The sequence below is a fragment of the Benincasa hispida genome, chromosome 4 (assembly GCF_009727055.1).
Source record: "Benincasa hispida cultivar B227 chromosome 4, ASM972705v1, whole genome shotgun sequence".
NCBI classification, from domain to species: Eukaryota; Viridiplantae; Streptophyta; class Magnoliopsida; order Cucurbitales; family Cucurbitaceae; genus Benincasa; species Benincasa hispida.
In genome coordinates, this window is record NC_052352.1 from 41,792,295 (window position 1) to 41,864,383 (window position 72,089).

At 35.4% G+C, this 72,089-nt stretch overlaps 2 protein-coding genes across 8 annotated transcripts in view; both read right to left on the bottom strand.

The window, feature by feature from the left end:
* Window positions 1-2,352, bottom strand: part of LOC120076837 (uncharacterized protein YnbD-like) — a 2,975-nt gene extending 623 nt beyond the window's left edge. Inside the window, exon 1 of the mRNA XM_039030779.1 lies at window positions 1,646-2,352. Within this exon, the coding sequence (XP_038886707.1) occupies window positions 1,646-2,189 (544 nt within the window). The 5' untranslated portion in view covers window positions 2,190-2,352. The remainder of the gene's footprint in view (window positions 1-1,645) is intronic.
* Window positions 2,353-16,321: 13,969 nt separating this feature from the next.
* LOC120076808 lies at window positions 16,322-38,340 on the bottom strand. Of its 7 annotated transcripts, XR_005481652.1 has the most exons (18): window positions 37,825-38,080; window positions 36,729-37,245; window positions 36,253-36,496; window positions 32,113-32,387; window positions 30,198-30,371; window positions 25,770-26,552; window positions 25,592-25,686; window positions 24,666-24,728; window positions 24,466-24,554; window positions 24,231-24,293; window positions 22,935-23,582; window positions 22,772-22,846; window positions 22,571-22,641; window positions 22,410-22,467; window positions 19,983-20,175; window positions 17,132-19,683; window positions 16,762-16,852; window positions 16,322-16,616 (listed from the first exon to the last, which is right to left on the bottom strand). XR_005481652.1 is itself a non-coding variant. In XM_039030728.1 (16 exons), the coding sequence occupies exons 2-16, from the start codon at window positions 37,145-37,147 to the stop codon at window positions 18,983-18,985; spliced, it is 3,951 nt and encodes a 1,316-aa protein (XP_038886656.1). In that variant the 5' UTR covers window positions 37,148-37,245; window positions 38,191-38,340; the 3' UTR covers window positions 16,322-18,982. The 7 variants fall into 7 exon arrangements, 3 of the variants coding, with proteins under 3 accessions (XP_038886656.1, XP_038886655.1, XP_038886657.1); XR_005481650.1 differs by having other exon boundaries at window positions 16,322-17,255; window positions 17,555-19,683; XR_005481651.1 differs by having other exon boundaries at window positions 16,322-16,852.
* Window positions 38,341-72,089: the final 33,749 nt, after the last annotated feature.

A 72,089-nucleotide genomic window follows, 5' to 3' on the forward strand; every position in this document is an offset into this window, starting at 1 on the left:
TAGTTTGAGTTCAATGGCTTTGGCTAAGACATCTCTACTGAGTTTGAATCCTCATCCTCGTATTTATACTGTAATATTCTTTTAAGGAAAAAGAAAAGAAGAAGAAAGAAAACCATTGGACAGTACTATTCTAAATTTGAAGTTAGCTCAGCATAAATATTACTATTTATTTGTGCAACCAATGCTTAAATTTTGTAAAGTTATAGTCGAAAATTGGGTATACTTAAATATGTTTGGTTTAGGGCGGTTATCAAATATAGTAAATGAACAAAAATATGTATAAATATAGTAAAATTTCACTGTTTATTGCGATAGATTGCGATAAACTACTATTTGTATCATGATAGACACAGATAGTAGTTTATCGCGGTCTATTGCGGATACTCTGATATTTTACTATTATTTATAAATATTTTCAGCAGTTTTGTCATTTAAAATAATTTTTCTTTCGTTAATGGATTTGTAATTCGCAATAATGAATATGCAGCTTGAGAGGATGTTCCCAAAGGTTTGGCTTATGTAATCCATAGGTTAGCGTACTAAGGGCCTGAGATAAATCAATATACCAAACCTAAAGTCAGTTTCACAACTTCAAATTATACCAACCTAACCCATGAACCAAGGACATAGTAATGTGCAAGAATAGAGCCTACTATGCCTAGCATGGTAAAAATTTCAACTTGTCAAAGAATTTCCACCAATACAATAGCAAAATGTCAGAACAGGTACAAACATTGGAAGAACAAGAAATTCCAGATAAAGAAACAGTGCAACCAACTCTAGTAAAAGAACAGCTGGAGGAAAAGAAAAAAAAACAATCAAGACGCAAAGCAGCATGGAGGGCACTATAAACAATTAGCAGTGCGGCGGGATAGGAGGTCGAAATCCAAGATTCTAGGAGGACATCAAATGGTCAGCCTAATGTATTATCATTATTTCAGCACGCTCTCTAAAAAAAAACCCATGAAATAGAATGCAAACTAAGAATCAAGTAAGAAGTGGTCCAAGCGATGAGTTCAGGTTGAACAAAAAATGAAAGTTCCTTCCATCCATCAAAGCACAGAAGTCCTAATCTTTCAGAAAATAGATTCCTATAATGAAAAGCGCATAACTACATGGATATGCTCACGTTAAAATTCTCCTTAAGAGGTATCGACAAGAAATTGGAATGCAGTAATATTGATTCATAAAAATACAAAAGAAAAGATTCTCTCTTGATTCAAACACTAAACTGGCAGGATAGGGATAGAGAAAGAGGAAAAAAGCGAAGTGAAAACATAAGCATCATAGTATCATCAATTAACAAACAATCATCACCGAAGCATAGTCATTCACTCAAATCCAGTTAACCAACCAGGGACAGAACCACCAAGAGCAAGCTAGATGGAAAACTTCAAACTCCTACACTTATCTATACAACCTTTTACCTCTACTAAACAAACTAAGTAGATGTTCGGGAGTGGTTTTGAAATTGTAAGAATCAAAAATTTTTTCATATTTAAAAAAGGTATCGGAGTGATTTTAACAATTTCAAAATCACTCCCAAAATGACCGGTAAACGCCCTTCTCCTTCTTTACTCCATCCCTATAAAATGCACAGGAAAATTAAAGCATTTCAACAAATCAGTACCGCAAGAGAGATTACCATAAGCACAATGGATGAACACTGGCTTCTTCTGCTCTCTTTTTCTACAAATCCACCGAACAGCTGATTCGATTTCTTGAGGCTGAGGAGAGCGTGTATCCCAAGTTGGAACACACAAATAACCTGAACCAGAAACGTCCAAACACCTTGGCAATTCACAAGTACAATCAACAATGGCAGGATTGCAAGGAGGCAATCTATCAGGTGAACTAGGCCACCCTCCAACAAATAAACCTTCACAAATTTCACTGTAAGGATCATCTCTACGGTACAATCCACGCAATGAAGGAAGATACCGAACGAAATACAAAAATGGACCAAAAATAATTATGGACCAAATTGGGAAAGTCCCATCTGATTTCTTCCCCAAAAGCAGGGGAAGATTGATAGATGGAAGAGAAGCAACTGAAACCAAGAGAGAAACTAAAGAAGCATATAAGAATTGAAACGATAACAATCTGAAACCATAGAATCTAAGAAATAGAAATAGAGAGAATAAGGTTGCTGCCTTCAACCCTATCAAAGATGAAAGTCCTGGTTTCATCGTTTTGAAACCTCAAAAATTTAGATTAATCGAAACCCAGAAAGAATTTTTCAGATTAGAAGATGAAATGGGATCTTACAGTTTGGAAATGTATTACGATCTTATGAAAACATAGAAGCCAAGGAGGACTGTGACCCACCAATCCTCGTTGAAATGAACCCCAAAGGAGAAATTATATTAATATTTTTCTTTATGATTCCGAAATTGATAGTATATGGTATGAATACTATCTCATTGTTTATTTTAGCTTTATACGCTCAAATTCGTAATAATTTAATATTTGAACTTAAAAAATAATAATTTAATTTTTATATTTTAAAATTTATAACGATACAATTCCTATCACGAAAAATATTAATGTTTCATTAAAATTTTTCTTATACGTTTTTAGATTGATAAAGATCAAGAATTGAATTTATTTATATACTATAAATACTAAGTTGTTATATAATCAAAAAATTGCACTTAATCTTGATGAAAATTTGCATAATAATGACTAAATAGTTACTTATTAAAATTCAATGATTAAATTGTTACAAATTTAAAAGCATGAGAATTAAATCATTGTCTACTAAAGTTATAGAATAAATTGTTACTCTCATGAAAGTTCAAGGACCAAAAGTGTTTTTAAACCTAATATTAATGATATAAGTTTTAATTAAAATTAATTATCCATCTATTAAAATTAATTTAATCACTTCTCGTTACATAGTAAGCTAGACATTTGGTCCACTGAGTGGAGCTAATATGTTAAAGTTAGTAAGTTTGTGTTTGGAATGTAGAGTTGTAAGATGAAATTCCTTGATAATTGTAAAAAAATAGATTAAGAGGAGAAATTGAATTTACTCGATAAATGTGAAAAGTAGAGATAAATGAAAAAAAAATAGAATTTCTTGATAAATGTAAAAAATAGAAAAATATTGAAATATGAAGTTATTCGATAAATGTGAAAACTTCAACTATTGAACATGAAGTTGTTTACACTAACTTAAAAAGTTGATGGGCCAAACGGCCCCTAGTTTTTATTTTATTTTATTTTTTATTTTTTACAAAGGTGTTAGGATTACTAAAAAGAGAGAGGGGTCTTAAGGTCCGAGGTCAAGGTACACATAAAGCACTATAACTGTTTGGGTTGATGCCCTAAATCTCGTGGTTTCGTAGATCATAAGTTATTTATACAATGAATTATTTATTTAATAAAATAAAGTGTTATTTTATTTGACATTTAGTATACATTAACCCAAAAACCAATAAACAAAGACCTTAGGTTATTTAGTGTAGCTTAAATATGTATGTGGTAGCATACAAGTGGAGCATGTTTAAGTAATAATCTGAATGGTCTGTAATAGATTGATCAGGCTGGGTACTTTATCTTGATGACACTATAGATACAGTCCACTTTGTAATTGTTACGATTGTTGTAAAGTGTTACAAATGATCTGATCCTGATCATTTCTGTGGAGACATGTGAGTGAGGGTATAAGACCAAACCACAAAATGATTAGTCTCTCTTTTCAACACCGTTACTTGAAAAGACTTACATATCACTAGAATGACCATATGTGACTTGACCTTAATCTTGTGAGTGAACTCCTGCCTATAAGGATGGTTCTTTGATTTGTATGGGTGAGAGTTGTCAGATTCTCCAACTCAATATGCCTACCATTTTGGGGATTCGTCCAAATGGGAAGCTGGGAACACAATTACACAAGATAGAATTCACTCATTGTTAGGGTAAGTAGATAAATTGCTCCTTTAAGAACTGATTTCGAGTCTTGAATAATGAGGCATCTCACCCTCTCACTGGTCAGAGAGGGGTCTATTTTATAGTTGACTATAACTAATTGTTCATTAGAGGGATCAGTGGTCTTAAAGAGTTAGATGTAATTATAGGGGTAAAATGGTAATTTTAACGTAGTTGTAGTTACGAGCAATTTATGAATGGTAAACTTATTGTTGATTGGTTATATCCAATTGATACAAAAATATATCTAAAGTACGAAGAGTGCGATTGTCGGTCTTTAGTGAAATGACCGGCATATAAATATTGATTAATTTAATTAAAGAGTTTAATTAATTAATTTCGTATCATTGAAATTTCTAATCTATAGGTTCATAAGGTCTCATAGTAATTTAGGCACAGGAAGAGCCAAAACTTTGAATATTAGATGAGCTAATTTACAAATAATCTCTCATGGATTTATTGGCGTTTGTCTGCTTTATTCTTTCCACTCAACGCCATTGATAGATGGAACTTCAACAGCAGCTAGGTTTGGAGTTGTGAGCATTATGTGGACTAAAGTTGTGAGCATTATGTGGAATAAAATTGCTTAAAGAACTCCATTGTAGGACAGGATCATAGAGAGTAAGAGGCCTCGTCCATCCAATCAATCTGGTGTAATTTCACTGCAACTATTTATTAGGCAAAAGGCGGTGTGTACAAGACCTGGGAACAAATTCTCCACTGAGATTCTTATTAGTGAAAAATAGCCCTAGCTAGATTCACTCCCTATTGGTCGATTTCAATTACATCTCGCTCGGTCGAGCTGTCCATCCAACCCGGAATCCAATGAAGCGATGGTTAACCCCTTTTTTTTAGTGATTGTCATACAAAGGTCGGGAGACCGTGCAAATGGTTAACTTGATGACTTCGCTTCGATCTCTTCACATACCAGAAAGAAAAAGATGAAGGACAGACCAAAAAACAGGGACCGATACCAACTTGCCCAAAATGGAAACGCCATGGATCTTTTAAGCCACCATGGAATGCATCACAACAACGGGGAAGGAGTCCATCTATCTGCCTAGCTTTGGTAGATTTCCTCCAATGCAATCCTTTGCTAGCTCAATAAGGGTTAAATGAGAATAAATTAATTTTGGATTAATTTGAATTATTCAAATTAATTAAAGGAAGTTAATTGTATGCGATGCAATTAATATAAAAAAAATATTTCAAATGACAAAACTGCTGAAAATATTTACAAAATATAGCAAAATTGCAAAATCTATCAATGATAGTCACTGATTGACACTAATAGACTAAATTTTGTTATATTCATATTAAAACTATAGGTTATATGAGAGAAAATAAAGTTAGTTTATACTATATATGATATAATATAAACTATAGGTTATATTATATGCGATATAATATAAGTTTGTTTTAATTATATTATTTTAATATAATTAAAATTTAAAATAACTCCTTCATGTAACTCCCCACATCTCTCATATACAGGTACACAGAGTTTAAAGAATACGTGTGAAAACATTTGGGTGAAAACTATTTGCATCCTCTTCCTCCTTGAGAAAAGTTCTCTAAAAAAGTTACTCTTTTCTCCCTCACAAAAATTATTAAGAACAACCCACAATAAAAGGATACGTCAGTACTCATTGCTGAAAAGATCACATCCTAATTTTAACTTTACATAACGCGTAAAGAATATATGTGATGGAAACAGAATACACATGAACAATTAAGCATGGTATATATATATATATATATATAATCTAAGAAGAAGAAAATATTCGGAAAACATATCCTTGAAGTCTACTCTCTTCATGATTGCCTCTCCAAAAACTTCGAACATGAATAACAAAAAACACGACAACAAGTGTTCACCACCAGGTAGAGACCTCAGTATTCTCGGGGTAGAGAACCGTAGAGAGTTTGTGGGCTTCTTTAAATAATTTGGAGAGGAAATGATTTTTTCTTTTTTAAAGAAAAACATTTTTTTTCAAAACTTTCAACTACTTCAATATTTTCAACACCTTACAACTCCAACACATTTTGAAGTATTTATAATAGTGCAAGTGGAAGATGAAAGAACCTTTCTTTTCATCTTCAAATAATAATGAGAGAATTTATTAAAGAAAATGAAAGGTTTATAAGTTATTTGAAGAAAATGAAAGGTTTATGTAATTAAAAATACATATAATTAAATAAAACTAATTTTTATTTAATTTATGTATACTTTAATTTAGTATTATATATATATATATATAAACAAATCCTCTCAAATATCTAATATGAATCAAATTCATATTAAGATTATTTTTTTTTCTTTTTCTCTTTCTCTTAAATTATATCTCATACAATTTTATATAAATAATTCTCTTTATTAATTTAAACAATTCAAATTAATCTCAATTAATTCAATGTTCATTTTATTCCAATTAAGCTGAGGAGGACCTTATGAGCAAGCTCCATGGTACTTGATTAATTAATCAAACTCTTGATTAAATTAATCAACTTCTATTAACTGTCAGTCACTCCACTAAAGACTGACAGCTACACTCTCCGCACTACAAATATATTTTTAGGTCCATTGGATATAATTAATCAACGATACATTGATCCTTCACAAATTGCTCGTAAGTACAACTGGGCCAAAATTAATGTTTTGCTCCTGTAATTACATCTAACTTCTTAAGTACCACTGATCATAGAATAATAAGTCATAGTCCAACTATGACCAAGCCCCTCTCGAGCCAGAAGAGGGTGTGGCGCCATATTGTTTAAGTCTTGTTATCAGCTCTAAAGGAAGAAATTTGTCTACATTCTCTAACTATAGAAAATGAGTGAATTTCTTCTCATGTAGCTGTGTTCTCAGCTCCCTAATTAGACGAATGACATATTAAGTCAACAAAACTGGCCATTCTCACGTATACAAATCAAAGGACCACCTTCATAGACAGGAGTTCACAACTCACTCAAGATTCAAATCAAGTCACCTATGGTCATCTTGATGAATTCCAAGTCTCATCTATCAACAGTGTTATATGGAGAGACTTTATATTTCATGGTCCAGTCTTAAACAAATTATTTGCATAGAACACCCCTACTCACATGTCTATACATGAATAATCAAGATCAAATCATTTGTAGCACTTTACAATAATTAAAACTATAAAGTAGCTCGTATTCTTAGTGTCGCTATGATTAAGTACCCAGCCTTATCCATCTACTACAGACCGTTTAGGTTATCACTTAAACATGATCTGTCTATATGTCTCTATATACATGTTTAAGTTTCAGAAAATAACCCTGGATCTTAGTTTATTGATTTTTGTGGATAAATGCAACTAAATGATAAATAAAATACCTCTTTACTTTATCAGATAAATAAATTATTTGTACAATACAGTTACAACTACAAGACCCACGAGATTTAGGGCATCATCCTCAACACACAACTCCTTCTTGATTCTCACCTTGAGAATAGCGAGGAAGTTACTTATGGTGGTGTCCAAGAGATATGTCTTTTGCTGTGTTCATAAAGAAGTGTTCGTGATACAGAGGAGTTCATGATTCCGTGAGAGGAAACGTAAAGAGTATTTTTCTTCAAGGGTAAGTTTTTTGTGTCCCTTTCCTCTCAGTGATTTAATTAGAAAGCATGCTTAGACTTTTTGTTCCTGTTTATCCTGTCTCTTCTCTATTTTCTCTGATTTAAGATATGTTCCAAAAACAAGTTTACCGCTACAAAGGCGATCAATCGCTTCCGCATCAAGAATACAATTTCTTCAATAATGAAAAAGAAACAAACAAAGACTAAAACCAACCAAATACATAAATAAAGCACAAACAAATCAAGGGAAAAAGTCCCAAAGAGAAGAGGTCATTTTAATCCCTGCAAGAGAAGTCTCAAGCCACTTAAAACCACAAATCAAAATCTCAGATTGAACAACCTCACTAATCACTTGGGGATGGCACAATGTAACACCATGGACAAACAAATTATACTCATGTCAAACATGATAAATAACTAACATCAAACAATTCATTACATAGCATGTTTATTAAATTAAAAATATTAATATAAAAAACACACATTCTTCAAAACTTAATGATTAAATAGGTAGTGTTAAAAGATTAAATTCTTAATTTAAGATGACATGATATAGTTGTTAGGTAACTTAGGTTACGTGTGAAAGAATTTTAAAACTCCATTAAGTGGGAAAGATAATTGGAAGTTTTTATACACACGACAGTTTTTTTTTTTTTTTTCGCTAAATTATTAAAAACGCCTAAAAATTGTGTTCTTTATGTCAAAAATATCTCTAAACTTTCAAAAGTTTCAAAAATACCTTTAGACTTTCAAAAAGAGTTAAAAAATATATACTTTTACGGTTTGTTTTAGATGAAAACTCTTAATGGTTTTTTTCCAAAAATAACCTTGAAAAATATCCTTAAACTTAGAGAAAAGTTTTAAAAATATCCCACCATTATTACATGAACAAAAATCGTTAATATATCATTGCAAAAATATGTCTAAATTTTCAAAGTTAATTCTTAACTTAAAAAAATTTAAAATAAAATTAAAACAAAAAAGTCTTGCCATTTATCTACACCTCATCATTTCCCTCTTCCACTTCCTTTCTCTCTTCTACTTCCATATATGACCTAACATTTCTGAAAGATTATAACGAAAGCATCAAGGGGATTAACTACCTTAGGATTTAAATGTTTTAACAAAGTTGTACATTAGTAGTTGAGTGTGTGTTAATAGTCAAATACGTCCTTTTTGCATTTGGTTAATTATCATTTTGATAAGTTTTAATGGAAGATTTTGATTTTGAAAATTTGTGAAATTTTATTATTTAACTTGAAGTTTTGATTTATATTTTGCTGTGAGAAAATAAGAGGATACATGTATATACATACATACATGTATATATATAAAAAGAGATCTATATGAAAAATAAGAGGATATGTATATAACTTATTTTAAATTTGATTTTTTTTCATATTAAAAAAACTTCAAAAAAATTGTTCACTATACTATATATATATATATGGTTTAAAATATTGATGCAACTTTTGAAAATTTGAGGATATTTTTTAAATGACTATTAACAGTTTTGGTTCATATATTAAAAGTAAGGATATTTTTTTAAGTTCTTTTTTTAAAAAAAAGTTTAAGGACGTTTTTGAAATTTCTCAAAGTTCAAGGGTATATTTAAAATAAAATACTAATAGTTTTTATCCAAAACTAACGGTAAGCTTTTTTTTTTTCTTTCTTAATTTCAGGATTTTTTTAAAAACTTTTAAAAGTTCAAGAGCATTTTTGACATAAAATATAAAGTTTTAAGAATATTTTGTATAATTTAGTTTTTTTATAAATATTTAATATATTAATTAAGATTACATCAGAGTTTCAAAAGTCTTTAGAAGAATTAATATTTCATTATTAACTATAATTAATGATAAATACATATTTCAAAACTAATATATAGAGATACATGGATTTTATATTGAGGCTATTTATGTCATTACTCTACCTATGATCATAACTCAAGTTGATGGATACATTTAAGGGTGTGTTTGGTATGTGATAAAAGTAGAGAGTTGAGTTGAGTTGAGTTGATAATTATTATCTGGAGAGTTAAATTATCTGGGGAGTTAAATTGTCTATGTTTGTTGTGCAGAGTTGAGTTGAGTTGGTAATTATTGTCTGTGTTTATTGTGCAGAGTTGAGTTGAGTTGGTAATTATTGTATGTATTTGTTGTGCAGAGTTGAGTTAAGTTGAGTTGGAGGATCTGATGCAGTTTTTTTGTGAATGAGATTAGTTCTATTTTTTTCTGTTTGTTTTTTATTTCATTCTTTTATTTTTTTAGTTTTATGCTTTGCTATTGTTGATTAATTTTCAAATATACACGTATTTTCTCAAATCATTTATGACATAAACTGGACAATCTCAATTTTTTTCTCAATTTAGGTTTAGACATAATAGATTTTTCTTATATATTCTTTTCAAAAACTGTAATAATTCTAATTCTGTTCAATCGGTAAAACATACCAACAAAATATATTTCATATTGCTGCTCAATTAATTGGTATATTGTATATTGTATGTATATATATTGAAGGTATATATATTTCATATTGAATGTTTGTATGTATATATATCCAAAAAAAAGTTCACAAAATATATGTTCTTTTCGATCCTTATAATATTAGTTATATTTACAAACACAAAAATTACATATTTTCAAGTATGTAAAAGTTATCATTCTTTTCGACATTACAGTCCATTGTCCATTTGTTGTTATCCAAAAGAACTATAAACAAAATATAGGGGTATGGTCAGTCTACATGTTTTTTCCTAGTAGACGGAGGCAGTACCTCTTCCGTGCGTGTTCTGGTACTGCAAGGAAGCAATCTATCTTCTGAATGTCTGTGACAACAAGGTCAATAAGGGTGACGTGATCATCCTCATCCAGGCCATCAATGCTGTATATGGCATTTACTACTTCCTTCCTACGCTTGAACTCCAGCTCATACTTCTCCTTTTGCCACGATGCAAGTCTACCCATGTGTGTACTCTGCATTTCAACAGTCGATCTCATGATGTTGACCATTTCAGTTTTGAATGATGTCCTCTCCCTCTTACTGTCTCGAGATGACTCGGTAGGTACATTCGCTCTACCTGTAGATTGCTCTACTGGCTCTTCATCTATTTCATCTTGATTTAATGGTGATTATGTCTAGCGAACCTCAGAGGTGTGACAGTCCTATGATCCAAGTTGAATCTCATCTTCAAACTCTCTGAATGCATTTGTCGCCATCACGTATGGGTCCTCACTTGATTGCCCTACTGCTCTGTCTTTCCCAAATACGGTGGAGAGGTCATCGTAATGTGGGAATGGCTTGTTCCACATCCCCTTCGCATTGGGATGACTCTGCATTGATACGTATACACATTATTAATATTTATATTATAACACGTATCCGTACATTTTTTTTTCTAGAATCTTACCCGAACCCAAAGATCGAAAATCTCTCTCTCGACTTGGACACATTTGAACTCCTCGTTTCAGCCGAACCCCGACTGACTTAACATCTCTGATACTGCGTTGTATTGTTTCTTCAGACTCCTCACCTTGCACTCAATGGTATTCTGATTCAGTACGCACCCGGACACTTTCTCATGCAAAATTCGCTCTAAGTGTTGTAGGTATCCTGGTCGAAACGTCCCATTATCGAACTTCCAACCAGTCTCCACCAAATACAATAGAGCTTCCACCAACTTAGTGTCCTCCACCTTCGACCATACGTGTTTAGACTTCTTACCATTGCCTGCCATTATGCTGCATGCATATGTTTGTTGAATGAAAAGATGCTATAAATTAAACACATGCACAAACAAAGGATAAACTGCTGAAATTATATGTTCCAATTTAACTTGTTCACACAGAGTCTTGGTATAAAACATTTTCACAACATACTTGGAATGTTCCATAATTAAATTTCATTCAGTAATAAAAGAAAAGTAAGCAATGAACATTGAATAATCAGGCTCTTTGCCATTGAGTAAACATTTTGACTACTAAGTCATCCCTAAACTTGGTCCATTCCTATGATGATTCAAAAAATTCAATATGATCCACATCAAGACCAACTGATGCAAAATTTTCCTCATCGGGCACATCAAGCATTGCACCGATTCCCGATCTCCCTTGTGATCAAGTTGTGATAAGGCAACATGCAGTTATTGTTCGACATTGGACTTGTATTGGGTAGAATGATTTTTCCCTAAGAATAGCCCACCGCCCCTTTAGCAACCCAATCGTTCACTCGATAACGTTCCTTGCTAAAGAATGTTTCATGTTGAAAAATTCTCTTGCAGTTTTTGGTGCGTTTCCTACTCCACGCCAATCGGAGATATGGTATCGTTCCCCTCTGTACGGCACCAAGAATCCTTCAGCGTTGGGGAATCCAGCATCACATAGGTAATAGTATCCTATACACGTTTCGAAATGTCATGCATTGTGGCAGGTACGAATGTTTAAATAACGTATACGGTATTATAATACCCTTTGGAACCCTCAATCCGTACAGTCACGAAACTGCATCCCTAAGAACCCTTGAATCGGCTGCAGACCCTTCCCACCTTGGCAAAACGAAGACGAACTCCCCATTTTGATCACACACCGTAAGAACGTTTGTGGCAATCTCTCCCTTTCTCATCCTATATCGAGGTCAATCGATGACACTAACATTCACTTTAATGTATGTGTCATCTAATGCACCTAGACAATTCTGTTTCTCTCAAGTGATCAGAATGAATTAAAAAAAATCTATTGTTGCATGCATATTTATGACGTATTCATGTAAAAAACTGAGTACTTTTTGTACCTGAAACCACTTCCATCTTCCATCGGTGCATGTATTTGTGATCGGTTCTGGTTTTCTTAACAAAACAGTGTGAAGTTGTAAGACTGCCCTAAGAACTGCATTGAAATATCTCGAAACTGTCTCACCAGACCTCGAAAAGTTTTTGCGTACCACTCGATTCTGTGTGCAAGAATGTGTAAGAATATCACAACCATCTCTTCGACGTCCATACATCTTGTTGGTTCCAAACAACCAGTCGACCGTAGCAGTTACATAGAATCGTAAAGGTACGTCTATCCATTCAGGTGCTTTCACGACATGCCAAGTCACTCTCGTAAATTAGGCGAAAGAAGGTCAACTGCTTAATGTAGTGCCTAGCATATGTCGGTTGTCTCTCTATCCTTCGTTAATTGTTCAATAACGTGGTTAGTGTTATGAACAACTATATTTGAGAATGTGAAATAATTCTCATGATCGAAAAGAGGTCTTCAACAGTATCCATCTTTATAGGGAAAGGGATACACAAGTTGTTCCTGAAAGGGTAAGGTATTTGGCGGATTATGTTTCATGATTAAGAAAGAATAGAAAACGATGTCAAGCGTCGGTATTGGGCATATTGGGTTATAGTTTAGATTTATGATGTTATTTCCCAATGAGGATCTCGCTCATGAGAAGGATCTTGCTCGTGAGGAGGATCTCGCTTCATTGTTTTTCACCCATTGAAATGAACTTATTATTAGATAAAAAAAAATTACATAATAGTACTATTTCACCCATAATTCATAAAAAAAAAATTGAGAAATATCAGATAAAAAATATAATGTCGCCAACCATTAATAAAAAACAAATTGTGAACTAGTATTTCAAAAAAAATGTAACCAACAGTTAACAAATAACATATTTCCATAAAAAAAAATAAAAAAATAAGTCCTAAAAAAAAGGGAGATACTCTGAACCTCAAAATAACAAACCTCCTCAAACTAATTAGGAATGATTTGTGCAATTAGTTTGGACCCCACAAAAAACACAAAATAATGATAGTCAGATTAGAAATAAAATAAAATAAATTAAACTAAGAAGTAACCAACAAAAAAAATAAATTTAACTAAAGAGTAACCAACAAAAGCATACCTTTTTTAGTGGAGAAAGATAGTAGAAATATGAAACGTGGAAAAAGACAGTGAAAATATAGTGGAGAAAGACAGTGGAAATATAAAACGTATGGGTGGGAAGTCATCTATAAATAGAAGAGGGAGAAAGAAATGGTTGTTGGAGAGAGTTTGGTGCATTTATTAAAGAGTGAAATTAATTTGAGTGTTAGTTGAAAGTAAGCAGCAGCCACGTTGGTAGTAAAGTCAAGTAAATACAAATAGTAAAGTCAAGTAAATAGAAATAACATATTTCCATTAAAAAAAAATTAGGATCTCGCTCATGAGGATCTTCATGAGCGAGATCCTCATTTTTAGCGAGAATTCCTTCTAGAGCGAGATCCTCATCACAAAATTTGCGAGATTCGCTCATGAGGAGGATCTCGCTCATGAGGCTGCTCTCGCTCTCTCCCACTTTCTCGCTGGTCTTGCTCTCTCCACTATCGCTCTTTTCAACTTTCTCGTTGGTCTTGCTCTCTCCCACTTTCTCACTCAAAATCTTGCTCTCAATGATCTCGCTGGTCTCGATCTCAATGATCTCGCCAATCTCACTCTCAATGATCTCGCTCTTAGCTCATATTTCTCCTTTTGCCACGATGCAAGTCTACCGATGTGTGTGCTCTGCATTTCAACAGTCAACATTTCTAGCGAGATTTCCTTCTAGAGCGAGATCCTCATCACAAAATTAGCGAGATTCAGCCTACATTTCTAGCGAGATTTTTCAAAGCGAGATTCAGCCCACATTTCTAGCGAGATTTCCTTCTAGAGCGAGATTCTCATCACAAAATTAGCGAGATTTCACTTGTACAGGGTTGAAGTTTCGACTTATGTACAACCCTTTATACATATTGTTTCCAAGTTTTTTTTGTTTGTCGATTTATGTATGTCGAAACTTCAACCTACAACAACCCTAATATACATTGTTTCCAAGTTTTTCTTTGTTTATCGAGTTCTCAACGTTCGACCTCTACATCAATCCAATCCTCAACCCTCGACTTCTAGCAAAACAACAATATTTCTCTAATATAAAAGGCCTAATATTTCTCTAATATAAAAGATCTAATATTTCTCTAATATAATAAGTTTTGAAAACAATCATATTAATATAAAAGGTCCTAGTTTTGAGTGGATAAAAAATGAGAGTTTTGAGTGGGTAAAAAAGGGTTTTAATAACCCATAGATTTTCTTTATGGGCTTAACAAACATGGGTAATAAATACTCATACAACTCAACTCAACTCATACCCATTTATCAAACACCCCCTAATTAAGTAGAGATTTTAGGAATTGAGAGAGACTAACCTAGGGATGAGTGGGGGAGTGAATGTGGAATTAAGAGAGGTGGCTAGGAGAGAGGAAAATGTATAATTAAGAGAGATGAGTGATTGAATGTTGGAAAATTTTGGTATTTAAAAAAATCAAGGTTAATATCGTCTAAAAAAAATTATCCTATTCGTGTTAGTTTTCTAAATCACGCCTAGTGTTATAATCATACTTGTTCAAGATGTGTTGCTCATGAAGGCATGTTCAAACCAACTCATCTTGATTACACTTTTATATTACCTATTTCATTAGGTAAGTTAACTTACTTTTCTTGTACTTTTTGTTGTGGCTCCTCACTATTTTCACATGCAAAGGTAGCAGTGACAATTTTACTTACATTTATATTTAGAGTCATATACTATTAAGTCATTATTATCCTTTATTGTTTTCTAGCCTACATTTTTTAAAATCTTTTTCTCTAAAATGGGATGGAGGTTGCAAGGTACGTCCGTTGTACCACCTACTATCCAAATTAGAATTGAGTGACTTGTTCATAGGTGAGAACAAATATTGCACAATTGAATTTGCCTGATATGTGATTTTTCAATTTTTTATAATATTTAATTAGTTCTAGAAACTAATGTTTTACATGGTTCAAAACGGTTAACCATCCAATATTGAAGGGATTCATGGGGTTCCCTCCTTTGATTTCTGTTTTTAAGTTTTTTCTATTCTTTGTCAAACAAAATATAGATTCATACCGATGGAAAACATCGTGTTAAAAACCCTACTTAAATTTGATTTGGCATATATATTTTCAGATACCAAATCAAATTTAAACAGAAAACTCATGCTGAAGGGAAACATTGTGTTAAAAACCCTACTTAAATTTGATTTGGCATCTAAATTTTAGATTTTTCACCTATTCCATTTTGAAAATTTTTAATATCTATTTTAATTTTAAATTTTGATAGATAACTTGTACTAGCATGTTAATATGAATGTGGTTTTATACTATAGGTTAAAAGACAAGATCGAACAAATAAAAAAATAGATTATTTTGCAAGAACTACAATAGTTCTTAAAAAGCTCGCTGACTACAATAATATAATATTATGTAAGTTAAAAGATCACAATGAAACAAACATAAAAAAACTCAGACCAAAATATACCATTTAACAAAAATAACAGATGGGCCAACATGTGAATTGCCATTTATTTACTAAACTTTGCAAAATTTTAATTGAATTTATTTCATATATTTAACTAGAATTACTCAAGTAACTATTCATTGACCATACTTCAACATCTAGACATTATCATCCATTAAAACATAACTCAATAAATATGAGATCTATTTCATTTTGTAGTCGAGTTCAATTTAGCAACAACCATAACTTCGATATAGCTCCCTTTTCTTCTAAAAAAAATTGTAAGAAATGGTACAAAACTTAGTACAAGGTCTTTCTAATGGCCAAAACCAGACAGATAGAACACAAGTCAAAAAAAAAAAAAAAGAAGAAGAAGAAATCAACTGGCAAGATTGTAGGGAGCTTGAACATCTCCATAAGTTAATAACAAGATGAATCAGAACAGGATAAAACTAGAAACAGAAATTATAAGGTCTCATTTTCTGCTGCTTCCATTATCCTTCTCACCTATTACATATAACTGAAGCAATTGCTGCTGTTTTTTAATCTTTACAAATTTAGAAGACATTTTCAACTTATTGGTAGCACCAGAAAGCTTACTGTATTCTGGACCTTCATTTATGGCCTTTGGCTTCAGCAATTGTTTCTCCCACAAAAGCAGTTTCCGGGATCTGGATCCAACCGCACCTGTTCGTTTACGTATTCGTCAGGAGACTTGGTCCTTCAAAGATAGCAGCTTTCCTTTAACCTATGGTCGATTTGAAATGAGAATGTATTCAGAGTTTCGAGTAGCAGAGCATTTACATGTTAGAGATAACCAACATAAGGTAGAACAAAATACTCTTAAGAATATGAGATTGACACCTCAAATACTTCGTTAGAAAAAACATTACCTATAAATATAAGTTCATATTAAGCATACGCAAGCAAAAGTGATCGGGAAAGTGCATAAATCATCATCAGGGGAGTTCAAAAATCCTGAAACTGTAACAAGAATTTTAAGGCTAAATGATAATTGAAATAAGGTCGTCCTGTTCACCATTCAATTTACCAAATAGGAAAGGAAGCAGAAACCGAAATATAAACAAACTCACATGAACTCGGAAACTGATTACCTAAGTAAATAAATAAAGGAAAACAACAAAATAGGGTTCCCGTCCATATCTAACCCCATGTTGCCAATTGTTCAGGTGCAGTTATTAGAATGGATTAATAAAAGGAAAAACCCATCAACATGAACTTTACTCTCCACCAAAAATATACCTCAAGATGCAGCACCACAATTTTGAAGGCACATCATGAACTTGAAAAAGAGAGAGACAAAGATTCATGTAAAAGAATATTCTGTTTCGTTCTTGATAGAGAATGTAGTTATTGCAGGCCCATGCTGTAATGCACAAACAAAAAGGAAAACCCATACAAGTCAATCAAGGATGAAGAAAATCATAACATTGAGAAAATAATTACTAATCCAGATTTTTTTTTTTCTTTTTCTGAGTTCTACTTCTAACAACTTCAGAGGTGGAGAATCGAACCATCAATCTTTAAGATGGTCATTTATGTTTTATCCTTAAGCTTATAGTTAATAGTAGAAACCAAAATAAAGTACCGAAAAAGTGAAAAGCCCACAGGGATCATGCTCCTCAGGCCAATTACTCTACTCCACAAAATGATTAAAAACCGGACCTGTAAAAAAAAAGTCTTCCAAAAAGTCTCCTGTCCAACAGATGCAATCCACAGGCGCTTCTATCCACGACCTAAGCCTGAAGCCTGCTCCTTGAAGTACTTGTAAAACAGATAAAAGGCCAAAGAAAAGGAGGAAATGGACGCATATGAAACATAAAACTGGCAAGGCTAAGCAAAAAGAGTAAAATGTACAAGATCCACGGTGGAGCTACCAATCCAATGATCATTTTATTAAGAGAGGGAGAAAGCGAGAGAACAAAAAATGAAAGAGAAACAAATGAAGAAATGAAAAATAACTAATTAAGCCTTGTGAACAGCTGTTTAATCGGACAGAGAATCATTACAGTGAGTAGGGTCATATAATCGTGAACAGTGCATCCAACTATGACTGAGATGATATTTTAAGCTTTACCATCACTCCGTGCAAGAGATAATGCTTATCCCGGAAACAATAAAGAAATTAGCAGAAAAACAGGACAAAAGTAATAAATGATATCAATTATGAATTAAGTGTACAAAGAACCATACCATACATCAATTTTCTACATAAGACATTGCAATAACGAAACAATATACATCTTACCACTTGTATGAAGGGTGCACTATGACAGGCAGTGGCGGGTAGACAGCAAGAATCTTCTCCTACCAATTGCAACAGGCAACAAAAATGGAAATCCTGAAGTTCCCACAATTTAACTCAAATAACAGGAAGAAAATCAACTTTAGAACAGTGTTGCAATAAAAATTGTTCTCTGACTGCCAACAGCTCCCTGACTTCAGTGGCAACAAGAAGGGAGAGGAACCCACCCTGACTAAACCAAAAGAAATTAAAATTATGTTTTCATCCAGGGAATTTAGTTCTAGAATTGGTAATAGATAATCAAAATATAAGTGACCTCCAAGCTTCCATATTTTCAGAAAAAGTGTACTATTAATTGCATTGAACTCTGCAGAAGCCCTGTGACGTTGCTGAATTCCTAGAATGGAGGATATAAGAATCAAACGTGCTGCAGAGCTCACAATCCAACAAAGTAAGAGCAATAACTAGCAACTATATCATTAGTAACAGTGTAAGTATTGAAATACCATCACTGGCCACATTCTGCATTGGCATGCAGGAGGAACCAAAGATTAGGTTCCGAACAAATGTCCATGAGTTGTAAAAAAAAATGAACAGAAAAGAACATCATTGACAAGTCTTCCGAGAAAATTCTTTTGTTTGCATATGAAATAAGTTATCTGGTTACATGAACAATTATGAACTCATCCTCCCCCCACCCCCAACCCAAAGTGAAAGAATTGAATGACAGTGATAGCAAATGCCAATCTGTCAGAGGCTTAACTTATACATGAGAGCTCCCCACCCAACTAAAGTATAGAATTCTAAGACCCCAATGAATGGGGAAAAAAAGGTACACTGTACAATCACTATAAAAGCATATTCAACTCAGAGAGGTCGTCCATGGGTATGTCAAGGCCCACTGCATCATGATCTTGTAATCCATCCTCATCAATGTTCAACCAAGAATCGAGATCTTGAGGGCCACCAAGTTCATTACCCACACCTAACTCTATTGAATCTAAATCATGTAACTGAAGGTTTGTGAAATCTGTACATTCACTAATTTCCTTCGATGAGTCCTCAGTAGCATTATTAAGGGGCAATACCACGGAAAATTCCTTTTTTGTGCTGCCATTGGCAATTTCATTGGAAATCCTACTTGCAGGGTTATCAGAATAAGTTCCATCCGTTAACTTGCCTAGAGGTCTATTTCCTGCAGGAGATAGCTGAGCTGTCTTCTGCTTGGGCTTTGTTTTTGCTTTACGCTCAGCCCTAAAGTCCCCAGCAGATGAACGCCCAGCTTTGGTAACACATAATCTAGCTGACATATCTTTATCCCTTTCTCTCTCGCTTCTTTTCCCCTTAGCTCCACCTAATGAATTGTTACCCACGGTTGATACAACTCTCATGCAAGCACTTCCTACATCATCCAGTAACACCTCTTTCTTCTTCCCTCTATTCACTATAGGCCCAGTTCGGGTGAAATCCTGATCAGAAGAATGAAGCAATCCCCTTCCACTTTTATGATTCTGCACACCATTGTGATAAGCTTCACCAGAACAGGAACCTGCAGTGGTAGGCCATAGTTAAGAACCAAGCTTACGAGATGAAAACATTGATTAACTTCTTTGACGTTATAGCAGAGGTCTGCATGAAGCAAAGAAAAACCATTTGGACAAATTCATGGACCCTATTGTTGCTCAACCACCATATATAACCCATTTGGTTATTGTCTTTTCCGTTTCTTTTTTTGAGGAATAAATAAAATATTTAAGTTCCACAAGACACTAAAAAAAAAAAGGAAAACGTAAGGGATTAAAGCTTCTGTTTTATGAGTTAACTAATTGGAAACAATTGAACCATTACCATTCATAACATCTGTATCAATTCGGTTAGAAGGTCGTGTTAAAATGTCCCGAAGTGCAGGTTCACTGAAGCAACTTTTTTGTGTATCTTCAAATCTTCGACACCTAGCAAGAGTTCTTTTCATGAAAGCTGAAGCCACTTGTTTTGACACCTTGGGGATCCCCAATTTCGCAGCACTACTGCCTCGAGTGGCCTATCATATTGGTAAAATAGTGAGTTAATAAATGAATTTGAGCTATTTAAAATTTACAATAGACTGCAACACCAGTTTAATACTTCCAAGAGAGTACTCAATCAAATAAAAGGAAAAAAAAAATCTGTTCTGTTTCAAAACATCACATTCCATATTCATCTTCAAGGCAGACTAATTTGCAGAAATAAATCCATGCCAAGTATACACGATGATAAACTAACATCTCATGATTGGAAGTCTCATGAAAGGTGTATCCCATCCCATCCCATCCCAATCAGGAACATTGTTCCGTTACCCCACTATGAAAGTGGTGTTTCTAAATATGTATTGTTAATTTGTATATTATTGAATAAATCAGGATAATTCAAAGTATGTAATCAACCTTCTACTAGGTGAATAAATAGACATCAATAAACTAATAAAGGAAAATACATAAATGCAAAATACCAAAAAAGAAATAATAATGGAAAATAAAATAATTAGGAATAAACCCTAAAGGTGGTAGATTGGCGAACTTGAGTTTGCAAAGATAACTTCCGAATCAAATCAGCAGATTTGGGATAGAATTAGAAATCCACGAAGAACCAAAACACGTAGAACTTCTAGGCTAAAACAGAAACCCACGAAGAGTGAAACCAAGAACCTTCTGGGCTAGAAACATAAATCCTCATATAGAGATCTATCACAAAACCTACAAAGAACAAACAAGAACTTTTGGACTAGAAAAAAATCTCGTTGAGAGATCTAAAAAAAAACCCTCAAACAATTGATTTGAAAATGGAACATAAATCCACAAACGCAAAGTGAACTAAAGCAATCAAACAAACCAAATCAAATGAACCAAATGAGTCCAGGACTAAACTGAACCAGACCATAACGAACTGAACTGAATTAACTCAACCAAACTTGGCTGATTAAACCGAATTTAAATTGAAATTGGTTTGTCTAAACTTCACTGAACGGGTCCAACTAAACTGGAATGAAGACCGAACCAAATGACTTGAACTGAAACGGTCTGACTGAAGCTAAACCTTTAAATAATTAGAAGGCAGGGCTCAAAATATCGCCCTCTGCGAGTTTAAAGGTGGGTGCTATTCATTGCACCAAAGTTCAATTTTCCCTTGATAGGGAGGCCAAGGAATTAGCAATCTGAAGCAAAGAATCTCTCTTATCCAAATGCCTCTAAAAGCTTCATTTAGAAAAGGATGTGCTTTGAAGAATAATGTTGGACTAAATTTGTCTATACTCTCAATGACGTTGGGCTGGAAACTGTTCTCTACACTCATTTTTAAAGGGCCTTAGTCTACCATTTACAATCCAAAGTTTTTGCTAATTATTCCATTCAGGACATTTGTTTGAACTGGAATGCATATATTTCTTCCGTTTAACTTTTGTATCGTTCTTATTGTATTTTTCCTTTTGAGTTTGGTATCTAGTAAAGAGAACTACATTTTCTTGTTGGTTCCCCCTCATCCACAGTTTCTGGAAAGATCTTCTGTGAGGTGAGACTCAAGCTCTTACTCCCTTCCAGATGACTTGGGCCTTCCAGATTACTTTTTATTTCTCTATAACCTCTTGGCCTAAAAGACAAAAGTAGTCTTTCTCGATAAAGTCATCTTAGCTCTTTGCTGTCCTGGTTTCTTTCAACAGCTCTCTTGACAAATGGATTCGCAAATGTATACGGCAAGCATTACATCTAAATAATGAAATATAAAAATGGCCGAGACCAACAAAGATTACAGAAAGCTCTCCAATTGTTTGAAAAGAGAATATTGTTTGGGAGTGACACTTGGTCAACTGGAAGGGTGAACCTTGATGCCTATGCAGATGTGACATAGACTGTAATTCGAATTATAAGCATTCCCTGTACAAGTTGGTTGGTAATAGTAGTTGGATAACACTTCTTTGCTATCAGTTTAGCTAGAACTGTTAACAACTGTTATATTACAGTTAGCAATATAATCGGCTAATTGGAAGCATCGCAAAGAAAATAAAATTTTTTACTTCCCTACTCCAGGAACTCAGTTTTCCCCCAAAAGAAAATATGCCTTGAAAATTATAAAGGGCCTTATTTCCAAGAAGAAAAACATACAATACCAGGAGACCATTTTCTATCAACCTTGACTAAGAGGGAAAAACTGGAAAAGGACTGTGCGAAAACATTTGCATGAATATAAGCCAATGAAAGGGATAACAGAAATAACTAAGCATAAATATTCTATATCTTCACATACCAACTGCTTTAAACAAGCCAACTGAACAAGCCGGTCCATTGCAAACTGTTCACGGAACCTACAAGGTTATAATAAGAAAAAGAAAATTCTCACAATCAATAATCATGTTGCTATATGTGGGTTAAAGATAGAAGCAGAGATCCAAGTAACTGAAAACACACCGTTCTTCTGTTTTTCTGCCTTCCTCAATTGCTTTGATTATTTTGTTTCCATGAATTTTTGTTCTAACAACCTATGAAGCATAAGTTAATACATTAGCACCAAATATAAAGCTTAGAAATGCCAAAGAAGATTGCACAACAAGATCTTAAGGACACCTAAATTCAAAAACATAAAAGGCATTATGAAGAGAACATTGCAACCTGTTGGTTAAGTTTCTTCTCTAATTCAAGAATTTCTTGATTCATAGTTTCCTCTTCCCCGTCTGCTAGGTCAGGCTAAGAAAGATGCCATTGAAGAGTAGAAAGAATAAGGCAACTACCCAGACAAGTATACATGGCACAAACTAAATCCCGAAATACATACCACTGTCTCTGGACACAATCCAATACTCTGGAGCTCCAGCATGAGTCTATCCTCTACAGACATCTGTTCATACTGGCAATTAAAGACAGAGACATTAGACTCCTTCAAATGCATGCCTAGTGGTCCATCAAGACCATTTTCGTGAAGTTCGGGGAAGTATCCGTTGTTTAATGGTTGATATCCATGATCTTCTTGATGCACATCAGCATTAAACAACTGACTGTCACGCCTTGATCTCCCATTGCAAGAAAATCTACAACCAGCAATTTGCTGAGTTCTTAGATCCAACTCCGATTCTAAGGCCATTCCAACGGAATTTCCAGGCTCAACATCAACAGAGGGATGCAGAACACCAGAAAAGTCATCTCCCCCATATTGTGAGAACATATTTGTCCCTCTACTTTCTTGGAACTCCTCCATTTCATCTTCAACTATCAAAGCTGATAATACTCTTTGGTAAAGTGGAGTAATGACTTTCCTCTTTTCTGATTCTAATTTTCCACTTAAAGTAACAAAGTCTTCAGCTTCATCAACTTGATCAACATTTCTAGGCATACTTTGTGGTTCGCTTTGATTAATTGACAATTGGCTTTTTCTTCCCGAACCAAGTGCTTGAGGTGATAAATCTTCCTCTGCCCCAACAGCACCCTGAGAAAATACACGTGAGGAAAAGAAAATAATTATATAGACAGATTTTTTTCTTTTTTTCTTTTTTCTTTTTATGTGTGCTCCTTCATTTTAGAATATTTCCCCAAAACAAGTAAAGGAATACACACAATGACTGTAGGAAAGATGAAAAGAACTACTTCGACAGGCTATATTTAGTTAAACAAGCACCTCAGAGAGTTTGAAAAATGGAACACTGCATATTTAATGTCCATGATTTTTTCTAATTCAAAAACCAAGCTTCCATTAAAAAAATTGATGGAACAAATAATAGCTTTCCAAAGTTTAACGTTGAAACGGTAGGGTTCACACTATATGATGCATTTACTTCCCTAATTATCATCCCTACTATCTCAAGAAATTTACCAGCCCTAGCAGCTAGCACCTACAACATCATTAGGTAATCAATCAAGATTTGTGAATGCACCAAAGAAGTAAAGATATTTGCAACTCCCAGTACATTACCCAAAGTTCAAAATTATCTTAATGATTCTCTATTAACTTCTTTATTATCTTAATGATTCTCTATTAACTTCTTTATAAACCCAATATCTTCACCTAAATTTTCTGCCAACTAAAAACCTTCAATTCTGAATAATTTATATATGCTACGAAAATCCAGACACATACCGAAATTGTGTTCTCATGGTCCAATACTTCAGAGAAGCTTTCATCATTCTTGTCGAGGGATATCTGCAGATTTTGCAGATTAAGTTCAATAATAGTTTAAGAATGTCTTTTAGTGATATTGAGAACTACTGATGTTCACTAATAGAATATTATAGTTCTTATAATTTAAGAGTATCTTTTAGTGAAATTGCGATCTACTGATGTTAGCCGTAAAACAGAATATAATAGTTCTTACCTGCTGCTTCAAAAAGGATTCATCTTCTTGGCTGAGGGAAGCAAATAAAGATTCCATTTTCCACCAGAACGCACTAGAACAGCAAACATCTGCAATAGGAAAAATAAAAAAGAATAACACACTAGACATTGATACATACAATACACACACTAGACATTCTTTCCCATGAAGAGATTCAAAATTTGAAGAGGGACACATACAGCTCGGATTACAAGCATAATTTGCAGCTTCTAAGAGCTCTTCACGGTCATCATCTGATTCACCTATAAACCATGCATAAGAATAATAATGCACGTGTAACATTTAGGAAGTGAATCCAATTCAGATATACATCCATTCGCCATCTCAATGGACATGCAGAAACTGAACAATAAATAATAACCTTCTTACAATAATTTTCAATTCCCACTTCTAAAGCTCATTATCATGTTTCATGTCAGCATATCACACACAGGTTAAACTTTATCTTCCTCTTAAGAAAAGAAAGAAGAATGATAACATTATTGAAATTATTATTCCAACTAGATAAATTTTCTTCTCAGAGAAAACGAAAGTCTAGTCAATACTTATGGCATATATCTAAACTCTAAACAAAAACATATCGTAGCTTTCAACAAAATAAAGCACTGGAAGAATATTCATATAGCTTCACGCTCATGTTTCACATCATTACATTGCAAGTGTGGGTAAAACTAAAATCTTCCTTTCTAGGAGAAGTAGAACAATATCATTATAAGAACTATCATCTCAACTGAAGACATTTTTTTTTCATAGGAACCAAATGTCCGCTCAATACCTAAAGCCTACATATACCCAAACCTACTATTTTGTAGCATTTATAAAATTGCTGCACTGGAAGAATATTTTCATACAGCTATTAAGTAGAACTTCAAGTCCTACCCACCACAATTATGCTTTCTCCCCACTCATAAGTATACTCCTACATTTCTTGCAAAAAGAATGTTGTGTCATGTAAAAAGCTTCTAACTGAAAACAGGTAATTTGAAGTAGGACACTTCATGTTAGACACTAAAGAATTTTACCATTAAAACTACCATACAGAGTTAGTACCCTGTTTCTAGGAGAAACGCACTATTAAACACCATGTGAATCAAAGATAACATACCTGTACAATCAGGGGAACCACCAGCTGATGTTTGTGAAACTCGGGTGAAGGCCTTACGATCAGATAACTTTTTCAGTGGGGGACGACCTGACTTGCTGAATGGTATTATATATCAATAAGATAAAGATTATCGAAAAGAAATAATGAAAGAGAAAAGAAATATTGGCAAATCTATCACCTTCCATTTTTCTCGGAACCAAGCCTTGCACTTTTAAGTGGTCTAGTCAAAGTTGGAGTCTCCAGTTTCTCCCTCGCTTGTGAAACAGAAACCCTTGAAAATGATGAACCTCTACCGCTCCTTCCCTGTCTTCTAGCACAGTCCCCAATTTCTTCTTTGTCAAGTACTTTGTTCTTGACCGAATGAAATATGTTAGGAATATTGTTCTGAGCAGCAGAAACCAACATTCTTTCTTCTGGTTCCCCATTCACCGATCCCCTCTCTTTCAACTGACTGTCATGATTTTCACCAGCACCAGATTCTTCACTCTCAGATAACCTGGCAGGAGATGACACGACTTCCTGTTTCACCCTAGCTTGTTGACTACCAATAGACAAGTTCCTTGCAAGAAATGAACCACCTGTCACAGGTGAAGCCATTCTACCACCTAAATCTGAAGGAGAACCTTCAGACCCCTGCACATCATCATGATTTGAAACAGGTGATAATAGATTAGATCTTCTAGTACGGGACATTTTCTGTGGCCTCTGGCCAACCCATTGAGCCATGGGAGGAGAAGAAGATCCACTGGGCATGGGACGCTTGCGATTGTTAGCCCCATTTACTGATTGAAATTTATTAGAACTTGGAAGTTGTTCCCAGCCATCAAGAGCTCCAGACATACGTGAAAGATTAGGAGATGAACTTCCAGCATTACTAGAGCCAGACCTGGGTGCCCTTGAACCCTTTCCTTTTGCCAGTGAATAAGGACCAGCTCCATGATTATCTTCACGAACATTTAATCTGATGATAATTTAACATCAATCAGAAATAACATATGAAATCTTGCTAACTATAACATTAACTACTCAAAATATGCAAGTAAAAAATCAGAAGTCCAAACTTCAATTGCAGCAAAGCACAAATCACTTGTGAAGTTATTTTCAGAAACAGCACCTTTCTAATTTATCGTGGAAACTAAGGGGGCATTTGGGGCAAGAAGTAGAGTTGTGAAGTTCAGGAAGTTGTATATAGAGTTAATAAAACATAAAATTGATGTTTTTTAGTCGTAGGGCCCAGTAACTCCTTGGCCAAACAAGGAGTAGAATTACAACTCCACACTCCCCAACTCCTTGGACCAAGACCCTTAGGGAGAGAGCAACAAAAGGAAGTCCTACAATAAGCACCAAGCACGCACAGGAAAAAAATTGTATGAAATTTTAATCTTTATGTAATGCCCCTGGTATAGAAATAGTAGGACTATTAGGAGAATATTAGTATTGGTATTAGTAAGGGGTAAAGAGTAATTAGATAGGAAGTTAGATAGTGAATATTGCTATATATAGAAGGAGTGGGAGTGGTTGGAAGGTGTGAAGAATGTGGTGAGAATTTCCTTTGGGGAATTTGGGAGAGACTAGCCAGGCTAGGGTTTATCTTGTTATTTTGTTTGTGAGTTTATAGCATATTTCAATACATTTTCCTATATTTCTATAATTGAATTTCCCTTGAGTTTATTATATATTCTTGAATACTCTTCTTGTTAGGAGGGTTCCTAACAAATTGGTATCAAAGCCGTTCTTTCTTGGGTACTGTTTTTATTTTATTTGGCAAAGGGGGAAGAAGAATCATGGACATGGGAGTGGCTGAGTAAATGGACAAAAGATCGCAAACGGGAGGCAGCAGAAAGAGGAGAAACTCTATGGACATGGGAGCAAGCACAAAAATGGATGGCAAATAATGAGTGCAAAATGGCGGAAGAAGAAGAACCGAAGGAGATATTGCACGAAAATTCGAGAGAAAAGCAAAATCGAGATGAGATTTTCGAGTTGGTAGTGGCAAGCAAAACCAATAGTGGTCCGAAAATGGTTGATGGCCTAATTCCAAATAAGTTTGTGGTGCAAGGCAATGGAGTCAGTACGGGCTCGATAGGAAGGAGAGTTTGAACGAGGACGGTGAAGAAGAAATCAGAGAGTGAACGAAGACATAGAAGTATATTCATGAGAATGGATTGGAAAAAACAAAGAGAGAACTTATCGAAGGGCAACAAGTTAGAGAGGCGAAGGAATGAGAGTAAGAGAAAAATACCGACAGAAAAACCTGGAAACAAGCGCAAGGAGAAACGAGGGACAACAACGTGGTCGGAGATGAAGACTCAGGTGAAGAAACAGTTATGGTTCAGAGAAGCAGATGACGATTGGCTGCAGCGGAGGAAGAAGATGCCGGCGGTTGATTGGCTGAGATGGCAAAGTGGTCGACGAACGAAGCGGCGACAACAGAAGGACTCGTTAACGATTGTGCAAGTCGAAGACAGTGGGAGGACGATGAGATCAGAGGTACTGGACATGGAAGACGAGGTTGAGTTGTGGTGGTCAGAGAAGGAAATTAAAGGAAAATGGAGATCAATTGGAGGCTCTCGCTGGTGGCAAGTGAAGGCACAAACGAAGATGAAGCTACGAACGGAGTTGGAGCTTAGGCTAGGAAACACACGCCATTTTTATGAAAGATAAATTGGGGGAAGGAAATTTGCCTCATACGTGCGCAGTGAGAGGAAAGAAAATTCTGGAAGCAAGGTGGTTACATTTGGGTTGGGCCTTGTTAGGTTCTCTGGTAATGGGCCAATATTAAACAGCTTGGTGAGGCCCATTCTCCTACAAAAGAAGGAAATGTCAGAGATTTAAAAGATGGGTTTTCGGCCAGGTTGTTATTGGATCCAAGACCCGACCCGACATGGAATTACAACACCCATGGGATTAACTTAACCCTAGTGGCACTATGTAATGGGTGTTGCTCAATGCCAATCATCTTTCTTGGGATAAATACTAAGTTTTGTGTTAAAAAAGAAATGCAGAGGAAGATGGTGGGACAAGCATTAGCAAATAACTTCCGTCGAATTACAGAAGTGGGAGTCGAGTTTCCGTGCGGTGGAGAAGAATGGCCAAACAATTGGAGCATTGTCATCGGATGGTAGATTCCAGAAGAAGGAAGAACGGCGTTGAAGATGAAAAAAGTTGGGGGTGGTATTATACAGCAGCAAGGGTGGAGGTTGTCGAGGATGAAGAAAAAGAAGAGGGTGAAGTTGCTGAAATGTGCAGAGGAAGGTTGTTGGCGATGGAGGGAGATGAAGGCTTGGGACTGCTCCAGTTTTCTTGAGGTGGTGGGAAAATTAATCCCTGCCCACGTGAAGTGTCAGGTGGTGAGATCAGGTGTTAAAAGAAGTTGCAGCATTATCCATGAGTCTGGTTCATGGGCTGAAGTACAAGGAGAAGCCCATTATCCTTCCAAGGCTGAAGAAAAGGTGTGGGTTAATGTGCTGGTGGGAGAAGCCCAATATTTTCTGCAAGCCAGCAAGGGCTTTTGGGTCCATTTCGTTTTATGGAGCCTTTTTTTTTTTTTTTTTGGTCAGGCGATGGGCCAGCAGTTGGAGAAAAGGCAGCATTAATTTTGGTTGGGATTATGGGCTGGGAATTGGTAAAGAAGCCCAATTCTTGCTTTGCTCTAGAAGTAATCTAGGGCAGATTTTTTATGCTGCTGAAGTGGAACAATTTTCTTCTAAATGTGGGGCTCAGCACAAGTCAAAAGCTAAGGAAGAAGGGAGCTCCTTTTCTTGGGCTGCTCTATGGGCTAAAGAAGGATGATTCTGGGCTATGGGCTGAAGTTAAGGGAACTAATTGGATCCAATAGCTTTCCAAAGCTGAAGAGAAGAATTCCTCTTTCAAGATTGAAGAGCAGACTAATGGAGTTATGGGTTTTTTTTTTAATAAAAAAAAAAAAAAAAAAAAAAAGAAGAAAAGGTTGTCCAATTTTGTGATTGTGTTTTGTAAGCACACCTTGAGGACAAGGTGTCTTCGAAGGGCGGAGTATTTTAAGGCCCCTAGTATAGAAATAGTAGGACTATTAGGAGAATATTAGTATTGGTATTAATAAGGGGTATAAGAGTAATTAGATAGGAAGTTAATGAATATGGCTATAAATAGAAGGAGTGAGAGTGGTAAGAAGGTGTGAAGAATTTGGTGGGAATTTCCTTTGGGGAATTTGGGAGAGACTAGCCTCTCGAAAGGCTAGGGTTTATCTTGTTATTTTGTTTGTGAGTTTATAGCATATTTCAATACATTTTCCTATATTTCTATAATTGAGTTGCCCTTGAATTTATTCTATATTCTTGAGTACTGTTCTTGTTAGGAGGGTTCCTAACACTTTATTTCCAGTCCAACTTCCCCAAGAAAGCTTCCATATGTCCACAACGCCTTCCCTTTTTGTTTGAAATTGTCACCAAGCAACAATTGGAAGGTGCCTCTGAAATGAAGATGGGGAGCACATGACCAATGTTGCAGAAGATTGGCCCACAAGGTGTAAATGAAAGAACATGAAGACAGTATTTGTTTCTATATAATACCGTTCCTTATCATAGAAAATAGCACCAATCATAGTAGACTAAAATAAACGACATACTTGTTATTTCCTTTAACTAGTAGTCGGTCCTTTCCTTGTCCACCAGTAGAATCCCTATTAATTGTGGGCTTTTTTTCAGGCTCAGCCTTGGGAATAATACGCACGCTTGAACTGGTAGGCAAAGAACTTCCATCGCACTTGTTTATGCCACTAATACCGCTAGAAGAACCTGATCTGCAATAGTCATCATATTTCAACGTTTATCCATCTTATAGCATGAATATACAGATAATGATAATGAAATAACTCATGTCCAATAAGTATCCTGTCCAGTTTCCAATAAATTGAATATTTCAGGTAAAGAAAAGAAAAAGTAAAGATTGCAATACATAGAAGGAACTGTCCATGAAATAAGTAACATGTTCTTTCATAAAGATAGAATTGAAAATGCACATAATATGACTTAAATTAAAATTCTTCAAACCTACATCAACAAGTGCATAAGTGCATGCCACATAACTAACTACTCTACTTCAAAATGTTCCCTTTTGCTGGTGAGGGAAGAGGGGTCAGAAACAATTTAATTAATACCAACACCAGAAAAAGGGCTACTAACTCAAATCTGCTCAAGAGTTACAAAAGGATATTACGAAAATATTTACAAAAAAAAATCAGTTAAGACACTACAAGAGGAGGAAACAAACACGTGATGTCAGTTTCCAGGTACAATTTGGATGATTTTGCAGAGTTTTTGCTGGGTAAATCGCTTGTTGCAGGTCATATCAGTCTATAATCAAGAATGTGTGGCTAACTCTAATTCTAAAGACAGGAGGTCCTTGACAGGTTGATTACTTTTTGCAGTCTTAGGAAACCTTTCACTTAGAGAAATAGGAGAGTTTATAGAAGGATAGACAGTTCTTGAAGAAGGTTTGAACTGGCTAGGTTCGATGTTTCCCTTTAAATTTCTGTAACTAAAGATCTGAGTGCTACAACATTTTTCTTGGTACTTCCGATAAAAGAAATGGACTAGTCTCACACAAAGAATTGGGTCATCCAAGGTTAGGAAAAGAAGAGTAAAGGGAGATCCACTCCAAATCATCTCATTGTTTAGAAAGACGGGAACACAAGCCACATCAATACCATCTGCAGTAAACAATTGTTTTATAGAGATACTACGGAAAGGTTTTTAAAGTTTGAGACCATATGCAATTAAAGTCATGGTACACAGGCTCGTTATTTTCCAAAATAAAACAGCTTCAATTGTGCTCAAAAGTATAAATTAGTCACAAAAGCACGAGTTTCCCAAAATTGAAGTGGACAATATTTTTTAAATAAAGAGACGACTTAAATTGAGAACCAACTGAAAGATGACATGACAGCAGTCGATTGAACAAGATTCAGCAATATAACAAGTTAATATTTAGACACATGGCAACATTTTCTTAATGAAGTTGATATTGAGAGGTTCATAAAAGGCTGAGACTTACCTTCAAACAAAAATCAATTCTAAACTCATCTCCCAAACAATCTCAAAAGGTCAATTCCAATGATGACTTAGTTGTTGTTTGGAAAAAAATATATAAAAAATTCAAGATCAGCATACATCCTTGCTAGTTATAACTTATAGAACGTTACTGACAAGTGATAACATCATTCTACGTGGGAGATTCATAAAAGGTTGAGATTTATTTTTTTAAAAAAAATAAATTTTAGACTCATCTTCAAACAATCTCAAAAGGCCAATTTGAAGATAAATTGACTGTTATTGGGAAAAGGAGAGAGAGAGAGGAGAGATTTTTTTAAAAAAAAAAAAAACAGAACAAAGAAAAAACAAGGTTAGCATACATGATACAACCTTGCAAGTTATAGAACATTACTAACATTATCCTAGCTAGATTTCTCATCTTTGGATTGTACAAGATCCGTCCAATTAATAACAAGTAAAGAAATACATGGTAACAATGAAGTAAATCACCTGACACTTTGGGACTCAGATGATTGCAGTCCTGGCTCATTATTCAGCTTATGAAGCATGACACGTTTAAGCTCTCCTTCACCATCCAAGGGTCTGTTTAAAACTGTACCCACAGACCGTTTCCTTTTCATTCTTCTGTCCCACGATTCTCCAGTAGGAAGTTTGCGAATTTTTTCTTCAACTAGATCAGAAGCTTCACCTCCATCCCTCAGCAAATCTCTCTCTCTCCCCAAGGGAGGAGGCTGCCTTGTAACATTGTTAATCCGACCTTCGGCCTATTAAAAAGTTAAAACAATATAAAATAACACACGCAGTCTAAGTCTAAGAAATATCCAACTAAAATGAATTGAAAGAAAAATAGGTACATCTACATGACAGTAAACGTGTAGAAGCTGAAGAATGGGGCTCAAGAAAATTCTGAACAGCAATAAGAAATTTCAATTATAGGAAAGGAGTCCTCTGAAAACTTTGAGAATGCAGTTAACAAGGATTTACCATTAGATTTCGCATGAAGATCCATCGCTTGACACTCACTGAAAGGACACCTCTCAGAACTTTGCAGCATGAAAGTAATGTCTAATATTAATCATACTATTTTGTGACTTCTCAGAAGTTCTACTGATTCATGTTTCCCAACACCACATGTTTAACCTTTCAATTCTTTTTCCCTTTGATAAGAAACTTCATTTTCACTTATATAAAGTAATACCTAAATTGAATTAAAGCAGTACCTAAATTGAGGTGGTTATATTCAAACACTTCATTTCTATCAAAAAGTAATGACACATATCACGTCACTAGATGTCCAACCCCACTCAAAAACTGTAAAAGAATATCTGGTTAATCATTGGTTTTCAGAGACAAAGGAGAATGGGGATGTTATAGGAGTTCCTCTTCTTTTTTTTCCCCTTTACATTCACGAGGGACCAAGCCAGAATGTGCATGGGCTCAACTTTTTTCATGGAGCCACCATTCAACCCTACAACATATGGCTGCCAGGAAAACTTTAAGAATAGTAAATTTTAAGTCGGTGACAATCGTGGTTCGAATCCATTCCTTCTAAGCCCTCCAATTATCTACCTTGACCATTGGCCCTTAAAGAATTCTTCCTAATGGAAGGTCATAAAGAAGCCACGTAACATGTAATACTCCAAACACACTCCAAAGTTGCTCTACATGTCTTCAAGTGCTCCCATCTCCAAATTACAGAAATAACTAAATAACAATAACAAGATACCCCCCCCAAAAAAAAAAAAAAGGAAACGTTATGATAGAAGACCTCTAGGAAGTCCCAATTAATAGTTTGTTTCAAGGACTTAATTAGATAGCGTATTTTCTTAATACTATTCTTATCAAATTAAAATTGTCCTTTGTATCTAAAGACCATATAGGGCCACAAAGTGAACTGTACTCCAAAAACACCTGAAATTGCAACATCTCTCTAACAAGGCCATTGCTTCACTTTTCCCAAATTACCAAAAACCAGAAATCAGACCATTATTCAATTAGTCTTTGCTCTCCATTAAATCTCTGCTTTGGTCACTAACAGATTCATTCTTGATCCTTAACCACATGGTGGGGTTTTTTCAGGCAATGTCAGGGCCGAAAATTAATAGGAGCAAGTGCCAGATCTTGGGTATTGATTGCAATCAAGATAAGCTGAGGAGATGGATGGATGTGATTGGTTGCGAGGTTGGCTCCTTCCCTTCATCCTACTTCGGCCTCCTGCTGGGTGGTAGCCTGAGGGCTACGTCTTTTTGGGACCCTATTTCTAATAAGATTCATAAAAGGTTAGCTTCATCGAAGAGAGGTTTTTTTCTTCAAAGCTAAAAGACTAACTTTGATCAGATCAGTGCTTAGCAGCATTCCCATTTATTACTTATCCTTGTTTTGGGCTCCAAGTTCAGTCAGCAAGAACCTGGAGAAGTATATGAGAGATTTTCTTTGGAAAGGGGAGGATGAAGGAAAGGGTTCTCATTTGGTTAGCTAGGAGGTTGTTGGGCACCATGTTAACCAGGGAGGGTTGGAGATTGGTAATTTAAGAATTTGAAACAAAGCTTTGTCGGCTAAATGGCTTTGGTGTTTTGCCCTTGAGCCCGAATGCTAGTGGCATAGGATCATTGCAAGCAAACATGGAACCCATCCCTTTGATTAGGTGGCAAAAGGGGTTAAAGGCACACAAATTGAGCTTCCCTCTTTTTCTCACTCGATCCTTGTATTGTAGGGATGGTAAGGACACGTATTTTTGGGAATATCGATGGGTGGGGAATAGTCCCCTTTGTTCTGCATATCCTCATTTTTCCATTTGCCTTCTTTTAAAAATCGTTCGATCTCTGATTTCCTAGTTTGGTTGAAAAACTCCTTGTCCTTTTCTTTTGGATTCCGTCATCATGTAATGACGGAGGTTGTCTCCCTTCTTTCTTTGTTAGATGAGGGCAACTTTAGGGTTGGGAGAAGTGATATTCGTATTTGGAGCCCTAACACGAGTGAAGGCTTTTCTTGAAAGACTTTCTTCTTTGGGTTGTTTGTGGATCCCTCCCCCCATTAGTGAGTTTATCTTTGATGTGGTCTGGAAGAATAATTAAGTTCTTTACTTGGCAAGTTTTGCTTGATCGGGTGAATACTTTAGATAGGCTTGCTGAGAAGATGACCTCGTTAATGAGCCCTTTTCCGTTGTATCCTTTGTTGGAAAGTAGAGGAAGACCTGGATCATCTCTTTTAGGATTGTTAATATGCGAGATATGTGTGGAGTCATTTCCAGTAGGAGTTTGATGTATAGATTGTTGGCCAAAGGGATATTCGAGTGATGTTAAGGGAGTTCTTCCTCCATCCGCCTTTTAGAGAGAAAGATCGCTATTCGTGGTTTGTTGGGCGCTATGTTGTGGGATATTTGGGGGGAAAGGAACATTAGAGCATTTAGAATCCTAAATAGAGACCCTAGTGAAGTTTGGGCCTCATTGAGATTTCATGTTTCGCATTGGGCTTCGGTATTGAAGCATCTTTGCAATTGTTCTCTTGGTAACATCATACTTAGTTCTTAGTTGGAAACCTTTTATTTAGGAAGGGTGTTTTTGTGGGCTTGTTTTCTTGTATGCCCTTGTATTCTTTCAATTTGTTGTTGATTCTATTATTAAACAAAAAAACAAAAAAAAACAAAACATAGCTAACCTCTTCTCAAAAAGAAATAGCAAATGATTTTAAATAAGTGATGACTAACCAATAATCCAGTAATACTACTTTCTTCCTAACGATTTGTACCCAAAAAAAAGGACTACCAAAAAACTAATTATAAGTAAAATCGAGGGAAAATCCTAGATGTTGGTTTGATTTCGTTGGATTGGAGTTTTCTTCTACATTTAGTTCCCATTTCTTGTTTGGCTTGTTTGTATGCCCTTGTTGTTCTTTCGTATTTCTCAATGAAAGCTCGGTTTCTCGATAGATCGCTTGTGAGGAAGTTGCCCTCCTTAGTTGGGCCTTTATGTTGCCTTCTTTGTTGGAAGGCGGAGGAAACCATAGGCCATATTCTCTAGGGTTGCAAGTTCGCGAGATCCATTTGTGATTTTTTCTTTCAGTCATTTGATTTTTCACATGCTCGTCACAAGGATTTCAGTGATATGATCATGGAGTTCATCTTCCCTCCACCCTAGTGGGAGAATGGTTGTTTTTCATGGCCTGCTAGGGTATGTGCTTTATTATGGGTGATTTGGGAGGAGCAGAATAGTAGATTGGGTATTTAGAGAGGGGAAAAGTGATTCTAGTGATGTTTGTCTCTTTAGATTTCATATTTCTCTATAGGCTTTGATTTCAAAGACTTTTTATAATTATTCAATAGGCACTATTTCTACAGTTGGAGTCCATTTCTTTAGTGGGATTACCCTTTTCGTAGGTTTGGCTTTTTGTATGCTCTTGCATTCTTTCATTTTTTTTTTTTCTTCGATGAAAGTCATAATTTCTATCCCAAGAAAAAATGAAAGTTTGGTTTCTAACCAAAATAAATAAAGAAAATATTTCAAAATGAGAACAAAGCAAAGATATGCACACCACAATTTTCATTATATGAAAAGATAACATTTTAAACAAAGGCACATTAATATAGAAAACTAGAATAGAAGTAAAAGGATTGAGAAAATTTTCACAGACCCTTAATTCAGCAACTGAAGTCCGAACCCGCTTGTTAAGAACGTTGTTTTTTGCCCTGTCTTCAAGTCTCTGATTCACAACATCTGAAGAATTTCGATGAACCTGACTTCCCTTCTTCAACATGTTAGGCCCACCAGGCCTTTCATTCATTAAGCTCTCGTTCCGAATTTGCTTCTTTTGGACCTGGGAATCACAGTACTTGTTCAATTTGTGCAAGGATTCATCCATCCTTCTTGCTCTAACCCTGAAAAATATATGGTCATCAAAATCAGTATCCTCATCCCAGATTGTTTGGATGAAAACTTTTTTGGACGAAAAGGCTTTATGAAGGAGGAGATAATGGAGTTTGCAAATCAACTGGAGACAATCAATGGCCTCATGCCCGAGGATTGCAGCATCAAAACATCAAATAAAAAGAAGAGGGAAAATAAGTATGCTGTGTCTAGTGAATATGAAAATTCAAAACCGTAAAGTACCTAGCCTTATTAGATGATTCCAGGACATAAGCTCTGAACCGCTTTAGCTCCTCCACAGCCAGAGGATGCTTTAAACGAGCAGATCCAAATGAGTTGTCGTCTACATTCGTCCCAAATGACATCTCGAGAACCTTTTTTAACTCTTCTGAGCGAGGATACTTTTGCTCTCCTAACTTTATAGGATCCAACAATAAAAACTGAGATAGTGTGGGTGAATCCCCGGTGGATGAAACAATACCTCGGGATGAACTAGAACCCAAACCAAACATCCGGCTCTCTCCACCATCACGATAGTTTCCAGACCTGTCCAAACTGCTACTAGTCTGGCTCACCCTCTGTGCATTGCCATAGCTCCCCCCAAATGCTAACTCATCTTGAATAGCTGAGTTTGAGGACTCAAACCTCACATTTCCTGCCATCACTTTAAGCTAACTGAGCAAAAACCCAAAGAAAATGGCTTCCCTATTATTTGTAGACTCCAGAATCCAGCTCTGGAGCAGCAAACAGCTCGAACTATCTGCAGTAACCATGACATCAAATTATTTCCAACCCTGTTAATTAAGTAACATCTTTGAAGTGCTAACTACGTTTCCCTGAACATGGACAACTGTATACAGACAATGGAAAACTTGGGTAATGTACCTAAAGAAGAAGAAGAAGAAGAAGAAGAAGAAGAAAAGGGGAAAAGCGGGATGATGTTCCATTCACAATCAAAGCGGGCAGCAAGACGAAATTCAATTCTAAAAAACCATAATTTTCAGGTGGTTAAAGTATCAGAACAAAAAAAAAACCGACCCTGGCCAATTTTCAGTACCTTTGTACTACCCCCTCGACAACGATCGAAGTTTCCCAAACTAGATTCCAGTCTCAGGAGATTAACAAAAACAACAATTCGTCGCAAGAATTGAACCGATCAGATCAGAAACCCTCCCAAAAACAAAACTAACAAACCAAGCAAGCTCTAAACCCTAGTTCAAGCAAAACCTCTAGGGTTCATCACCGACTTCCCAGAAATCGAACTCGCAGTTCCCCCGAGAGAAAATCGAATTATTCAAAAGCATAGAACTCCAGATGACAACTGATGACAACCATTTACCTGCATTGACCGATCAAACCCACATCGAACAGTAACAAAGATAATTCGCGATGGCAAACAGCACCGTTCAAACACCTTGAAAAATAAAATAAAAGAGAACGATAGAGGGATACGATGAGGGGGAAAGCAGCCGCCGTAGAGATTCCGATAGAGAAGGGAGAAGAGAGAGAGAGAGAGAGGAGAGAGAGAAGATTAGGAAGGTCCCGCTGAAATTTACTCGGACAAGGCAGCAATCGGCATAGTACACCGCCGCTACAATCAGGGCCCTTAATCGGGCTTCGGTCTTCGTGGGTCCCTTCAATTTAGCGCCAGGCTTTTGATAGATATATACTTTTTGAAAAAAAAGATCAAAACAAACGCTCTCACCTTAAACCATAAACTCCATGAAACCTTCTCCTCAAATCTCCATCGTCGTCTCTTTCATCCAACTTCGTTGCCGCTCTTTCTCCTGCCACCGTCCCCGTCCGCCGCCCGCCGATTGATCGATAGACGGAATGCTAATTCGATTATCAGAACAAAACGCTCTGCCTTTCCTCGCGGAAAGCTACCGGCTGGAGGATTTTGAGAGTGAACTGATGTGGAAAATCTTCGTCGGACGAGACCGGAACGAGCAAGATGATCGGTGAGTGATCGATAGTGGGCGGCAGGAGGAGGATGGGATATATATATTCGCGTTGAAATTTTTTTCGTTTTTCTTCCAACTGACTCAGTCAAAACTCGTTTTGACTGTATGAAAATTTAGTCAACGCTCTTGTGACAATTTTGTCTATGAATAATTTTGTTTTTTAAAACAAAAAACAATTTATGCCCTAATGTGAATCAATGATTTAGTTTAAATTACTTTAAAATAACTAAAATAACTATCAACTCTAGACCCATGCCTCCCTCCTATCAATACAAAATACTATGATGTTGCTTCTCTTTTTGTAGGACTTATGAGATTTTAAACCCTTTTGACCTGTGTATTTTTATTTTTATTGCTTCTGCAATTTGGTAGTTTTTTAAAGTCACATCTTCTTCAATTTGACCTGATTCAATGAGTTGTTTCTTGGTTGAAGATTTTGATCGGTATATTGGTCTGGTACTACTTAGGTGGTTCAAGCTTCTTTGGTTAATGCGAACTCCCCCTGATTAGACCCTCCACCTGATTCTTTCAATATGAACTCTAATGCAACCTGGTTTGAAAGAGTTATGAGTATCAGTGCCATTATTCGTGATGAGAACGATGATGACGTGATTGCCATGGAGGACCATTTGTCCCTAACGGGGTCACATGGAGCTTATTGAAGTCATTGTTACATTTAATAGTGTTTCCATAACTCTTAAGGCTGACATCTTCCCTATTTGGGTTGAGGCTGATTCCAAAATCCTATGAAATCTCTTGGTTGGGAACGTTAAGTACACGAATGAGATTCAAACTTTTGTTGATACTATTCGGGATATCAAACTCGGTGGGTTTATCCTTCAGTTGGACGAACCGTCAGTGTAACTCTATTGCTCGTGAGTTAGCTTCCTATACTTACAGGTATAGACATTATGTCGTTTGGCTTGAAAACCACCTTCCATGGATAGGTTAGTTATTCATTTTTATTCTTTGTCTTTACATTTTTGTTTTTTTCCATTGTATTAAAAAAAAATATCAACTTTAGACCCATTTCAATTATGTTACTTCTTAAAAAGTTTAATTTTTACTTTCGACTTTGAAATTTGCCACGTAAAAATTATTTTGAACCTTGAAGTTTTCAGAATACATATATATGTTTTTTTGTTCGGATAAATTAGGGAAATTGAGAAGAAAGGTAACGTAAAACATGGAGGATATATTTAAAAAGAAGAAGAAATAAAATCTAAAAGACATATGTGATGTTATGCAATTTTGTGAAATATCAACATTGTTATTATTTATTTCATTTCAAAATATACCGTTAAAATTGTTTCTATAATCAATTTTTACACACTAGCAATATTAATTTACATGATTATTCGTGTAAAATATAACCTTATTTTATACATGATATTTACCCCTTTTTAAAACGACTTTTAAAGTTCAATGGCACAAACAAAATTTTCAATATGAGTTTAGCTCAACATTGATTGACATGCATTTTTCCCCAAGATTGATCATCTCTATATATATATGTATGAAGTTTATGAATATAATAGACACTCAATTTAAATTTCGTGGGTATTTTGCAAATAATTGAAACTTTACATGCTTGTTTTTCAAATATTTTTTATATTAAGCTTTTATATATCACTAAGTTGATTATGCTTATTCATTGTCAACATAGATAAGCCAGGAATTATATCAATTTGTGATAGTTATGTTGAGTGTTTTATTGGATGATTGCTATTGGAAAAGTGAAATAAATAACAATTTTCTTTTTAGATTTAAATTGAAAATAGATGGAGTTATATATTATCTGTCTATATACTATCTAAAATTGGTTATAGGTGAAAAACTTTTGATTTTTCCTTAGACTGTACATAAATTTATACCATATACTTTTATATTAAAATCATTAAATAAACATAAAACTCTTTTCCCCTATTTTTTAACATCACATTTAAAGAAAACAAAATATTTATTTTTCCCTATTTGTGTGCAACACACATGAAAATAAAAATTCCCTATTTTGGGCATTCACACTTTAAAATAATGTATTAAAAAAAAAGTCACATTTGATATTATTTATAATTCACGTTAAAATAAATAAATAAATAAAACATCATATTTTACCTCTAACACCCTCACAGCAAAATCTAAAAAAAATCTCATTTTATCTCTAATAACTTTTACTTCAAGTTAAGAAAATGATCTTTAAAAAATCACATTTATTGCTAATATCTACTTTGCTTTAAATAAAGGGAAAAAATTCTAAAACTATATATAATAACATTATAAAAAATGCTATCTTAATTAATTTCATATTAAATCGTTAAATAATCTCACTTGAATTTGGATTCACGTTTAATGATAATATTTAAAAAAAAAAAAAATCTCATATTATTATCACTCTAATATAATTTGATTGAAAAATAAAATTTTGACATCTAAGTTGTCTCTATAAATAGCTAATTTAAATATTCCATTTTCTATTAGGAATCTCCTCTCCGTTTTTCTTTCATTTTTTTTATTATTTATTGTCTTTCTTTTATGTATATAACTTTGTTGTAGTATTAAGGTATATTTTTAAATTTCGTTAACAACAATATCTTTTCCAATGTTTCTTTTCCTTTCTCTTCTAGGTCTAAAGGAAGATGTCGTCTCTTTCTTTTTTGTTTAATACATGTTTTCTTTTTCAAATTTTTTTCACTTTCTAATTTTGTAAAAATGTGATTTAGTGTATTTTTTTTATACCTTTGTAGGTTTTTTTTTCGTGTATACTAGATTCACCACACATATTGTATAGGGTGAAAAAGAAATGTTAAGAAAAGTTACTTTTGAAGTTCAAGTAATTTAGAGGTTGGCAAAGTAATGGAGAAGAGGCCGATTACTGTTTTTATGTTTTTGTAGTTTTTTCACTTTTAAATTTTGGTAAATGCACATTGGTTTATAATAAGTTATATTATTAATTTATTCATAAAACTTTGAAATAAAGTTTAAAATCAAGAAGAAGATCACTTCAAAACAAGAGAGTAAGTTTTTAGGGCTTCTGTATGCAATAAAAAAAAATATTTTTATTTAAACTAAAATTTGAGTTAGAAATTAAAAAGATAATCAAATTATATAAGAAAGAAAAAAAAATTAGTCCAAATTAAAATTTGAAACTAAAAGATAATGATATAATCCAAATCAATTAAAAATTTCCGTATAAATAAGATTATCAAGAAATTAAAAAAAATACTTTAGATTAAATTAAAGTTTAAAATTAAGAGAATAGTCGAATCATCAAATCCAAAAGAAATTTAAAAAATAGAAAAAATTTTGGTTTAGGTTTAAATTATAGAATTAAGAGGCTAATTAAATCATCAAATAAAAAAAAAAACTTTTTTTTTTTAACAGGAGAGAATTATCACGATTTATTTAAGAAAAATTTTCACAAATAGAAAAAATGTCTAACTATTTACATAAATAGAAAAAAAAAAAAAGACATTGATTGACATTGATAGATTAAAGTCTATCCCACAGTATCAATGATTGACGTCTATCAGTTTCTATCATTGACAGATACTGATGGACTTCTATCGGCCTCTAGCAGTATCTATCAAATAATATTAATATTTTGCTATTTTGTGTAAATAGTTTCCCTTATTTTTCTATTTTTGCAAAATTTTCTTCTTAAAAAATATAATTATCATGAAATTTTATAACTAAGATCTTTTTTAAAATTTACATAACATGTGCAACGCACGTGGTATCAAACTAGTAATATTTAAATAGAGTTTACTTTATATGTAAATGGAAAACATACATGTAGTTAGTTCACTAGGGTTGTTGACCACTAAATTAATAAATTTATTTGTTTTAATTACAAGGTCACAATATATGCACTATCTCCCTTGAGATCAAATTTATTGCAATTGTTGTACTTAAAAAAACAAAAAACAAACAAAACAAAACAAAACAAAACAAAACAACACAACACAACACGATTCCTTGAAAAATCATGTTTAAAAAAGGTGTTCAGAACTTTAGAGGATCATCCCGTAAGGGCATCTATGATGTTCATACGGAGTGATGTATATGTCTATCTATGATAACATTGGATTAACACGAAACAAACCCTTATTTCGTCTTTGAACTCTATACTTAATATACATTTCAATTTTTAGTAAACCTAAAGAATATCTCAGGACTTGTTGGGGACAAATTTTGAGCTTTTATGGGGTGTTTGGGATGAAGGTATTTGCCATGACCGGCTATAAGTTAGGTTAAAAACTCAACTAACTTAGTAACATTGTACTTGGCTCTCATCACCGCCTATACTCCTATTGTCTCTCCAACCATCAACTCCATCCACCACCTTCAGCAACTTCCACTACTTGCCAACTCCGGATACATCTAACCACCATCATTTGTGGTCAACTATGGCGACCTCCACCAACTTTGATGGCAATTATTTCAAATTATTAGCATAGTATTTTATAATCGTCATTTATAGTAATTTGACATTAATAAAAACATCTGTAGCATATAACAAACAAAACAAATTGGTATATAAAAACAGTATTGAGAAATAGTTGCCAAATACAATAGTACTTTTATTTTAATTGTTTTTTTTAATCAAATGTATTTAAATGAAAATGACTTTGTTAAAAAAATGTTATGTATTTTTTTTTTTTTTATCAAAAGTGTTTAAATGAACAAAAGTTTTGGAGGTTGGAAGGAAGTTATTGAACATATTTATCATATAAAAATTTTGGATGAACATTTATGTTTTTCTTAAGTGAACTTGATCACCTATATTTGTTGGCCCATGTATATATATCTATATCGTATAACATGTCGAATAATGTGGTAATTTATTATATGTTTTTTTTTTTTGTTGTTGCTTAAATTAATTTTTTTAAAAATGAAATGCATGATCCAAAAGTAATCTCTAAACCTCATTTCACAAACTTCCCAACTAGGAAGCACAAATACTTCTAATTGTGCAGAGAATCGGTATCAGATACAGATACGATACGGATATGTCTAGATACGTGTCTGATATCTGTGTCTGATACATGATTCGAAGTATCTAATTTTTTTTTTTTTTAATTTCCAGATACACGTATCTGTTTCCCAGATACGTGAAAGGGATACGTAGGTTATTGTTTTTTTTTTCTTTTCAAATTTAAGTCCAACTACTAAAAAGTTCAACTCACAACCCATTTTATTTTAGTACATGTTTAGAAGTGATTTTAAAATCATCAAAAATCACTTTTTTTTTTTTCATTTTTAAAATCACTCGCAAACACACTTTTAATTACTCAAAATTAATTTATTTTTCAATTTTAAACCTTTAAATGCAATTTTCATATCATCAAAATTAGTTTTGAAGGATTAAACATGTTTCACAGTGATTTTGAAAATAAAAAAATTGATTTCAACCATTTTAAAATCACTTCCAAACATAAAAAGTCCACTTAAATTAAGCAATCCAAAACAAAATAAAATAAAAATGATAAAAACATAAAAAATTGAAAAAATAAATCCTAAAACGTAATTAAATCTTCATTCTTCCCTTCTCTCTCACTATTTAAATCATGATTCACACTCCCTTCATCCTCAACTTCATTCTTCAATTTTCATCTTTTACTTATTTCCTACCATCTACTCTAGTCGCTCAACAATCACCTAATGTTACTGGATTTTTTTTCCAAGCTTTTACTCTCTTCTTGAATCTACTAAATAAGTATTATAACAATTAATTAGATATGTGTGTGTGTGTACAACGTATCCGTATCTTAGTTTTTTAGAAATCGTATCGTATATGTATCTGTGTTTGTGCTTCTTATTCCCAATAATACATGTGTATTTTAAAAAACAACAAAACAAAATGCAATTCATAATTTATTTTAAAATGTAGAATTATTGAATATAAACAAAATATAATCACCATAGAAACAGATTATTTATGTCATAAAAAATGGAACCACATACCCCTGACATATGAACTTAACTTGGTACCCTAAACACCAACTTTAGACAAAATTGTTACTAGAAGCACATTGTATGCCCTAGTTTACTGTCTTGTGTATTGTACTTTGTTTTTACTTTGTATTCGTTGTCACACCCCGCACCAGATTACCCTCCTAACCTGGACGGAATAGTGACTGCAGCAGTTACCAACCCTTTTGCTGGCACTTACTGCCTATTTTACTTATTAACTAATACTCAAACCCTGAATACATACATATTAACTCATAACTTAATACATTTACACTACAGGGTTCCGTAACATTGGTTATACATGGATATTACCACCTAGTGAGCCCCATCAAGAATACTAGTCACTAGACAGACACATGTGAACTACCTAATACATATCTTCAATTACGCTTCCCTCAACCTGTTTCTTTGAGTGGCAGAGCAGCAGCAGAAAAGTCTTATGGGAACTGACCGCTACCTGAAAAAGAAAATAATTGAAAACGTGAGCTAGAAGCCCAGTGAGTGACTTAATAAAATGTAAACCTCTTACTTAAACTAAAGGCTTGAAAACATAGTGTTGAAACTTAAAGTATACCAGGGGTACATTGAGTATAAAGGTAAGGAATAAAAGGGCCAACAAAAGGGTTGGTAACTGCTGCAGTCACTATTCCGTCCAGGTTAGGAGGGTAATCTGGTGCGGGGTGTGACAAGTTGGTATCAGAGCAAAAGACTTTGGGAAGAGAGGGGAAAAGTTTATATATACATGTTTGAGTCTTGAGTCCTTAGCATGTGTACTAACAAGTAAGAGGAAGATGTCAAGAAAAGTGGTAAGCAAAGCATACAGACAGACAACAGGAACCCCGACCCTGCCTTTAGAAGTTTCGAGATTCAAGGGAATCCAAATGTTAGTGAATGGAAAGGTAAAGACCAGGTAAATCAGGAAACGACTTCAGACGGGGAATCGAGGATTCCACAGACAGGAAAAGAAAATTTAACAAGATCGCCAAGGGATTGGCAGAAAGTGTTGAATCCGTTCTGGCGGATTCGGAAAGGAAGTATGGTGTTGAGAATGACCTAATAGGTATTGAAAAGGACAAGGAGTTATAAGTCAGCATAGGGTAGGAAGGAAGAAGCCAAGACTTATGATTAGTATGGATGATGGATCAAGGTTTTGGCATCCTACTGGGTTGGTAGCTGGTACGGGTAAAACTCTTATGTACGAATTGTGGTAAGCATCTTCGAGGGACATGTTGTAAAGGGAAAAATGTATGTTTCTGGTATGGATAGGCAGGACATTTCAAGGAGGAATGCCCAGCTAGGTCGAGGAGTTCAGATAAAACACAACATGACTAGGTACCTTATCTTGTTAAGACTATGGATACGACCTACTTTGTAATTGTTACAATTATTGTAAAATGTTGCAAATGATCTGATCCTAATCATTCACGTGGAGACATGCAAATGGGGGTATCTCATACAAAGAGTTTGTATAAGACCGGACCACGATATGATTAGTCTTTCTCTATAACACCGTTGCCTGAAGAGACTCACATTTCACTAGGATGACCATAGATAACTTGACCTTAATCTTGGGTGAGTTGTGAACTCCTGCCTATAGAGGTGGTCATTTGATATGTATGAGTGAGAGTGGCAGTTATCACCAACTCAATATGTCTACCATTTTGAGGATTCGTTCGAGTAGGGAGCTGGAAACATAACTACAAGAGATGGAATTCACTTATTCTTGTTGTTAGGGTAAGTAGATGGATTGTTCCCTTAAAGGCTAATTTCGGGCCTTAAACAATGAGACACCTCACCCTGTCACTAGTCAGAGAGGAGTCTAGTTTATAGTTGAAATGTAACTAATTGTTCATTAGAGGGATCAATGGTACTTAAGAAGTTAGATGTAACTGCATGAGTAAAACGATGATTTTGATCCAGCTATAGTTACGAGCAATTTGTGAAGGGTCAACTTATTGTTGAATGGGGTTTTCCAATGTGTTGGGACTGGTGTCCTAAATATCTATTGTATTCTCACAGTTTGTAAACATCATATAAACAAATTGTTATTAATAAAATAATTCTTATTTAACGAGCACTCAATCCAATAAACTATGATCCTAGATTATTTTATGTAATTTAAACAAGTATGTAGAGACATACAGGTGAATCTTATTTAAATAATAACTTAAACAGTCTGTAGTAGATGGATAAGACTGGGTACTTTATCTTAGTTTTATCCTAGTGATACTACGAATACGACTTGCTTTGTAGATGTTACAAGTGTTATAAAATGCTACAAATGATATAATATTGATCATTTACATGGAGACATGTGAGCGGAGGTATCCTATACAAAAGCTTGTATAAGATTGGACCACAAAATGACTAGTCTTGTTATATAACGTCGCTAATAGTTTAGAGACTTGCATTTCACCAGAGTGACCATAGGTGACATGACCTGAATCCTGAGTGAGTTGTAAACTCTTGCTCATGAAGGTATTCCTTAAATTTGTATGGGTGAAAATGGTCAGTTCGCCAACTCAATATGCCTACCATTTTGGGGATCATCTAATTGAGGAGCTGGGAACACAACTACACAAAACATAATTCACTATTTCTCTGATGTCAAGTGATAACTTGTAGAAATACAAGTTATTTTTGCTCTTAAGTTGGAACAACTAAGGTTTTAATGATAGATTCTCCTCGTTTTTAGAAGAAACACATGAATTTATTCAAACATTAGCAACCTCATGCAAAATAAATTTTATTATTAAATATCGCGACACTAACGCATTGTATTGCAGGATTTTGACGCAGGGATTAACGCTAACGCATTAGACAAGTGCCGCAGGAAAAGCTCTAACGCATAGGCCATGCGTCGGAGGGAGTTCAATGCAGAGAAGATTCATTGCTCTAGGCTGATTCTGTCACATAACGACTTACAAGTATAGGCACCTGCAGCATGCGGCGTCTGAAAAGCTTCCACGCAGCAGGCAGCGTTTGAAAAGCTTCCGAGAGTCAGGCGGCTAATCAGGGCATGGACTTTAATGCTGACCAGGACATGGATTTTAATGTTGCCCATTCACCAAGTGGACGTGACCAACGCCTATAAATAGATGAAGTTCCTCCAGAGTTAAGAAGTTCGAAAATTATAAAGATCCTTACTCTCTGTATATTGTAGTCATAATTTTAGTTCTGTAGAGGCTGTGCTGTGGTGCTAGACGATTAGAAGGGTTGAGAACCACCACTACTGCTGGTCAGGGAGCGGAGGAAGCTAATCTTGAGAAAGATACTTCATCCAATTCCTAAACAAGTGATTGTACACAACGAGATTGAGCCAAAGAAATACAAGAGATTGTATTCTTTGGCTTGACTCAGTTTCCTTCTCATTTATCACTTTCATTCCATTTGATTTTGCTTTTGTAAAGACTCTCTGTTTCTTTATAAAATTCATATGTTTGATCCATTATACTTACCATTATTTATTTCTTGTTTATGTTGAATGCATTAATACTTTATGCACAATTTCATCCTAAAGCTCAAGCCAACTTGAAAAATTGGTAAAAGCATCTTTAACTTAGATTGTTCGAAAGAATAACTAAGTTGCATCAAGTAGGACGTCTAGTACAACTAGAGATAGACTTACTGGTGTCTATTGCATTTTGTGTTAGACACATGCATCTTAGAGATAGGCTTTGTATGTTATTCGCATTGAGAAATGTTGAATGAAGTCTGACGCATAAACAAAAGATAAGCAAACCATCCCATCTCATTCACATCACATCCTAGTTGTGTAAACTCGTCTTAGATCGACGCGTCCACTTACATTAAACTCCATTCTCACATGATCCATCATTAACTACTCAACTCTTTTGCATCTCTTGCACAGGCACAATAATTTAGTGTAAATAACACATTTTTCACATTCATTTAGGAAAACCCCTACAGTAGATACAATGCAAGGTCTGCGTTTGGTTAACTGAATCCCTGAGTTCGACCCTGGACTTACCAGGAACCTAAATTAGATTTATACTTGGATCTGGTTTAGGAAAACTTGAACGTCATTTGAAGGAGTTGTGTGCGTTCTGTGCATATATCTAACGCCCAACGCGTTACAATTATTTAAATGTATCGAAGTATAAATGCATCACTTATACTTGGAACTTCTTTCTTCAATTTATTTTATACAATACATTCCTAGAGCAAATCATGATAGCAACGAACATCAGGGCATGTGTATAAATTGCTCTCTTAAGGGTTGACTCCAGGGCTTGAACAATGTGACTACACCCTCTCTTGGCCTGAGAGGGTATTGGTCATAGTTGGACTATGACTTATTATTCATTAGATGAATCAGTGGTACTTAAGGAGTTAGATGTAACTACATGGGCAAAACGATAATTTTGACTCAATTGTACTTATGAGCAATTTGTGAAGGGTTGTCGCATATTGACTAGTTATATCCAATGGACATAGAAATATATCCGTAATACGAAGAGTGCAGCTATTGGTTTTTAGTGGAATGATCGGCAGCTAATGGATGTTGGGTAATTTAATTAAAGAGTTTAATTAATTATCGAAGTACCATTGAAGCTTCAATCTACAGGTCCATAAGGTCCCCTCTGTAGCTCAACATGGATTAAATTGAAAATTAATTTTGGATTAATTTGAATTGTTCAAATTAATTGAGGACATTAATTATATGTGGTATAGTTAATATAATGTATTTGATACATCATAATATAAAATTTATTTCAAGATAAATCAAGTATTTGAGTATGATTCAAATACTAATTATATGGATGATATTCATATAATTGAATTTAGTATAAATGTGATTTATATTAAATATCATAAGTAATTGAGAGAAATAAAACTATAGAATATATTACTATAGGTTATGTGTTATATTTAATATAACATATAGTTATATATATATTATATATATATTATATATTATATATTATATTTATATTATATATATATTATATATATATATATATAAGGTAATTATTATTATTATTATTATATATTGAAGGATCTCTTTATACGAGAGTTACTATGAGCAGAAGAGGATCTTTCCAATTCATCGTGACAGAATTTTCACATATATATTCAAACATCAAATATACATTCATAACGCTATATTACTAGCATACTAAAAGATAAAAATAAGAGACCGAGAGAACATACCAGTTGAAGTATTTTCTTCACGTGAATGAACGCCTCTCGCTCCTCACTAGTCCAGCAAGTAATCACCCAACAACACATTGGTTGTCTACGCGAAACAATAGACAATAGGGACGACCCACCACTCAGAGCCCCCAGTATTCTCGGAGTGAGAATCCAAACGGTGGGCTTTGATGGAATTAGTAGGGGGCAGAGGAAAGGCAGTTGTGTATAGAGAATCAAGCAAGTGGGAGAAAAGGAAGACTATCGTATAGTCAGATGCTTGATCGTTTAGTGCAGGGTACACGATCGTGTAGTAAAAGCTAAGTGATCGTCTATACGATCATTTAGTTACGCTCAGGCGCTAAGGAATCGTCTATGAAACGATAAATGATCGTTTAGATAAAGGGCGCATAGGTGTACGATCGTTTAGTAAGCGGGTGCTATCGTATAGGCTCTCAAACACTAAGTGATAAAAGGCTTATCACACCGTGAGCAATTATGCGTCTATCTTGCAAAATGAAAACCATTTTCATTTTATTCTTCAGTTACTATAACTAAATTAAACTTTCCACTAACGCACGAATTCGGAGAAAACGTCGGCCAATTATCTTATAACCGTCTAGTTAATAAATTAAAAATATAATCATATTATATTCATAACCTATGGTTTGATATCATATATCAACTATAGTGTTTTCTCCTATACTTGATATAAATCATATTTATATCCATTTTACTCCAAAATAAGGCATCTCATACATTTAGTCAATTATATCATATATAATTAACCAGTTCAATTATATCATATATAATCAAACTTCTTCTTGTCAATTTGAACATTTCAAACTGACCCAAAAATTGAATCTCAACTTTTATCCAAGCTACCAATGGGACATTATGGACATGTGGCTTGAAGCTCCAACAGTACGTGAATAGCTGAGTAAACTCTTTAGCCACGAGATCTATCGTCCGTTAACTGCCAAGCATTCCATTAAAGATCGACAGTTGAACTATTCTTACCACGGATATATTTTTGTGCCCATCGGATATAACCAACATGAGTACGAAAATCCTTCACACATGCTCGTAAGTACAACTGGGCCAATTTATCATTTTGCCCCCGTAGTTACATCTCATTTCTTAAGTACCACTGATCCCTCTAATGAACAATACAAGGTAGTTAAATTATGTGTGAACACCTCTGACGCCATGAAAAGGTGTGTGGCACCACATCGTTCAAGCCTTGGAATCAACCCTTAAGGGAGCTATCTATCTAGTATCTACTTACCCCTACTTCAGGGAAAGAGTGAATTTTATCTTCTGTAGCTGAGTTCTCAGCTCCCAAATTAGATGAATCCCCAAAGTGGTAGGTTTGAGTCAGCGGCCTGGCCACTCCACCCATGCAAATCAAAGGATCATCCTCAATGGCAAGAGTTCCCAACTCACTCAGGATTGAGGTCATATTACATATGGTCATCCTAGTGAAGTGAAGTATTTGTCATGAACAGTGTTATATAATGAGACGTTAACGCTTCATGGTCAGGTCTTATACACACTTTTTGTATAGGACGCCCCCGCTCGCATGTCCCCTACACGAATGATCAGGATTAGACTATCTGTGACAAGTCACAACACTTCTAACCATTCCACAAAGCGGGCCACATCCGTAGCGTTATCAGGATAAGGTTCCCCTCCTATATCCGTATACTACAGACCATTTTGGTTATCATTTAAGACATGATCCACTTGTATGTCACCACATACATGCTTAAGTTACATAAAGATAACCAGGGATTTTAGTTTATTGGTTTGTGGTAAAGCAAATAAAACATTCAAATGAGCAAAAAAGTAAAGTAAATATCATATATTATACATCACAAGCGTTCGTACATACTGTTTACAAACTATAGGACACGAGATTTTAGGGCATCAACCCCAACATATATATATTAATCTAATTAAATTAATTTTAATTTTAATTTAATTAAAAGGAGGGAGTCAACTCCCTATTGAGGTTGACGCCCTAAACTCTCGTAAGGTCCTGTAGTTTGTAAACACTTGTATGAACAAACGCTTGTGATGTAATAATATGAGATATTTTCTTCACTGTTGTCTATGAAACATGAGATGTTTTGTCTACATTTACCACAAACCAATAAACTAAGATCCCTGGTTGTCGTTGTAACTTAAACATGTACGTGGAGACATACAAGTGGATCATGCCTTAAGTGATAACCAAAATGGTCAGTAGTATATGGATATAGGAGAGAAAACTTATCATGGTGACACTATAGATACGACCCACTTTGTAGATAGTTACAAGTGTCGTGATATGCTACAGATGGTATGATCTTGATCATTGATGTGGAGACATGCGACTGGGGGTGTCCTATACAAAAGAGTTTGTATAAAATCGGACCACGAAGTGTTAGACTCGTTATATAACGTTGTTCATGACAGAGACTTCATTTCACTAGGATGACCATAAGTAACATGACCTTAATCCTGAGTGAGTTGGGAACTTCTGCCTTTGAGGGTGGTCCTTTGATTTGCATGGGTGCGAGTGGCCAGATTGCCGACTCAAACCTACTACTTTAGGGATTTGTCTGATTGGGGAGTTGGGAACTCAACTACATAAGATGGAATTTACTCTTTCCCCGAAGCAGAGGTAAGTAGATAGATTGCTCCCTTAAGGGTTGATTCCAAGGCTTGAACGATGTGGCACCACACACCTTCTCATGGCCCGAGAGGTGTCCACTTATAGTATGACTATGATGTATTGTTCATTAGAGGGATCGGTGGTACTTAAGGATTTAGATGTAACTATAGGGAAAAATCGGTAATTTGGCCGAGTTGTACTTACGAGCAATTTGTGAAAGGTTATCATACTGTTGATTGGTTATATCCAATGGACACAGAAATATATTTGTAGTGCGAATAGTGCAGCTGTCGGTCTTTAGTGGAGTGTCCGAAAGTTAATGGATGGGGGTAAACGATTGTAGAGTATGGGATACTCGGCTACAAGGTGAACGCACGCGCTCCAAACAATCGTGTGGCTCAATAAGCTTCATCAATTAATCGCTTAGTACACGATCACGTAGTAAAAGTTACTTAGACACTTATTATTTTATCGATTAAATGATCATGCCTCACAACATTGTTGTCGTTTAGACGATTGTTTAAACTTGCGTTGTTTAAATTAGCGTGCAAAACGATTGAATGGCCTCATGCTTCATCGCATTGTAAATTGTACTCGATCGCAACTAAGCGATCGTAGTTACTCGCCCAATTTACTAAACGATCAGGGAAGACTTCGCCCGAGCGGTTCAAAACCCGATTCGCTTATGAACCGGTTTGCTCGATGGTTTGATGTGATAGATAGAATTTATTTCTGATTTTTTAGGTTAATCATCTTGGTTCATTAATTTTTTGTGAATGTACATAAGATGTATGTTTTATTATATGTCATATAATTGAAATCCCACTTTAGATTTTACATTCGACATGCATCATCTTTATATTGTAAGTGTTATGATATAGTAGTCTGCATGATTTAAATTACTTAAAGAACATGCTCATGCATCATATATAAGAGTTATATTTATGCATGCATTAAGCATAGACATGCATCATCTTTATATTATAATTGTTATAGTATAAGGGTGTATGGGAATATGTATGCTTTGTTCATTACAATTATATAAAAGTTATATATAGTAATGAATGGACATTGCACGAAGCATGACACATAGGTTAAATTCATAAGATTAATAAATACCTAGTTATGCATAGCAATGTGAATGGTTTTGGTTGTTTCTTTTATAAGAGTTATAAGGGAAATTAGAATTAAAATCGATAAAAAAGACATGCATGCAAACTTAGGCTTGAATCGTGGTTTTAAAAGAGTTTTAAAACTTGGTGGAGATAAACCTAGGATCACGGTTCTAATGAGATTAGTAACCTAAGGTTTAATCTTTTAATCAGTTTAATATGATTAAATTGACTAATAAAAGATTAAATATGTACAATCGATCTTGAGGCAGGGAAAGCGAACCTAGCAACCCTTAGACAAGCGAGCTCTAGTACTTGATATCCCTCAACAACCCGAAATGCTATGGTTTGTTGACTTAGTAAATCTATCTATAAGGGACCTTTTGTCTAAGACGAGTTCTGTCTAGGCTGGGGTACTTAAGTTGACGGAAACGGAACACCCCTACCTGAAAAGGTGAATTAGATAGATTTGATGCATGCATGCAAATTTGAGGATAGTTCATTAAAGAATTTAATGAGACTTGACTTGAATTTTTTTAATATCAAAGACAAGCCCACAACTATTGCTTGAATTCTCAATCCCAAGAGAATATAGAGATTTCTCAAGTGGTGGTGTCTTGGTTTGGAGATCAAGATCCAGAACGAAGGGTTCATGATCCGAATTGAGGGATTTCACAGAGGTTATTTGGCTTTAAGAGTAAGTCATTTTCTTCCCTAATTTATTTTTAATTAGCATGTTGTAATCATCATTTAAATGCATAATCTTTTTGCCTCTTTATATATTTGAAGTTCACTGAAAAATAAAATTGGGACCGATCCTCACGTTTCCGCATAGGGACTTTCATCGGTTCTCTTCAATTGGTATCAAAGTGGACGGTTTTGGTCCCCTTTTTTTAATTTTTCATAATTTTTCTACAGAGTTATGGTGGGTGCATTATGTAAATTTTTCATGTTGATGAATGGTTTTTTGAATGGTTTACGATTATGGATGTTTTCGAGATTGGCCTTTTAGATTTTACTGCTTTATTTTACAGATTTGATTTGTAAGGGCCTATTTTTTTTGCCATTAAATGCAATCGGGTCTGTATTTTATTGTTCTTGATTCGTTTGTGGTGATGCCAACGACATTCTGGTGAAAACAAGGCTCAAATTGGAGCAGATTTGAAGGAAATCGCGACTATGTAGTGCAGATTGTACTGCAGCGTTGCAACGCTGTGATGAGATGGAATAGAAATTTTTTCCATAGCGTTGCAACACTTCGAGATGGAACAAATTTTTCGATTCATGGGCAGTTTGTTGTGTGGCTCGATTGGTTCCCCTCCAGTTCGAGTGGTTCGAGTGCTAGGCAATTCGGTTCATGCGGTTAAAGATCCAGTTCACTTGTTTCAAACCGGTTGACTATTAATTAAATTAATATAAATATTATATTAATTTAATTAATGGTTTTAGAAGTCCAACCCCGGTCCATAATTGCTATTTAAATTATACATATGATGTATGGTTTAATTATTTTATATATGTCAAAATGTATGTCATATAGTAAAAATTCCCACTATGGGTTTGTTGGGATTGGTATCCTAATTCTTCTAGAGTCTTTTAGTTTGAAACTTTGTGCACATTCTTATTAATAAAATAAGAGTTATTTGATTTGCATTTACTCATATCCAATAAGCAAAGATTTGTGGTTATTTTATGTAAACTTAAGCATGAGATATACAACTGGATCATGCCTTAAGTAATAACCTAAAAGGTTTGTAGTATAAGGATAAATGAGGGATACCTTATCCTGGTGATACTACGGATATGACCCGCTTTGTAGAGGTTTACAAGTATTATGAACTACTATAGATGGTCGGATCCGACCATTCATATGGAGACATGCGAGTGAGGGTGTCCTATACAAAAAGTTTGTATAAGACCGGACCACGAGATGATTAGTCTCTTTATATAACATCGTTGAAGGACATTGGACATGAGGATCTCCATGAGCAGCGGAAGGATCTTTCCAAATTTCAATCATATGTGAACAATACAATCACAATCATAAACGAAAATAAACGACTATGTGCAAAACAGAAATTACAGCATGCTTTTCTAAAGATCAAGGGAAAGAATTAACAAACCTTTGAAGACTCAAAATCAAGTTCCTCAATCACGAACGCTCAAACAAACTGCAACACTGCAACACTTGAACGCCCGTATAACACGATCGCTACACTGCACGATCACAGCAAACTCGAACAAAGTGATCACAAAGTCAGAACGGCCTCCACAAAACCTCGACTGTGTCGAGTTGAATATGACACCACCAACAAGGTTACCTCGGTATTCTCAGTGTGACAGTCCAGAGTGTAGGCTCTGTGTGGACTTGGTTACAGGATGAGACTGGAGGAGAACAATCGTGTAAACGATTGAGCAAGTGGGAGAAGATGAAACCTATCATGTAGGTCAATGCCTAATCATTTATCAAAAGCTATATGATTATTTAGCTCATCGTCTAACTGAGTGTCTATCGTATAAGAACACTCCATGATCATTTAGTCTCTCCAAGTTTTCATTTAGTAAATCTGATTACTTGACAACTATCCCGTGAGTAATTTTCAAGATTGGAAAATCTCAAATCAACAACTTGCTAATCTGACTAAAATTAGGAAAATATTTTTCCTTTTATCTCACGATTACCATGAAACCACCAATAACCTCCCACTCAATTGGTTATTAGAGAAAAAGAGATAATTATCCAATAATTAATATTATTATAAATCTAAATGATAACCAACTTATCAAACTATATTTATAACCTATAATTTTAATATTTCATCTCATGAAACATATAAACCATAACTCTTTTTCTATTTCATGGCACTTAATGTAAATCTCATTTACATTGACCCTCCACTGGATGTATCTCATACATCATACCGATCATATCATATATAATTGAATTACCTCTTGTCAAATTGAACATTTCAAATCAACACTAAGACTGACCCTCAACTTGAATCCATTGAGCTACCAAGGGGAACTTATGGACCTGTAGCTCGAAGATCCAACTGTATGTGAATAACTGACTAAACTCTTTAGACATGGGATCTCATCCATTAACTGTCAGCCATTCCACTAAAGACCGATAGCTAAACTCTTCTTACTATAGATATATTATGTGTCCATCTTAACCAATCATAGTGCGACAACTCTTCACAGATCGCTCATAAGTACAGCTCGACCAATAACCGTTATGCCCCTGTAGTTACATCTAACTCCTTAAGTACCACCGATCCCTCTAATAAACATAAGTCATAATCCTATTATGACTGAGTCTTCTCTTCCAAAGAGAAGTTGTGGCCACTATGTTCAAGCCCCAAAATCAGTCCTTAAGGGAGCAATCTATCTACTTACCCCTGCTTCGGGGAATGAGTGAATTTCATCTTGTGTAACTGAGTTCCTAGCTCCCAGATTAGAAAAGTCCCCAAAAAGGTAGGCATGTTGAGTTGGCCATCTGGCCACTCTCACCCATAATAATCAAAGGACCGCCATCAAAGGTAGAAGTTCTCAAAACACTCAGGATTGAGGTCGTGTCATCTATGGTCGTTTAGGTGAGATGTAAGTCTCTAGTATCAACGGCGTTATATACAGAGTCTAGTCATCTCGTGGTCCAGTCTTATACAAACTCTTTGTATAGGACACCCCCACTCGCACGTCTCCACATAAATGGTCAGGATCTACCATTTGTTATAGTTTACAACACTTGCAAACCCCTACAAAGCGAGTCGTAACCGTAGTGTCACTAGGATCAAGAATCCCTCCTTAATCCTTACACTACAGACCTATTTAGGTTATCACTTAAGGCATGATCCACTTGTATATCTCATATATATGCTTAAGTTTACATACAATAATCATGGAGCTTTGTTTATTAGATATGAGTAAATGCTAGAATGAAATAACGCTTATTTTATTCATAAACAATGTGTATAATTACAAACAACGAGACATCAAGAGAATTAGAACACCAATCCCAACAGTTGATACTTGAGACTTACATCTCACTACAATGACCATAGGTGACATGACCTTAATCCTGAGTATTTTGGGAACTCCTGCCTATGAGGGCCGTGATTTGATTAGTATGGATAAGAGTGGCCAGATTGCTAACTCAGCCTACCTTTTTGGGGATTTTTCTGATTTGGGAGTTGGGAACTGAGTTACACAAGACATAATTCACTCATTCCCTTAAGCAGGGGTAAGTAGATAGATTGCTCCCTTAAGGGTTGATTTTGGGTCATGAACATAGTGGCCATATCCTTTCTTTCGAAGAGAGGATCCAATCATAGTAGGACTATGACTTATTGTTCATTAGAGAAATCAATGGTACTTAAGAAGTTAGATGTAACTATAGGGGCAAAATGGTAAATTGGCCTAGTTGGAGCGATCTGTGAAGGGTCATCGCACTTGATTGCTTGATATGGACACATAAATATATCTGTGGTGAGAAGAGTGCAGACTGATTAAGACTATAATTGTTTGTGTTCATTCGAATTGAATTTGGAACGATCTTTTTCGTTTCTCATGGAAATCCTCGTGTTTGATTTCCTTCAATTGGTATCAGAGCTAGGTTTTTCTGATATTGCAAATCCCATTTCATTTTTTAACTTCTTTTACAGTCGTGGTGGGCTTTAAGGTTTATGCAGTGCGTTTAAAAGTTAAATGCGTTTGTGGATGTGTCGATGAATGTTTACGGGATGGTTGCCTCTGTTTAAAGCTTTCATTTCTATTACAAAATGTTAATTTGTAAGCCCCCCCTGCATTTTTTGGCATAATTAACAAGTAATTGAGTATGTAATTCAAAGTGTTTGAAGTTGTTGAGTCGTTCGTGATGAAGTTTCAAAGCATGGAGATGTGGTTCTCATCGAGGAAGAAGACCAAAGGTTGGACATATCGTGTAGCCTCAGGTAAACAATCGTTGAGATTTGGCTAAACGATCATGTAGAAAAGTTCTACACAATCGTGTAGTATTTACTAAACGATCGTTTAGCATGCTAAACGATGGGGTAAAGCATTTGCTTTATTGCGTAGCGTTAGTTGCTCGATCACGTGAATGTTGGAGGTAAATGATCGTATAAAGCATTTGATGCTATAAAAGGTGCATGCACTAAACGATCTTGTAGTTAGCATGCTTCGTTGCGTAGTCACTGAGTACACGATCACCCGGTATATGATACCTTGATGCTTGCTCCGGGATCGTTTAGACGATTTTGCTTCACCACATTGTTATCGTTTAGTCGATCGTTTAAGGCTTGTGTTGCAAGATGCACATTGCACGATCGTGTAACCTCATGCTTCATCGCATAGTCAAGGTACACGATCGTTGCTAAACAATTGAGTAAAGAGTTTACTTTATCGTGTAGGCGATCACAAGGATTTGGTACATGAATAAGGAGACGTGTTTCTTCGGCTGGACGATTCAAGATCCAATTCGCCTGTTTGAACCGAAAACTCATTGTGCTTTGTAATAGTTAGCTTTGGTTTTTTGAGGATTTGAGGCTAATTATCCCTATTCATCAACTTTTGTTTAATCTCCATGAGATGTATATTGTTTATATGCCGCAGTGTATGACATATAGATTTAAAACCCACCTTAGGTTATGCATTTGATTCATGCATCATATATTATAAGTGTTATAATATTGTTTCTGGCATGATGAAATTACAAGAAAGCATGCACATGCATTATGAAATATATGAGTTATATTTATGCATGTAGTGAGCATATTCATGCATCATCTTTATATTATAAGTGTTATAGCATAAAGGAGTATGGAAGCATGTATGCTTGGTTCGTTGCTTTGTTATATATTGTTATATACAAGTAGCAATGAATGAACAATGCATGGAGCATGACACTCAGGCTTGTTTGTAAAAGTTATGAATGCCTTGTATGTGTAGCTTCACATTGTGTTGGTTTTAGTTGAGATTAGATACCTAAGTTTAATCTTTTAAATCGACTTAATAAGATTAAATTGATTGGCATAAAAGACTAAATTTGTATTAAATCTATCTTTAAGGGATCTTTTTGTTGGGATTAGTGTCCTAAATCTACTAGAGTCTCGTCGTTTTTAATGATACACATTGTTTTATGAATAAAATAATTGTTAATTCATTCTGGCATTTACTCATATCCAATAACAAAGCTCCATGGTTATTTTATGTAAACTTAAGCATGTATACGTGATATACAAGTGGATTATGACTTGAGTGATAACCTAAATAAGTTTGTAGTATAAAGATTAAGGTGGGATATCTGATCCTGGTGAAACTACGGATACGGCCTGTTTTGTAGTTGTAAGTGTTGTAAACTACTACAAATGGGAGATCCTGACCATTCATGTAGAGACGTGCGAGTGAGGGTGTCTTATACAAAGAGTTTGTATAAGATGACTAGACTCTATATATAACGTCGTTGATACTAGAAACTTACATCTCACCTAAACGACCATAGATGACACGACCTCAATCCTGAGTGTTTTGAGAACTTCTGCCTTTGAGGGCGGTCCTTTGATTAGTATGAGTGAGAGTGGCCAGATTGCCAACTCAACATGCCTACCTGTTTAGGGATTTGTCTAATTTTGGAGCTGGGAACTCAATATACAATATGGAATTCACTTCTTTACCGAAGCAGGGATAAATAGAGAGATTGCTCCCTTAAGGGTTGATTCTGGGGCTTGAACATAGTGGTCACAGCTTCTCTTTGGAAGAAAGAACTCAGTCATAGTAGGACTATGACTTATGTTCATTAGAAGGATCGATGGTACTTAAGGAGTTAGATGTAACTATAGGGGCATAACGGTTATTGGCCAAGTTGTACTTACGAGCGATCTAAAAAGGGTTGTCGCGCTGTGATTGGTTAAGATGGACACATAATATATCTGTAGTAAGGAGAGTTTAGCTATCGGTCTTTAGTGGAGTGGCTGGTAGTTAACGGATAGTGGATCCCGTGACTAAAGAGTTTAGTTAGTTATTCATGTACCATTAGAGCTTCGAGCTACAGGTTCATAAGATCCTATTGGTATCTCAATGGATTCAAGTTGAGGGTCAGTTCTTGGTGTTGATTTGAAATGTTCAAATTGACAATAGATAATTTGATTATATACAATATGATCGGTATGATGTATGAGATACATCTAGTGGAGGGTCAATGTAAATGAGATTTACATTAAGTACCATGAAATAAAAAAAGAAGAGTTATGGTTTGTATGTTTCATGAGATGAAATATTAAAACTATAGGTTATAAATATAGTTTGATAAGTTGGTCATCATTTATATTTATAATAATATTAATTATTGGATAATTATCTCTTTTTCTTTAATAACCAATTGAGTGGGAGGTTATTGGTGGTTTCATGGTAACCATGAGATAAAAGGAAAAATGTTTTCCTAATTTTAGTAATGTTGAATTTGAGATTTCCTCTCTCATAAATATTCTCACAGAATTTGTCAAGTAAATGGGATTTACTAAGCGATAGCTTTAATAAGGTGAACGATCGTGAAGTGTTTGTAGGCGACAGATACTTAGCTAAACGATGAGCTAAACAATCACTTAACTTTTCCTAAATGATTGGGCATCGACCTATACAATAGGTTCTGCCATCTCCCATTTGCTCAATCGTTTACACGATTGTTGTTTCCTCCGTTTTCTACCTCAAACGAAGTCCATACAGAGCCTACCCTCTGGATTCTCACACCGAGAATACCAAGGTAGCCTTATTGGTGGTGTCATACTCAACTTGACACTGTCGAGGTGCTTTGGAGGCCGTCGTGTTGATTGGGGGATTTGTGACCTAGGCAATTGTTGAGTTCGAGTGTGCAGTGTTCGTGTAGTGTAGCGATTGTGTTGGACGAACGTTCATGGTTGCTGTGTTGCTGTGATCGAGCGTTTGTGATTAAGGAGATTGGCGATGAGTCTACAAAAGACTGTAGCTTTTGTCCTTGATCTTTTGTATGATCATGCTGTAATTTCTATAATTAATGCATAACCGTATATTTCTATTTATGACTGTAATTGTAAAGTTCATATATGATTGTAATTTGGAATGATCTTTCCACTGCTCGTGGAAATCCTTGTGTTAGATTTCCTTCACTTTTGTCTAAGGCGGGTTCTGTCTAAGCTGGGGTACTTAAGTTGACGGAAACGAAACACCCCTACCTGGGAACCTACCTGGAAAGGTGAATTAGATAGATTTACTATAAGCATGCGACAGTTGATCAGAGACTTCGTTAAAGAGTTTAATGGATGATAATCAAAAGTCATTCAACTTTCCAAGGTAAAAGTAACTCTTGGGCAAACCTAAAAAGCCACCTAGTTAAAATTCTTAATCGTGTTTTTTCTAAGTAAACTGAACCCTAGGTTATAAAATACTCAGTGGGAGGAAGAGATATATATGATATGTCAATGATTCCACTCACATTTCTCCCTGAATGTTCATGTTATGAAATTCATGCTTAGTTTCATGGTGCCCTGGGAGCATCCCCCTTCGAATGGTGTTTGCATGAGTCAATATCAAGGTAGACAGAGAGCAGTCTCCTTCACTGGTTCACACCGTGAGATCTTCTTGCACTCCCTCGTGGCGCCCTGAGAGCGTCCCCCTTCGGACGGGTTTTGTGCAGTTGGTCAATATCAAAGTGAACTCCATAATGGATAGGGTCACTTTAGTTTTTGCCCCAATCGGATTTTTTTCCTTCAGATTGGCTGCTTGGGGTGGAACTCTAGATCCTAAAATTATGGGTCACACTTACGGGAAATTGTTAAGCAAGTTAATGATTTCTTGATCAAATCAATGATGGCTAGTCATTATAGAAGCAAGAGTTGTTCTGGTATTAATGGTTAATTAAGAATGTCTCAATTCCAAGGAGGGATAAATAAATCACCCTTCGGTATCTTTTGTCCTAAACCTTTGAAGCGTCATTGCGAAACTAGATGCCACGGGGTTCATTTCAGTTTTGCTAAACCGTATTGGATGTTGTTTTTCAACGAGTATTTGGTTAAAACCTAATATAGGTCAATGTGTTTGTTTTCTCAGCAACATGAATGATTTTTCGTTAGTTGTCTCTTTTACTTTGATCAATTACATACATTAAAAAGAATCCGTTAAAACATATTTCGTGGTAAACGACCTCAAGTTTGTCATGGTTGAGGAGTGTCCTCGAGTCCCAACCCTTGATGCAAGCAAAGTGTTTGTAATGCATATAAGGTGTGGATGAAGGCTAATTCATTGGTCCGACTTCACATATTGGCTAGCATATCTAATGCATTGGCCAAAAGGGTTGATAACATGGTCATTACACATGAGATCATGGACTCATTGCAAGAATTGTTTGAACATCAGTTCTCACTTTTCGAGCACAAAGGGATGGATGACAAAGAAACCAGCAGTGTCATTTCCAAAATAATCTCCAGTCTTTCTTGAATGTCAAGGGAGTAGAAAAGAAAGCAAGTGTTTCTGACTCTGATGAAGTTCATCGACGAGAAGTATTCTCTGAAATGGAATTTTGAGCTTATTTAGGTCCAGACACTGATGCCACTACTCTCTAAAAGAGGAAGAAGTCTAAAGACAGTAAGTGTGATTTATTTGTCTTAGAGACGTGTTTGGTAAAGAATGATGATTCTGCATAGATACTTGATTCAGGTGCTACTAACTACGTTAGTTCTTCCTACCAAGGATTTAGTTCCTGGAAAACGTTGGAAGATGGAGAGTTAACTTTTCGAGTCGGTACTGGTGAGGTTGTTTTAGTTGTTGCTGTAGGCAGGCTGGAGTTATTTTTGGACAAGAAACGTTATCTGTTACTTGATAATGTTTTGTTAGTCCCTCATATCAAGAGGAACTTGATCTCGGTTTCTTGTCTCATTGACCAAGATTATACCGTCTTCTTTTCTGAGAGTAAAGTGTTTATTTTCAAGTATGCTATGGAGATTGGTTTTTGTTCAATGGAAAATAACTTATATGTACTAAGGCCGTTAGTCATAAAAGCCTTACCTAATATTGAAATGTTCAGAACAGCGACAACTGCAAAAAGACCAAAGGTTTCTTTTAAGGAAAACACTCATTTTGGCATCAAGGGTTAAGTCACATCAACCTCAATAAGATTGAAAAGTTGGTGAAATGTGGACTTTTAAAGAGTTTAGAAGAAAACTCCTTGCCGGTATGTGAATCATGCCTTGAAGGCAAGATGTCTTAATGACCTTTTACTGGAAAAGGTTAAAGAGCCAAGTAAGCCTAGGAGCTTATACATTTAGACCTCTATGGTCCGATGAGTGTTCAAACTTGAGGTGAGTATAAATATTTCATCTATTTCATAGATGATTATTCAAGATATGTGTATCTATACCTAATGCAACATAAGTTTAACACCCTTGACAAGTTCAAGGAATATAAGGCTGAAGTTGAAAACTTAATATGTAAGAAGATAAAAACACTACGATCTGATCGTGGTGGAAAGTATATGGACCTCGAATTCTATAACTATATGATAGAACATGGAATCACGTCTCAACACTCGGCCTCAGGTACACCTTAGCAAAATGGTGTATCAGAAAGGAGAAACAGAACTCTGTTGGATATGGTTCGGTTTATGATGAGTTATGTCATCTTCTATACTCGTTTTAGGGATATGCAATGGAGATTGCATGCTATATTTTTAACAACGTTCCCTCGGAAAGTGTTTCTGAAAAACTTTTTGAGCTATGGAGAGGCCGTAAAGGTAGTTTACGCCACTTCAGGATTTGAGGATGTCTGACCCACGTGCTTGTGGCTAACCCTAAGAAGTTGGAACCGCGTTTGAAAGTTTTCCTCTTTGTAGGTTACCCCAAGGAAATGAGGGGTGGATACTTCTATGATCCGAGTGAGAATAAGGTGTTTGTGTTAGGGGTGGTCATTCAAACCGCAAAAATCGAACCGTTTCTAAAAATGAACTGAACCGAACCGAAAACTCAGTGAAACTGAAAAATACGGTTCGATCTGATTTGAAGAAATTTTGAAACCGAATTAATTCGGTTCGGTTCGGTTTCACTTTCAAAAATCGAATTTGAAATCGAACCGAACCGAACCGCATATATGCAGTTCGGTTTGGTTTGGTTTGAACTAATAAATTGATTCGGTTCGGTTTCACGTTTTAAAATTTTTGGTTTGACCACCAAACCGAACCGAATTGAACGTTCCCACCCCTAGTTTGTGTCGACAAACGTTATCTTCTTGGAAAAAGACTACATCCGGGATCATAAACTATGAAACAAGCTTGTTTTACATGAGATTTCTAATGAGACTACTAAGTGTTCAACAAGAGTTGTTGAACAGACTGATAGATTAACAAGAGTTGTTGATGTCGGTTCATCTAGTCAACCATCTCAAAAGTTGAGATTGCCTCGATGTAGTGAGAGGGTTGCAAACCCACCGAAACGCTACATGGGTTTGATTGAAGCCCAAAACATCATGTCTGATGATGGGGACGAGGATCCATTGTCTTATAAGCAAGCAATAGAGGATGTTGACAGAGATGAGTAGATTAAGGCCATGAACCAGGAAATGGAGTCTATGTACTTCAATTTTGTCTGGGAATTTGTGGATTTGCCTGATGGGGTACAACCTATAGGGTGTAAGTGGATCTACAAGAGAAAACAAGGTGTAGATGGAAAGGTGCAGAATTTTAAGGCTAGACTCGTGGCAAAGGGTTATACCCAGGTCGAGGGAGTGGACTATGAGGAAACTTTCTCACCTATTGTCATGTTAAAGTCTCTCAGGATACTCCTGTCCATAGCTACATTTTATGATTATGAGATATGGCAAATGGACATCAAGACTACCTTTCTGAATGGTAATCTTGAGGAGTCCATCTACATGGCTCAACCAGTTGTTCCAGATCAAGAGCAAAGAGTTTGCAAGCTTAATAGGTCCATTTATGGGTTGAAACAAGTATCTAGATCGTGGAACATTAGATTTGATAGTGCGATCAAATCATTTAGCTTTGATCAAAATGTTGATGAGTCTTGTATTTACAAGAAAATCGTCAACAACTCAATAGCTTTCCTAGTATTGTATGTGGATGATTTCTTACTCATTGGGAATGATGTAGGTTTTCTAACTGACATTAAATTTGGCTAGTGGCCCAATTCCAAATGAAAGATTTGGGAAAGGTGCAGTATGTTTTAGGGATCCAGATCATTCGGGATCATAAGAACAAAAGGTTGGCTTTGTCTCAGGCATCATACATTGATCAAATGTTGATCAGGTACACGATGCAGAATTCCAAGAGAGGTTTATTACCCATCAGGCCTGAAATTGTTTTGTCTAAGGAACAGTGTCCTAAGACACCTCAAAACGTTTAGGAAATGATACAGATTTCCTATGTTTCGGTTGTTCGAAGCCTTATATATGCAATGTTTTGTACTAGACCTGACATTGCTATACAGTAGGGATTGTCAGTCGTTATCAGTCCAATCTAGGATTTGATCACTGGATGGCAGTCAAGGCGATTTTCAAGTATCTTCGGAGAATGAGAGACTATATGCTCGTGTATGGAGATAAGGATTTGATCCTTACAGGATACACAAACTCTGACTTTCAGACTGGTAGAGATTCTCGGAAATCGACATCAGGGTCAGTGTTCACTCTGAGTGGAGGGGCTGTAGTTTGGCGAAGCATCAAGCAAGGGATATCGCGGACTCCACTATGGAAGCCGAATATGTAACCGCTTGTGAATCAACTAAAGAGGCTGTTTGGCTTAGGAAGTTCCTTACAGATTTGGAAGTTGTTCCAAATATGTCTTTGTCGATCACACTCTATCGTGACAATAGTAGGGATGTGGCAAATTTAAAGGAACCTCGGAGTCATCATAGAGGCAAGTATATCAAACGAAAATATCATTTGATCAGGGAGATTGTGCATCGTGGTGATGTGGTAGTCACGAAGATCGCGTCGAAGCACAATGTTGCTAATCCGTTTACAAAGACTCTCACGACTAAAGTGTTCGAGGGTTATCTGGAGAGTCTGGGTCTACGAGACACACGACATTTTGTCTAGGGCAAGTGGGATATGATACTGGGGTATAGAGTATGCCTTAGTTTATTGTATATTGTATTGTTTTTCATGTATTGTACATTAGTCTCCCAAGGCATTAGGACAAATGGAAGATTGTTGGGATTGGTGTCCTAATTCTCCCAGAGTCTCTTAGTTTGTAAACAGCTTTGTACACATTGTTATTAATAAAATAAGAGTTATTTTATTTGCATTTACTCATATTCAATAAACTAAGATCCGTGTCTATTTCATGTAAACTTGAGCATGTATGTGAGACATACAAGTGGATCATGCCTTAAGTAATAACCTAATTGGTCTGTAGTATAAGGATAAAGAAGGGATACTTTATCTTGGTGACACTACGAATACGACCCGCTTTGTAGATAGTTACAAGTGTTGTAATGTGCTATAAATGGTCTGATCCTGACCATTCATATGGAGACATGCGAGAGGGAGTGTCCTATACAAAGAGTTTGTATAAGACCGGACCACGAGATGATTAGTCTTTTTATATAACGTTGTTGATAATTGCACTTACATCTCATTAAAACGACCATAGGTGACATGACCTTAATCCTGAGTGTTTTGAAAACTCCTGCCTATGAGGGCGGTCCTTTGATTAGTATGGGTGAGAGTGACCAGATTGCCAACTCAACAAGCCTACCTTTTTGGGAATTTGTCTGATTAGGGAGTTGGGAACTCAACAAGACAGAATTCACTCATTCTCCAAAGCAGTGGTAAGTAGATAAATTGCTCCCTTAAGGGCTGATTCCAGATATTGAACATAGTGGCCACACCCTTTCTTTGGAAGAGATGACTCGGTCATAGTAGGACTATGACTTATTATTCGTTAGAAGAATCAATGGTACTTAAGGAGTTAGATGTAACTATAGGAGCAAAACGGTAAATTAGGCCAGCTGTACTTATGAGCGATTTGTGAAGGGTTATCACATTATTGATTGGTTAAGATGGACATAAAAATATATTTGTATGAGAAGAGTGCAGTTGTCGATCTTTAGTGGGTGCTCGACAGTTAATGGATAGTTGATCTCATGACTAAAGAGTTTAGTCAGTTATTCACGTACCATTGGAGTGTCAAGCTATAGGTTCATAAGGTCCCTTTGGTAGCTTAATTGGTTCGAGGAGCTGTTCGTTGTTCGTGCTGTTGGTGTTTCTGTTCGTTGCATTTGAGTGTTGTTGTGGACGCGTTGTAGACTGTTCAAGGGATTCTTGAAGAATGATACTTCAAAAGTACGCATACTCTATCCCTTGAATCTCTTATAGCATGTTGTAATTTCTATTGATACATAACTTGTTAGTTTCTGTTTAAGACTGTAATTGTTTGTGTTCATTCAAATGGAATTTGGAATGATCTACTTCCGCTGCTCATGGAAATTCCCGTTTAAGATTTCCTTTATACTTCTCATTTTTTGTGGACCTTTGAGTTCATTTCTTATGTTCATGTTTTGGTGTCCCTGATGGATCGCCACCTATGCTTATGATTGTGACTCCTCGAGGATCACTACCTATGAAAGCGTACATTCGGGTTTGCAATTTATGCTTATGCCTATGATACATGATGTACATCTGTGTCTCAATAAGAAGGCTAACAAGATCACCTAGTAAGCCTAATAATGGATCACTTACTGAGTATTTTTATATTCACAATTTTCTTTACATGTTTTTTAGGTAAAGGGAAGGACAGAACGATGAATGAAAAAAGTAATCCGTGACCAAGCCTTTAAGACTTGACATCGCTTCCGCACATATTTTCTCAAATGTCTATGTTTTGGTTTAAAAGTCGAGCACTTAACATTCTTTGATTATTTTATTTGGTTATTTATTTAATTTACTTTAGATTGGAGTTAGGGTCAACCCGAACGGTGATTCTATGTTTTAATTCTTCTAGAGCTTTATTTAATAAAAAGGCTTTTGTTGTTTTTCCTTAAATTTACAAAATACTCATTTTCAAGTTATGCATACATGTATTAGTGTCCCTCTAGTGAGTATTAGAGAGTCAGGTCGTTACAGTTGGTATTAGTACCTAAGTTTTTAGGTTATGTAGACTGACTTATTATGTCAGTCTAGATTATCCCATTGGCCATTAACAGATTATCCTTCATCGCCATGTATGTCCTTTATTTTGAAAAAAAAATTGGTCTCCATAATTATATGTATGAAGTATTGCTTGATTTACAGTTGTAATTGCCATGTTTTTGTTGAGATAGAATTTGCTATAAGTCGACTATGTGTGAATGTTATGATATGACACCAAAAGTTTGAGTAAAAACGAAGGTTAGAAAAGGGTTTTAGGATCCACAAGTCTATGACCCCCAAGTTTGAGATCCCCAAGCCCATAACCATTTCGCGCTAGAAGTGCAAAAGGGTGGAGTCGGTGGGAGTTAGAATGTTCGATAGCTTCGACCCTACATGGTGCTCAGGTTGATGAGGAATCGATGGCAGCACAAATTGGGGAAGCCCTTACATCATCTTTGTTAGGGAGGATACAAGAACTAGCTCGCAGTGCAGTGGCAAAGCAAGTAGCTCAAACTAATCGGATTCAACATGTACCAATACCATCAGTCCAGGTGCAACGAACCCAACCCAAAACCAGAACATGTAGAACCTGTTCTTTGAAGTTAACAATTTAGGGATTTCAGAAAATACAATCCTCATACCTTCGACAGGTCGCTGAAGGATCCTACTGTTGGGGTTTGTGCCCTAAAGTCTTGTGTCCTGTCATTTGTAAACAACTTTGTATGAACAATTGTGATGTATAATATAAATGATGTTTACTTCACTACTTGACTTTGTTTTATTTTACCACAAACCAATAAACTTAATATCCATGGTTGTCTTTATGTAACTTAAGCATGTATGTAGTGACATACAAGTGGATCATGTCTTAAGTGACAACAAAAATATTCTGTATTATATGGATATAAGAAGGAAGCCTTGTCTTGGTAACACTACGGACGCGGCCCGCTTTATGGAATTATTACAAATGTTGTGACTTGTCACAGATGGTCTGATCCTGATCATTCGTGTAGTGGACATATGAGCAGGAGCATCCTATACAAAGAGTTTGTATAAGACTTGATCTCGAAGTGTTAATGTCTTGTCATATAATTCCGTTCATGACTGAGACTTCACTTCACTATGATGACCATAGGTAACATGACCTCAATCTTGAGTGAGTTGGGAACTCTTGCCATTGAGGGTGGTCTTTTGATTTGCATGGGTGCGAGTGGCTAGAGCGCCGACTCAAACCTACAATTTTAGGGATTCGTCTGATTTGGGAGCTGGGAACCCAACTTCACAAGATGGAGTTCACTCCTTTCTCAAAGTAGGGGTAAGTAGATAGATTACTCTCTTAAGGGTTGATCCCAGGGCTTGAACGATGTGGCTCCACACACCTTCTCATGGCCCGAGAGGTGTTCACACATTGTAGGACTATGTTGTATTGTTCATTAGAGGGATCAGTGGTACTTATGAAGGAAGATGTAATTACAGGGGCAAAACAGTTAATTGGCCTACTGTAATTACGAGCATATGTGAACGGTCATCGTACTGATGATTGATTATATCCAATAAACATAGAAATATATCTATGGTAAGAAGAGCTCAACTGTCGGCCTTTAGTGGAATGCCTGGCAGTTAACTGATGGTGGATATTGTGACTAAAGAGTTTAGTCAGCTATTCACGTACCATTGGAGCTTCGAGCTATGGGTCTATAAGGTCCCCTTGGTAGCTTGGATATAAGTTGAGAGTCAGTTTTTTGGTCAATTTGAAATGTTTAAATTGACAAGAGGGAGTTCAATTATATATGATATAATTGAATGAGTTAATTAAATATGATATAATTTTGGAGAAAATTGGATATAAATATGATTTATATCTAGTAGAGGAAAATACTATAATTAATATATGATATTAATTTATATGTATGAATATGATGAGATCACATTCATTGAACGGTTATAAAGGAAATGGGACGGCGTCTTTTCTGTTTTAAATAACGGATGAATGTATTGAAAGTTCACTTTGAGATGCATAAATAGTTGATGGTGTATTGATCATGGAGGCGTGGACATTGTGTTAAAAAGAGTGTCATCGTTTGGAAAATCAGTGCCTATACGATTGCTTACATATATGATATTGCTAAGCGATCGCTTACCAATTACACCTTCGCGTGCTATTAACTAAACGACCGTTTACCTTTTTTTAAGCGATCATTTAGCTCTTGATATTTACTAAACTATCATATAGACGATTATTTAGTGTTTCCTACATGATCGGTTAGACGATCGCTCACCCTTTTCTACACGATCGCTTATCCTTTCCTACACGATCGTTTAGATGATCGCTTACTTTTTCCTACACGATCATATACTTCACCTAAACGATGAAGCATCTTGTCTATGCGATAGACGACTTCATCTCCCACTTGCTCGATCATTGTGTACGGTCTCTCTTCCTCCTTCCCTCTACCAAATCCGAACAAAGCCCACACTTTAGATTCTTACTCCAAAAATATTGAGTGCTCTGAGTGGTGGCGTATTCTCTGTTTCCTTCTATCCAAGTGGTGATTGTTTGAGGTAGACGGTTGGGTTTTAGACTCGTTGTGAAGAATAAATCTTCATATGGTATGATCTCTTGATCTCTTTAGCATTATGAATGCATATTAGTACATTTTGAATGTATATGCGGTAATTTTGTCACAATGAATTGGAAAGATCCGCTTCCGCTCGTAGGTACTATTGAATAAGAGTTCCTTCAATTGGTATTATGGAAAAAGACGATTGATACCAGCAGGGAGCTAGCATTGTGGAATCAGTTTAAAGAGCATTTCCATGAAAAATACTTCTCTGCTAACACACGGAATAACAAGCTGGTTGAATTTCTGATTTGAAGCAGAGGTATGTTAGTGGTAAAGTATGGGCAGGAGTTTGACAAGTTGTCCCATTTTGCCCCTGAGTTAGTAGTCATTTAGGTGGTAAGGACGAAAATATTTTCAGTGAGAATAAATCCAATAGACAGATGAAAAAAATACCCTGTAATCTGCATCACTCACATGAACTAGATCGACCTAAAGAGAAAATACCAGCAAAAGAACAATCTCGTTCCTTTTGATATGTCCACAACTGGTAGAATTGAAACCTCAAGAGACTATAACAACTGTGAATTTATAGAGAAAAAGGCAGAAACAAAGTGTTAAATCACCAAGTCAGTAGAAACTTTAACATTTCATCTAGGGAATGAAAAATTTGAGAAGGAAAAACACATTTTATACGAAATGAGCGAAAGATTAAATTCCAGTGACAGATCCTGTGCGATGAAATTTACTGAAGACGTGGAGACCTCGTGATCGTGATTGTGAAGTGCCTCTAGCCATAGATTTGAGAATCAGAGAAGAAGACAAGAAATGTGTGAATTTGGGAGAGAAACCATAGTGGTGGGAAATGGAAAAAAAAAAAAAAAAGTTTGGAGCCCTAATGACACTTCTCCATATTTCTAAAATTTGAAAGCACGCATGAGTAAAATTTTAAGATTTTCTTCTGCCTTTTCTCTTCCTTTTTTGTAGTTGTTTTTAAAAAATACTATAGTGAAATGTTATAAAGAGTAAAATTTGTTGTAGTGGCATTTTAATCACATTAAAACACACGTCTCTCT

Excerpts from the sequence above, each read along its gene's own strand:
- LOC120076808 (XM_039030728.1), bottom strand. The coding sequence starts at position 37,147 with ATGGCAGGAAATGTGAGGTTTGAGTCCTCAAACTCAGCTATTCAAGAT. Across the intron at positions 32,388-36,252 it reads CTTCAGTTGCTGAATTAAGG|GCCGAAGGTCGGATTAACAA; the intron begins GTCTGTGAAAAT and ends ACTTTTTAATAG. Across the intron at positions 26,553-30,197 it reads CTAGTTAAAGGAAATAACAA|ATTAAATGTTCGTGAAGATA; the intron begins GTATGTCGTTTA and ends AATTATCATCAG.